Genomic DNA, 72,089 nt, shown 5'->3' on the forward strand with positions numbered 1-72,089 from the left:
CATGATCAGAATGTATTACAAACTCTTTTGGCCACAAATAATATTGTCAAGTTTCCAATACTCTAACCAATGCATAAAGCTCCTTGTCATATGTAGGGTAGTTAAGTGTTGGCCCACTTAGTTTCTCACTGAAATATGCAACCGGCCTACCTTCTTGCATAAGAACTCCTCCTATGCCAATCCCACTTGCATCACATTCAATTTCAAAAGTCTTACCAAAGTCGAGAAGGGCTAGCAAAGGTGCATGGGTAAGGTTCTCTGACATGCAATTAGAATTTATGGCGTATTATTTCTGACATGCCTTCATATCTACCAATAACAGGTAGCTGCAAATGATATAAGTCAACACAAGGGATAAATTTTTCTTTGTTAGTGATGTCAAATATAACTTGTATTTCTTTCCAACCTTCAGGACATCTAAGTTTTACGTTATCTACCCTAATCTCTTGAGAAATTAAAGTTTTTAATAACTCTTTCTCCTTTCCTTTGTAGCTTGTAATCCTATCTTTTGAAAAGGAAATCCTGCTATTAAACTCAGCTCTAGAGCTAAGTGTTCGACTAAAATTAAGTGATCTTTTATAACAATATCGATACCACCTATTCCAGGTACCTAATCGGATCTGGTGTCATAACCTTAGCAAATTCTTTGAATATTCTAGGAATCTCAATATACACTTTTCTAAAAAAGAAATCTGAATGATGCGTATTGGAAAGGGCATATGCAATTCTATAAGTTATAGAATATGATCTATTTCCTTCTTTCATTAGATCTTTCCTTTTGAAATCTTGATGAAGGGTTAAAACTCTACTGAAAGCTTGGTCTACTAGGTTGTATGCAATCCTAGGATGAATATCAAACATCAATTTCTCCTGCATACAGATTACCTATCATTGTTTCGAGACAGCCATCTCTTAGGTTATTGATTCTTCTATCCATTATAGATAAATATATTTTTGAATCGATTTGTTCCTTAAAAGTTGTTTTTATTACCACTTCAATAGTTCCTATTTGGATCCATTTCATAGTAACAGCTACTTCTTCTCTAAGCTTACTTAATTCTTTAAGAATTTCTTCTTTAGGAATCAATTGCATCTCCATCACATTACCAGTAAGTTCCATAGGTATAGCAAACTCACCTGAACTTACTTTGTAGATTATGTGATGCTTCCTTTAGTTCAGTCCTATCTGGTTCATTGTTTTGTTTGACACCGTCATTCTGAAAAAGAATCCTGACAGGCTTTCGGAGGTCTGAAAGCTATCTCCCTCGTTGTAGTTATTCTGACTCGGTTGAAGATCCATCCGAATCAATCTCCATTTCCTCCTCATAGACACTTTCGTCTAATGGAAGATCTTCGATTTGGTAGATGGGTACCATATCGCCATAGTATACTACATCTAGAATATCATCTGTGGCTTCGAATTTTCTCAATTCACCACATTTTTTCAGGCAATCGGGAGATATATGTCCTCTTGCTCCTCAAGTACAGCTATTGTAGTCTTTGAAATTTTCATTGGCTCGAGTATGGGCCCATCTGAGAGTTCTTCTTGTAAGGGCTCTTCCAGTGAATCTTGCATCTGTTCGTCTAGATCCTTGGGATGAAGCCCTTGTTGGTCCTATTTTCTATCCAGATTTGTTGCTTTTGACTTGGACCACTATGATCTTCGTTGGGAAAAGGTTCTGCTGAACTCCTAAGGTAGGAGCACTATTTTGCTTTCTCCTTTTCCTCAGCTCGTTCGATTCTCCTATAATAGTTGGAAAATCATTGTTATTACATTAGCGAAGAGTTTGTTTAATTTTACCTCTCAGTCTTTTCATGTTTTTCTGGATAGATGCTTGATAACACCAATCCTTCAGTTTGTCTTTAAGAAAAGACATTCTTCTTGCAACTGAATCCTGCTGTCCTTCAGGTACTTTGTATAACTGGATCAACATTTTCCTCCATGAACTGCATATTTTTGCAAAGAACATTAGAGCTGCTACTTCCATTGCTACTCGACTCTGGAAGAAGTACTTACGAAACCAATAGATATATTCGTCCACTTCTCAAATACTTCTTAATTCAAGGCTGAAGAGAGCTCATGTATTTTCTTTAGCTTTTTCTGCTCTACTTCCTTCGAAGTAACCATCTCTAATGAAGTGTATCTTAATAAACCTTCCTAGCTTGTCTGCTATCGTGCCTTTTGAATCTCCGGGAAGGATACTGGTTTTGATTATCTTCTGGGGTATTATCCCATCCGATCTTCACAGAACCTTCCAAACTTAACTCCACCAGTTTTATGAAGTTTTCTTTGTTGAGTTGTAAGGTAGTTGTTGCTATCTTAATGACTGCAACCCATTCATCTATCAATATTTCTGTATGTTAGAAATCGATAACATCCAGATTAAGTATGGCGCCATATGGATGCAAGGGCTGGAGCATTGTGCTCGCCCAATGTGTATTTTTAGGCACTCTTCTTGGATTCCTTCCTGGATTTTCTTTTAGCCTGGTTCCCACGAACGTTGGAGTGGCATTAGTGTGGAAATCCGTACTTTCTCTCATTGAATGATCATGTGAATGATAATTTGAACATGTGCTTCACTCCAGCGGTAGTAGTACTGGAGTAATTTCATTGGTTTGGATATTGACTAAATCCACAATCGCGAGTTGGGAAAAGGATTCTGTCACTTCTTGTAGATCGGTTAGATCTGCTCTTGCTAGCCCCATTTTTATAGATTTGATAGATGTGATAATCAGATCTTTTCTGGACTTTGACTTTGGAATCTCCATGGCCTTCGCCTTTTAGTGTAGAAGAGGTACTATTCCAAGAGCGTCCCTGATTCGCTCTTGTCTGAATTTTGATGTCTCAGGGTTCTCCCTTTGGTTTCTCTTTAGATCTGTAATTTTTTACTTCATATCTGTAAGATCCTTGTGTATATCGGGAAGGATCTTAAGGATCTCATCCACCTTCTGGCTTAAGGTTTCTATTTTCATAGGTGTATGAATTAACCTATGTCCATAGTCTTGAACTTTCTTTTGTATCTCCCTTAGATCTTTGGAGATCTTTTATGTATCCGGCTCGAGTTCTTTCTACTCAGTTCCTTTAATCATAATTTTTAGAACTGTAATTATGTAGGAATTTACCCGTTCCGCTTCTCTTGATTGGGATTCTACCATGAACTTCAGTAGAGTGTAAACGCCTCATCGTGTTTCCTGGTAGTACTTGTCGAACTTTAAAATTTCTCAGCCATTCATGTTCTTTTTCCGACGTGAGAAGTTTTGGATCGATCCTCTTGGGACCGTTGTAACATTTGTTAAGAATTTCCGTGAGAAATCCCTTCTCTGTATTTCCAAAATCTAGAAATATTTTCTATTTTCATTATAATTCGAACTTTCGTTCAGTTTTATTTTCTATCAAAGAGTCTCCTCCATTAGTGGATAAATAATATCAAAATGTACTGTAGTCATATATTTTTTCAATAAACCTAGGCTCTAATACCATTGTAGACGAGCATAGATGATATATTAATTTTCTAGTGTAAATGGACTATAATAGCTCTTTAAAATCTGAACAAGGGTAAAATTGTCCAAAAATCCGTCTGTGGTCCTAATTTAAGAGATTCTGCAAGTTACTAGACTAATTTGAAAATGCATAAACATAATGGACTAAAATTGAACGCGGAAAAACTTAATGGACCAAAATAATCTTTGGTCCTTATATTATATTATCTTGACCAAAATCTCTCTTTTTTTCTCTCAATTCTTTCAACTTATGATTGTAAGTGGCAACTACAATCGTAAAAGGTTGTGAATTTGAATCTTATGAATATAGGTATCTATTTTGTAATAATTTTTATTTATTTAATATATTATTACTTTAAATTATTTATATATTAAATAATATAATGAATCGAATATATTAATGATATAATTCTCCTAGTATTAGGGGGGGGGGGGAACAGAAAGTGGGCCAAAGTTTTAAATAAATGTTGTGGGCCTATTTAATTAGGTAGAGCAAGAGGCTAATATTAAGCCACTGAGCAGGCCCATTGCATGGCTTTAAAAGGTTAGAATTATACGTATGACTCTTGTCCTTTTTAAAATTATAAATATATCTCTTATAAGAACATCAATATGATATATTTGAGGAGATGTTAATTTTATCAACTGAATAGAAGGCATATTTCTAATTGCAACTAATATTTTAGGATGTACTTATAATTTTATAAATAATAATATGTAATTAAATTTAATATCAAAAAATACCAATACAATTTATTTTAATTTAATTTATCATATCATTCAATATATTTAAAAGATAAGATATAGTTAATTCAATATATATTAATTTTAAATTAAAATAAATGAATAATAAACTATGTTAAAAAGGATTTATGTACGCTTATATTTTTGCAAACTTAGACCCATTTTTTGAGAATTCACATTTTTAAATACACAAAAATTCGATTTTAGTCTATTCTTTTTTAATGGTAGGATGAGTAAATTAAATAACATAGTGAAAAATTGAAAACTTATTACCTCTAATTGTTATTATTATTATTTTTTTTTATAAGTACAATTTGAAAACTTTTTTGTTACCTCTTATTGATATTAGCAAAAACAATTTGAAAACAAATATATATTTACACTCGATTGATTTATTACTGACCTATTGCAAGTCAAATAAATCTTTTATAATCAAATTAATCTTATACATCTTCACATGATAATGCATGTGAAGTGTATATCTTCACCCTTAGGAGTATTTATAATTTTTCAAATAACAAGGAGGTATTTGTAATTATGCCAAGTTTTAGGAGAAGTAATTGCACCTTACCCTTTATTATATAATAAAAAGTGACTAGATATATTTTTGATCCCATAACTTAGTCTATTTGATATTTTCGTCTTTTAACTTTTTAAGGTAACATTTTATCCTTTATCTTTTTTATTTTTGTAATTTTAATCTCTTTTTTTCTACTAGAGTTCGCCTCCAGCACCCGAGAATGACAAAAATGAGCCAATAAGAACAGTAACAAATTTTAAAAAGCCATGTGAGATGCAAATGCATTTTTCAATGAGAAGAGTGAACTCCGGAGAAAACAAAAAAGGACTAAGATCGCGAAAATTAAAAGGTGTTGGACAAAAATGCTACCATATAAACTTAAAAGACAAAATTAAGCCAATAGGAATAATAGCCTAATTTAAAAGATCAAGAGAAATTCACATGTATTTTCTCCACGAGAAGGGTGAACTCCGGCCAAAAAAAAAAAAAGACACAAAAATAGCAAAAATTAAAAGGACCAAAATTTTACCTTAGACAATTAAAGGACAAAAATGAACCAATAGGAACAAAAACTCCAATTCTAAAAGGTCACATGAGATGCACATATATTTTTCGAAGAGAAAGGTGAGCACCGGCGGGAAAAAGAAAAGAACTATAATCGCAAAAAAAAAAAAAAATACAATACCAAAATGCTACTCTATAAAGTTAAAAGAAAAAAATGAGCCAATAGAAACAGCTGCTCCAATTTTAAAAGGTCAACTGATATACACATACATTTTTCCATCTAGAAGGATGAACTCCAGCAAAAAAAAAAAAAAAGAGTTAAAATTACAAAAACAAAAAAAAAAAGAAAAAGTAGGACCAAAATGCCGCTTTAAAAAAATAAGAAAAATAAAAAAACCAAATAATATAAATTACAGGACCAAAAATAAATTTTAACCAATAATAAACATATTCTTGGGTGTAAAAAACAATGAAAGTTCTATAAGCTAGGCCTGTAGCTGCAAGATAAAACCTAATTATCCATAAATCGTACTCAAGAAAATTAATTCTGTGGGCCAATTTATTATCCTTGGCCGGAAAAAAGAGGCTCAAGTTCAATGTGCCTGACCTATAAGTAATTAATGTTGATTTTTTTTTGAAAGATAATTAATGTTGAAATTAAACTAGTAAATAAGTGTCATAACGTTATAAACTTAGGTTTATTCTGTGTTTAATTTTATTTTTAACTTGTTTTGATGCGTTTTGTGGAGATGAAAAAAGAAAAATAAAGATAAATAAGTATGTGTTAGAGATAGTGTGTATGTTTGGATTTATTTTTGGAGATAATATATAATAAGTATGGTATGTTTCATGTTATTTAGTAGGAGACAAAAACTACTGTTCATTGTCAAATCATGTCTCTTTTATATCTATTTATATATATATATATATGTATGAGTATGTATATAATTTTTTTAGTTGTAGGGCCTATAATTAGTGTAGACTTATTTTGACAAAAAACAAATGATGCATTGTTTCAAAACATCTAAAAACACCATCAAAACTTCCAAAACAAACCAATGCAAACATTGTCCATATTTTGACCCATCTCGGAAATGAAGCAAAACTGAAACCAAACATTATGATATTATTTTCATTGCATTTTGTGCGAGCAAGGTGTGTAGACAGGTCAATTCTTGGATTTGAAGGAAGAATTTGGAGAAATGATTTCGAATGACTCCATTTGAAAAGAATTTAAAATTTATCCATATTTATCAAAACTTAATTCAAAATTAAAATAAAATAATTTAAAATTCTTTACATTTAAAATTATTCAAACATATCCGAAGAATATGTTATGAATTTTAAATCCTTTAATTCAAATACAATCTAAAGGTTCATGGGGACGCTGTGGAACTTTGTTTTCGTTTCCGGGGGGGGGGGGGTTGCTTGTTATTCGAAAACGGTGTAAATTGCAATTAATCCCATTCATCATTGTTTAACATTAATTTGGTCAAATAATTTTGAAAATATCTCAATTAGAAAAAGAAAAAAAAACTAAAATTTTTATTAATTATTTACATTAATTTAGTTTTGAGTAAAAATTATTTTAGTACCCGGGTTTTAATATTATTGTTAAGTTGATACATAAATATTGCAAATAATATAATTGATACCAGAGTTTTTCTATAAATATTGAATTGATACATGAATTTTTATAAATGCCCCAATTGATACTTGAGTATTTAGATAAAAGTCAAATAAATGCAACTCTATTTAGGTTATTTTATAATGAAAAATATTACCCTTTTAATCTAACTTATTATATATATATATATATATATTTATAGCACAGCATAGTCCTATGATTAAATAAAATACACTATTGTAACAATTTAAATGATAATAATTCATAAATTAGTTTAGTATATAAGAATATTTATTCAATAATTAAAATTAATTTTTGATAGATTGGGTAGGAAGTGATGTTTTTAAAAATAAAAGTTAAAGATACTTTAAGCAAAAAGTAATATTTTGGATTTATTTTCTAAAATATTATAATATAAGAAAATAAATATATTAAGACAATAAAACATAAAGAAATAATTTTACCAATTTTTCCTTAAGTTGTAATTTTTGTAAATTAAATATAAAATCTAATCTCCTATATCTATTTTTTTATTTTTATAATAACTATCTACCTTATTAAGATGACTTTCCTTTTATTTATTGTTTTAAATTATGAACTTTTGAACTTCTCAAGTACCAATTCAAATATTTGTAAAATTCACGTACCAATTTGATATTTATTAAAAAATTCGGGTATCAATTAGATCATGTATTAGAACTCATGTATTAATTTGATAATAACACCAAAACATAGGTACCAAATTAATTTTTACTCATATAGTTTTTATCTTTCCCTTTTTATACCTTGTTTATTAATATTTTCTGTTTTGAAATGATTCTTTTTATCTTAAAATATAGTCTTTTTCTCTCTATTATATTTTTAAAAAAATGTGTTGATTTTCACTTTATAATAAAGATAAAAAAAACAAATAAATACACACAATCAAGACTTTAGTAAAAAACATTAATTACTTATAAAGCGGGGTTTGAATCTATGATCTCTAACATCATGGAGTCTCAGCTTCGCTAACTAAATTAGACCTCATTAATAATTTTTTTAATTTTTTTTAATTTCAAAAAAATGGTATGGGCTGTCCCATACCAATTTCTAAAGTTCGGGCTAGTTTACTGTGCAAACTACCCGATAGGTTACCTTTCTTTTTTCCAAAACAATTAATTGAAGGCAAAAAAGAAAAGAAAAAAAAAACCTGTATTTGATTTCTTGAGGCACAACTTCTGCACTTGTGCCTATTGACGGGTTGATAACCCGTCAAAATTTCCACCTTACAATTATAGCAGTAGTGGAATCAAGTTGAATTCTAAAAGAATTAAGGGCTGATTTCTTGATTTGGATTATGGTAACCAAAAAGGGGATTTGAGGTCAACTAACTAATTAGTCTAAATTAAATTAAAATCAATAATAAATAACTAGAGTAGAGTAAATTATTCAAGAAAGATGAATTTTAATCCAAAACTACAAAAAGTAATGTGGGATTTGAGCGGGTTTAGAAACGATTTTTTTTTTTTGGAACGAGAAATTACTAGTTGGACACTGTTGGACCGAACTTTAGAAAAATCATGGAACGGGGGCCCTTCTATCGTATTAGATGGTGCTCCTAATTATTTGGAACAAATGGGCCAGAATCGATTCTAATTAGTAAGGACTTTTGTACCACTTATTCATATATTGTTCCTAAATACGTCTGACTGTAAAAAATATAAATTATTATTTTGGAACACTCTTTTTCTATTTGGAGTGTTTTTTTTTTTTTTTTTGAAAAGGTCATTGTAATACTATGTACATATATTTAAATGTAAGAAAGACGAATGTTCCAACTCATTTAGAAATATATTTTAGTATGATTTTTGTATGCCCAAGTGATATATTTTGAAATGGGCTTGGGAACACAATTTGAACCTCCCATTATAATATACTTCAGAACGGTTTTATCCTTTATTTGGAATACATATTTGGAACTGTTGTAGGATGTTTTGGAATGATTTTTGCACCACTATTTACTACAAGATTTAATACATTTTTTCGAACGACTCAATCGATATTTAGTCATTAAATTTGGAATAGTATTTGTTTTGTTTAAACACATTCACAAATCATGCAAAAGCCTGTTTCTAATTTATATATTGATTATTTTCTTAATTTTGAAATAATAATTTTATAATTTAATTAATTAGTAAAATTAATTCTTTTATTTTATTTTGATTAATTGAATGAATATTGAATTATGAAATGCAATTAATATTAAAAATAAATAATTATGAAAAAATATTATATCAATTTAAATTATACGTGTATAAATATAAATAATCTTAATCTACACCCCGCCCCCCAATCAGCATGGTCTGTCTCGTCGTGGTCTGGGGTACAGGGGTCCATCGGAGACTGTGATGGCCGTTACTCGAGGTGCTGGGCTATGGGCCAATAGTTTATGCGATGGCCTGCATCGACTTCATCATACTCATCATGTCAACAATCATCTTCTCCATCCGGACCATCCGATCCTCCATGTTCGGGCGTGACGGTGGTGACAGTGATGTGTAGGTTCAGCTCAAGGAGTGGGGCTCAGGACCAAAGGCCGAATACAAAACCCTTGTTTTTGCCCCCAACCGTAGAGTATCCTGGCCATAGGCTGGTGATCCTCCAATAGCTTTTGAAATGTCTCCTGCAAAACAAATGAAAATATTAGATTAAAAAAATTAAACAAATAAACTATTTTAAATAATTATTACTTACTACCAACTCTACTGCCCTCAGACTGTTCCAGCTGGTGTCAGTCTTCTTCTTGTAGCATCTGGACCGAGTGCATTTTTTGCCATAAATTATGTTGGAATGCTTCTTGGAACGGTCAAATTGAAATAATCATTTCAATGTTTGAGGCCATATCTAATAAACTTGTGGAATGAGTATTGGAATGGAAAAATTGAAAAAATTCGTTCCTATTGAATTTCACCAAAATACCGTACAGTTTGGAACAATTTGTATAATCATATTGTTTCAATTCATAACAGTTCCAAAAATTATTTGAAATACAATATCTAATTTATTTATAGAACGGGTACTGGAATGATAATTTTGAAAAAATGGTTCCTATTGCAATTAGTTTGGAACGGTTTTTGTAATCATATTATTTGCATTCATAATTGTTCCAACATTATTTTAATTTTTAAATATGTATAATTAATAGAATGTAAAACTTAATTTTTTTCATTACAAATAGGAAAGATAAATAAACATTAAACACTTAATCATGGCCTTTTTCAGTCTCATAATCCTAAAAGCTATCTTCTTATCTACATCATCTTCAACATCAGATTCACCATTTGCCAAGCATGATGTACTTGTTCCCTTTTGATGCTCCGCAGAAAGATCAACAACTAGTTGTATACCATTTGAATCATGCAGGTCTTATGGTTGATTGTCTGTAGCAAATTTTGGAGTAGGTATGGGTTCCTCTAGCTGATATGCTACTTCAGCCCATCGAGAGTTATTAATTATTCTTTGAGCCTTAATTTTTCATACACTCACCCAGTCAACTTTGTCTCTCTTCATGTTCCGGTACTCTATATGGTATACTATTACTACTTGTTGCGCCAGGATGAATGATTCATCCTTTTGGTACACCATTTTGAAATTTGCATCAACGAGGCGATAACAAGGAGTATCTTCATACCTCTTATCAGATCAACCTAATGACATTTGAACAAAACAATGTGCATGTCTAGAATAACTGGATAATCTAACTGAATTATCTCTTCAAGTATTCCATAGAAGTCATTGTCCGTGTTTGTATATGATGGGTTTTTCACACGCACCCCATAATTCATAGTTGAGTTTTCTACGTTGTGACGTTCAATATAAAAATTATAATTACCATGAAGTAAGACGAGAACGTCGTCACCTCTGCCCTAGGACCCTAATAATACAACACAACTTGTTATCCGTGTAGTTCAATTTGGGTTTCACCTGCAATTCACACAGTAGAGATAATTGACAAATGATAGTTTCATAGTTGTAACATAATATACGATGGTTGACACTTAGATGTTTGAACCAATCCTTGAATTCAATTGCTACTAGCAGATCAATATTTGGGTCCTTGGAATGGTGGTGCTCGTCGAGTTCATTTCAACAATGGCCTTATTATTTTAAAAGAAAAATACATATGAAATATATATGTTTAAAACTCTCAAGATTTAAAAAAACTATCGCTATACACTTACTTATAGTATGGCGTGACTATTGCACAAGACGTACGTCTCGATTATGTAAAGTTCTGAATTACTGAGCCACTTCTTCTTTGAGGCATCACTTGCTCCACGAGGGTGGTTGAAAATAGACCCTTGGATACGATCATCGTTGCTCATGAGATCGTCATTTCTACGGTGTCTACTTCTCTTGTAAAGAAGGTGCAACTCGAAGTAGTGAGAAGTGAATAGCCTGATTTCTTCAACAATGTATGCCTCCACAGTTAATACCTCGACATGTGCTTTGTTTTTCACAGTCCTCTTCAAATCATGAAAAAATTTATTCGTACGAATATTTATTAAAATATGGATGACAGTAGAACTATTAAAAACAACTACGATTCTCATGTACTTGCCTCTCAAATGGGTACATCCACCTGTATTGCACGGGCCCTCCCACGTGCGCCTCACATGGCAAGTGAACAATGAAGACACCATTGAGCTGAAGAAAACTAGAGGAAATACTTTTATGTGGTTGCACAAGATGACCGCGACACTACCTTCCAATATTTGTAGCTTGTTGACATTTACCGTGGTCAAGCATAAAATTTGGAATAGAAGGCTCACCTCTGTCAACGCACTCCACACATGCTCAGGAAGTATCTCACAGAAAGAAACCAAGATCAACTTCTGCATGAGTGCATGATAATTATGGATCTTCATACCGTGTATCCTCAACTCTTTCATGTTAATGCGATGGGTCAGATTAGATATAAGGAAATATAAGACAACGAATTCATTCACATATCCTCGTTTTTTGGTTCTTTGTTAGGGGATATACAGCTTTAAAAGTCACGTTCGATATCTTTTTGTCCACTTCAAGCTCAACCCATTACATATGATCTTCAGATCCTTCTGTGTATTAAGATTGTCCTTCATTTTCCCCATTATACCTAACACAATAGTGCATATATTGTCAAATGTATTCTTCTCAATGTGCATGACAATAAGATTGTAGGAATGGGTGACCAAAAGTCAATTGGATTGGCTATTTTTCATTCACCGATCTTTATCAAATTATACGAAATTGATGAATACGGTGAGAATTCATCAAGTTGACAGTATATTTTGTTGTGCTTTTCTCTGATATTGAACGAGGTTTCAATGTCACAATAAAATGCCTAGAGACTGAAAGCTTAAACTCGTGGAGTTGGGGTGCACATAGGTTTGGTAGCCATAAAACTAACTCTTGGGGGTCGGTCGAAAACGTTCCAAGTCAAGTATCTCGAGATAGCGCATCAGGGTCCTATAGAGACTTGCACTAGGTACTACAGCCGTGTTTCGTTGGTAGGAAATGTAGGTTATCAGTGCAATTTTAGTGGGTTAGTTGGAAGGTAGTCAATTGACTGAACTGACTCGCAGGAATAGTCATATGGAAGCCTCTTAAGGCTTGGTCGATATAACTGGGATTCCCAATTTTGATAATACGACATTAGTCCTTAGACTTGAAGAATCATGACAGTCACATGCATACAATGACTGTATCATAGATATCGGGAGCGGTGGTTGTGTCGTGAGACATGGTCATTATAAGCTTTATAGAGTGCAGTCAGAGTATGTAGCGAGGGCGGTTAATTCCAAGAAATGATATGTCCCCTATCAGTATATGACAGAGTTCTCCTATGCACTTTGAGATGGTTTAAATTCTAATAGTCCTTGGCTAAAGCGGTTGATCGATCAAGGATAGGTTTCCTAGATGGAATTAGTAGATTAAATGGTCTCGAGTATCAAGCATAGTTTCCTAGTCAAGGATGGGAACCTACGATCAATTCCATGCCCTAGACTAAGACCGGGAGACGATTGACAATAGGACCGTACTCGTATAGATTTAGAGCCTGAATGTTCACACCGCTATTCACCTAGTCTCTAGTGCCATGAACTGTTGCTAGACGGTCACCCATGGTAACGAGCTATTTCTGATTGTGGGGCAATAAAAAATAATTAAGTAAATTAAATTAGTCACACACGCCCAAGTCTGATTGAGGGTGAACCTAAAGAGTCACATCCTACCACTATAACAGGATGTAATTAATTTCAAAAGATTTGGATTAATTTATCATGAGAGAATACGGGATGAAGCTCAACCCAAGTAAATGCACGTTCGAAGTCAGAGGAGGTAAATTCCTAAGGTACATGGTGAGCAGTCACGGGATCGAGGCTAACTCAAAAAAAATAGAAGCAATTTTGCAGTTGAAATCACCTGCCTCAGTGAAGGATGTTTAGAAGCTAACTGGTAAGATCGCAGCTCTAAATCATTTTATTTCTAGATCCACAGACAGAAATTTTTCATTTCTTTAAAATACTGAGAAGAGCTAAAGAATTTAAATGGACCGAGGAATGCGAGCAAGCATTCCAGGAACTCAAAAAATATCTCCGGACGCCACCATTATTACCGAACTCAAAAGCGGGGGATACATTGTACCTATACCTAGCTGTCTCAGAAAACGCAGTTAGCTCCGTGCTAGTAAGAGAAGAAAAGAGAAAACAGAACTCAGTATATTATGTTAGTAAGATGTTGCAAGGAGCAGAGAAACGATATACATCAATCGAGAAATTGGTACTGGCACTCGAGGTCACGGCACGAAAGTTGCGACCGTACTTCCAATCCTATAAAGTCGTCGTGCTTACCAATCAACCCCTCAAGAGCATACTATCTCAGCCTGAAGTGTCAGGATGGCTTGTCAAATGGGCAATTGAGTTGGGAGAATATGACGTCGATTACCAAGCCAGAACGACCGAGAAGGCGCAAATCTTGGCTGACTTTGTAATGGAGTTGTTTGGAGAATCGACCCTGAAACAAAACACTTGGATGTTACACGTCGATGGGTCGTCAAATGCAAATAATGGCGATGCAGGAATCCTGATTCAAGGACCTAAAGGGGTAGAGATAGAGATCGCTGCAAAACTCTCGTTTTCGACCACGAACAACGAAGCCGAATACGAAGCTCTAATCATGGGACTGGAGTTGGCCCACGAGGCAAGAGCCAGAGCCCTGGAAGTGTACACAGATTCGCAGTTCGTGGTAATGCAGATCGAAGGAAGCTACAAAACGAAAGAAAAAACCATGTTGATGTATCGCAATAGAGCGAAATCGCTGATGTAAAGATTCATAAAATGCTCGATCCAGCAAATACCAAGGAGTGAAAATGGTAGGGCAGATTCACTATCAAAATTTGAGGCCCTTTTGACAGGAATTAAGAATCAAAAAGTGACGGTCATGATAAAAGATCGATCAGCAATCTCAAAAGGGAACGAAGTCAATACGGTCGAGGTCCCCTGTCCATGGGAAGACGAAATTACAAAATACTTACAAGACGGAACACTACCATGAAATCCAATCCAAGCAAGGAGACTAAAATTTAGAGCTGCGAGGTTTACCCTAGTTAGATCTCAACTATATAAGAGATCCATTGAAGGACCACTTTTGAAGTGCTTGGACGACGATCAAGCTAAGTATGCAATGAGGGAAGTCCATGAAGGCAGCTGTGGCAATCACTCGGGTGCAAGGTCATTAGCACAAAAGTTGATGTGACAAGGGTACTTTTGGCCCACTATGCTGAGGGATACAAAAGAATTCGTACAAAGATATGTGAGCTGCCAAAAATATGCTTCCCAAATACACGCACCCGAAGTCCCTCTACAACCAATCAAGGTCACCTACCCTTTCGATCAGTGGGGGATCGACATTCTAGGTCCATTTCCCCTAGGAAAAGCTCAGAAAAAATTCATTGTTGTCGCGGTCAAGTACTTCTCCAAGTGTGTAGAGGCCGAAATGGTCGCAAAAATATCTGAAAAGGCAATCATTGATTTCATTTGAAAGAATATTATCTGCAGATTCGGAATCCCAAGAATTTTGATATCGGACAACGGAACGCAATTCCATATAAAGCAAATAACAGCATGGTTGAAAGAATTAAAGGTTCAACAAAACTTCACAACGCGTCATCCCCAAGCGAACAGCCAGACAGAAGTAACGAACCGAATCATACTCCAACACTTGAAATCACGGTTAAAATCAAAGAATTTGTGGGATGAGGAGCTATCAGGACTCTTGTGGGCCTATCGAACCACTACAAGGTCCGCTACAAATGAGACCCCTTTTTGTCTAATTTATGGTTTGAAGCAATCATTCCTGCATAAATAGGCGAGGAGACGCAAAGGATAGTAGCACACGACCCCGCGACCAATGCCAAAGCAAGAACCTTCGACCTCATCATAGTGGAAGAAAGGAGGGAGAAGGCATACGCAAAGATGCTTCACTACAAAGGACTGATGATGAAGCATAGCAACAAAAAGCTGCGAAAGAGAGAACTACAAGTAGGCGACCTTATTTTGAAAAGGGTCGAAGTTTCCAAGCATGTGGAAAAACTAGACCCTAGATGGGAGGGGCCGTACAAAGTGGTCGAAATAAAGGGGCAAGGAACGTACAAACTCCAGGACGCAAATGGCAAAGATCTACAACGACTATGGAATATACAGAACCTTAGGAAATTCTATGCTTAAATGTATGCTTGAAAAAGGCTCAAATAATAGCGATTTGGAAAAAGATCCGACCTTATCATGTAACTCCCAATTAATAAAGCAATCTGAGAAAGATCCTTCTTAGATGTTATTTTATAAAGGGATCTGAAAAAGATCCTTCTGTTATAAAGAGATCTGAAAAAGATCCTTGCTATGCAATTTTCAAACAGGTGATCTGCAAAAGACCTATGAGCGAGTAAAATTTCACGATCTTGAAAAGATCTATCATCTATGAGTTGGAAAAAACTCTCGAACATATTAAGACTTGGGGATCGAAAAGAGACAAAACAAAGATTCAGACATTATCGAAAGCAAAAACGCATGACATCCATTAAAGGGAGCTATAGCAAAAGTCTCCACAACAGGTTAAAATACACAGAATATTAGTTATCTTCAATCTCTTCCAGTAAAGCAGTAAATTCATCTTCTTTTGTGTGAGGAACATCCTCATCAGGGAAAGGCTGAAGGTCGCCGCCAAGGCCAGGATCCAATCTTGAAATATCGAAGTCGGGAGCAAATCCACTCAAGGTAGTCACTTGAGCCTTGCACCGATCGAAACCTTACATCAAACAGTCGGCAGCCTTGATTTCCAAAGCAGACACGAAAGCAGGCGCCTTCATAAAATCGCGAGCTCCCTGGAAACGAGCCTCGCGAATCCGAGCTGCAAAATCTTCGGACTTCAAGAAATCCTCGCGACCTTCAATAGCACCCGCAATCTTCCTGGCAGCGTATCCGGCAGAGAAGCCAATCTCTTCACCCGCATTCATAGCCTGCGAAATCTCCGAATTCATCTTTTCCTCCAACTCCTTGTTCCTTGCTTCTAGAGATGTCAGTCGGGCTTCGAGATCTTGCGCCTTGGATGAGGATTCCACCATCTTGGCTCGAAGGTCGTGGCTCTTGTGTTCGGCTACGATCTGGTTCCTCCGGAACCTCGCACATTTCAGAGAAAGCGCACGAATAAAATTGGCATCCTGGAGATAGCACGGTAAGAAAACAACAGATCGAAAAAGGAGCGAGAACCTAAAATGTAGGGGATCTCACCTGAATCAAAGAATGGGCAGCATGTTCCTCGAGACGGGTAAATGACGTTTGCAGTAAGGCAGCCTGGTCCTTTGGGGGGCAACTGGCATTGTAGAATTCCCAAGAGTCCTGACTTGATTGGGTGTTCAAAACTGTACTATTTGAAGAAATTCTCCAATCAGGAATCAACTTTTCTCCCTGCAATTGGGCGGATAGATGATGGGGAGAACGTAGATCTTCCTGAGCCTTCTTCCAACACTCCGCGACCTCACTAAAACGTTTCATATTCCGAATCTCCTCATTATGAGCTACACGCGTCGATTGATCGCCTTGAGAATGGTAAGACTGGCTCCCTGTGATCGGGCGAGATGGATTGTTACTCTTCCTCCTTTTGCGACCTACCAAATCGCATGGGCTGGATTCACCTGCGTGCGAGCGAGTAGGAGACAACTCTAATACCGGTGCACCCCTTGCCAAACTATGGGATCGAGTGTCCTCACTCCCTACCTCGATCAATGCCCTATCTTGGGGAACGTTGCTCACCGGAGCAACAGAATGCCCGGTGTCTGGCTGGGTCGAAGCGACCAATGGGGGAGCAACTGGATGGGAACCGGCTTGAGCCACAGCAGCCCTTGCTTGAGCAGCACGAATGCGTTGTGTAAGGCAGGCCTGGGTAACCATATCGTCTGCAAGAACAAAAAGAAAAAAAAATAGTTATCGACCATCGATGAATAAGGGAACCCAAAAAACATAACCATAGGCCACCTAGAGATTCTTTGACTCAGAGGGGTGCTGGAGTGAGATGTGCGAGCCAAAGGATTTCTTATACCAAAATTCGCTTCGGATCATATCGAAAGGAAGTTAGGCTGTTAATCTGATCTCCTTCCAGCCACCCTCCCTCAACGACAGGTTTAGGCTTCTCTACAGCCCAATCGAGTCTAAAAGGCCACTCGCAACCAGGAGGAAGTCGAATAAATACAAACTTCTTTTTCCATGGACCAACGTTAGAAGTAAGAGAATCGAGAAACCTACAGTCTTTGCGGGCTGATAAATAAAAAGATCCCCTATCCGCAGATCGTGTCGAAGTAGTGAATGAATACAAAGACCAAAAGTTGTCAAAGTTTGGTGCAAAACGATGGACTCTCATGATTATAATAAAAAGGATGATTTGGCGGATGGAGTTGGGAGAGAGCTGCATTGGACATAACTTTAACTTAGTAAGAATGTGGGCCACATTTGGGGCCAAAGGAAGACGCAACCCCGCATCGAAATGATGAAGAGAAAAAGCACAGAAACCCTTGGGAGGTCAGTGCATCCTATCGAATGATCTGGGGACAACCACCTCATAATTGTGAGGTATAAAATACTTTTCCTTTATTTTATGTATTGGCTGCTTTACTGAACTAACTATACCGGCCCAAGGACTACGATCTAGCATAGATTGAAACCTAGAATAAGTAGGAGTTTTCTCAGAGTCAAGCTCCTCACGGTCATTTCTATGCGGCCTACGACAGGATCTAGCCCTAGAAGGACCCTCAGGGGGAGCAGGAGGTGCAGCTAAATGAGGAGAAGTAGCATATGAAGAACCAGAGTGGGAATTAGAAGAGGAAGACATTGTAGCTGGATTGGAGTAAACAAGGTCGAACGGCAGAAATTAAGATCGAAGAGGAAGAAGAGGCGACCCTTAGAAGAAAGCAGCAAAAGTACTTCCATTTGAACAAAGGCCCTATATATAGAGAGCAGAAGGGGGAAAACCTAAAGGAAGGAGAACTCCCGATGGGAGACACGTGGCAATGCGAGGATCGAGGTGGATATATTAGCCCTACACGTGGCGTCGCTTGGTTCGAGGTAAGAGTGCAGTATGAAAGGATATTTCGACTTCGGCATGAATGATGAATCACACATGTCGAAGTGGGGGGCCAATGATAACGGCAGGATTAATGAAAAGACAAAAATGACCCTATTTAGGGGTAAAAGAGTAATTCTGGAGAAAGATATGATAGATATCTCAGGAAAGGAAAGAAATCATTCAAACTGGGTTCATGCCATGAGTTAGAGAGGACAGTTCGCCACTTAATCAGTAGGCGTAAATCAAGATGGAGGCGTATGACTTATAAGAGGAAAGTCGAACCATAGTGCACGCACTTACCATATGTGACTAAAATCAGTCTATAAATGGATTGTTCCACACAGTGTAGAGGTAAGGTCATTTTTACTACTAAGAAAGCTTTCATTCAGTACTCTTGAGATATTTTAAAGAATCTAACTTGGGCATCGGAGTGTTTTCGTTGGGGACGACCCCGACCGTCCTAATCTTTCGTGTTTCAGTCAACAGATCTGATCGGGTACAAAGGCGATTAGCGATATCGCATTCGACTATAATTTTCGAACCGGATCAAATACTTTTCCCTTTTTTTAATCATAAGATCTTAATTTTACCAATCGAACAGTGGCTCGTCAGCATAATAAGTGTAGTTCTAAAAACTTAACATCCAAAGACATTCTAAAAGAGATGGTTTAGAAGATAGGAAGCAAAATGATAATGTGTGAGAATATGATGAAAAGAGGTAGTAATTAAGGAGTGCATGGAGATAGATGTACCTAACTCCCAACCATAACTGAACACCCATGCAACATTAATAATGCCCACCTATTTTTATAATTAAGTCAGTCACCTACACACTTCAATTCCCTCACCTTTCTTTTTGTCATTATACTCATTGACCATTACACACACACACACACACACACACACACACACCTGTCTCTCTCCATTTATTCTTTTTTGCTTACTTGTCGCCCTCAAATTTAAATTTATATAATTTTGGGACCTTAATTTTATTACTAAAAATAGGCTTCATTGATGAGTAATCGTATCATTTAAGTTAAAGAGAAAATGCACGAAAACACTTTATGATATGGAATATGTGCCAAAAAATCCCCGATAAAAAAAAAATAATAAAGAGTAAATTGTACAACATTTTTCTGTGTTTTAGTGAAATAGTACAAAATCTCTTTATGTAAATTTTATAGGCAAAAAACCGTTTATGTTATTTAAAATACGACAAAAAGTTATTAGTGTTTGGCACAGCCAATTGCGCAAGTGGACTTCGATTTTGACCTTTTGAGAGTTATTTATATGTGCGTATGTCCATTTCTCCTCCTTTTTGACATGTAAATATATTTTAATAAATAATATATTATTAATTAATTCAAATTATTATTTAGTCGAAATTTATTTTAATAAATTATATTTACTTATAAAATATATTAATTAAATATTAAAATATCTTAAAAATATATTAAAACTTTAAAGTTGTATAAAAATTAATATATTAAAATTCACTTTTTAAATTTAAATATTGATAGAAATATAAAATATCAATCAATTATATATTATTAATTAAATTAAACTATTATTTAATTTAAGGGTAAATTACAACTACCTCCACTGAAATTTGGTATAATTACAAATACCTCCTTGTTGTTTGAAAATTACAAATACCCCCTTGATTTTAACGTCCGTCTAATAATGAGCCCATATTATGTTAGGATTCCATCTAATTTTTTGTGATGAACTGATCGAAATGCCCTTTTGAATTATAAATTATAAATTTATATATATTTTACAATTTTCTAAAATATTTTTATGAACTAATATTTCCTCTAGATTATTTATTTTACCCACCCTCAATTTTTTTTATATTTTTTCAAATACTTTTTTATTTTATAAAAAAAATCAACAAGGGTGAAATAGTAATGTCCACTTCACAGTTTAGGGCTATATAATTATTTTTAATTGAGAGGAGTGTTTGTAATTTTTCAAACAAAAAGTATTCATAATTATGCCAAATCTCAGGGGAGGCAGTTGTGATTTACACTTAATTTAAATATATATTAATAAAATATTTTTTTTTCATAGAATATATTAATTAAACATAAAATACAGAAACATTATGTCACTTAAACTTACTGATACAGCGGGATTCGAATGTTTCCTTTCTTTCCATCATTAACCACCTACAGGAAGAAACAACTGAGATGCAAGAATATTACAATTATAGCACTCGGATATTCCTAACATTTTTTTTTTTTTTTTGTCATGTAGAAAAAGAGATACATATTGTATCGTATATTCCTAGTACATATTATTCAATCCTATGGGAAAAAGGAGTATGCCTAAAACAAATTCATTCACACCTCGAATCAAAAGTTCCGCAAAAATAGAATAGATTGCATATCTATAAATCATCCATATAAAGAAGGATCGGGAGAAAATAGAATTCAAGACATTTATGTGCCAGCATAAATCAAAATATTCAAGCCCACATCTCGGCACTGTCAAACCTCACCAGGGGGTATTCCAAAATATCCATTAGAAAAATAAAATTATTTTCTTTGCAGCAAAATTAGTCCTTCTACATTAGATGGGAGCACATCCTCTTTGCCACCAACTCCAAGAGGAGCAATCCTGAGAGGTAGAATATCCTCCATCACTTGATTAGTCAGGCTCACTGGTGTCGGATCTTGCTCAGTAGGTAGAGGGCTCTCAGGGACCATATAACGAGGCTCTTCATCAAGCTCAGGAGCAATGGCAAGACCGGCATCCTCATCCAAGAATGAGTTATCCATTCCAGCTAGCGGAAAGCCTGCGAATGAAAATTGTTGGGCATAAGTCTGAAACCCATGATAATAATAGTTCAAAGCATAGTTGCCCAACAAGCTCTGGAACTTCGGATTTCTTGTCCTTTGTTAGGCGACTCACTCAAAGCCCTTCCAGCATAATATCCCTGCATTCTTTCGTGTCACCTGCTTTTGTTGTAGTTAGCTTGTTGTAGACGATCATTTAGGTTGGTCATTTCATCCAATAGGTGGTGGATGCTCGTCGTATCCTCCTAATGAACCTGATCTTTCTTTTTCACCTCCTCCTTTAGTTCGCACTTAGCACTCTCCAGTTCCTCCATCCTCTCGAAAGAATACTAGGATAGGAGGTTCCTCTACTCAATCTAGCTGAGCAATCCACCTCCGAGCACAGTCACATGCACCCAAAACGCAGTCTAGGTCCAGTACTCATTTAAAATTATTACAAATCATGAGAATTAAGTACTTGCATTATTACTTCCGCTAAGATAGAAAACAAAGAGATTAATAGCTCTGGCCTGAGGCAAATTGTCCATATACGTCCGGTCCAACGGAGGGCGTACTCCCTTAAGAAAATCTGTGCGTCAGAATATTAACCTCTGTTTTGCAGGTTAGTCCCTAATAATATTAAAATTTTTATAAAAATCTTTCGATAACGGTGGTTCTACTATACCTTATTTCAAATCACCTTTAATTTAATTCAATTGATTTGCAATGAAAAGTAAGACAATTATAACAGGCCATTATAAGACAATGAAAAGTAAGACAATTTAATTCAATTGATTTGAATTTTCAATTTTCTAAATAGAAAATAAAATAAAAACATATTTATTTATACATATTCTAATTAAAAATATATTAATTTTATACTACAATTTAATATATAAAATACAATCTCATTTATTAATTCAAATATATTCTCGCTTCACAGTAAAGATCTAGACAATGAAAATGTGAACAAACAGGCTAACCTTTGACAAAGTGTGCTGACACACTGAAAACCACTGTTAACAAACTAAAACATTACAAAATTGATGACAAGTATGAAAATGTTGTCACTATGTATCAAATATTCCTTATAAAAGATCATCAAACCAGCGGGGAATTTATTAAAAAAATGCCAAAAAAAAAAATTAGTAAAGTAGGGTAAAATTGAAGGGTTTAGAAAAGTAAGTGGCACCGCGGTGTCACAATTTTTTATTTAAAAAAAAAATTTCTTTACCGCGGTGACATTGTTTTTTTTTAAAAATTTTTTTTTAATGTGTCACCGTGGTGACAAATTTTTTTTTTAAAAAAAAAAATTATTTTATTTTACGACGAATTGCTGTCAACTTCTCGTTAAAATTTCGGCACCATTATGGCGAGTTGTCAACCATCAAATATACCGTTCGACTCTCCTTGATGAGACGAACATTTCCCCACAAACAATTTCAAGTTTTATCAATCGTAAATAATGAATTTTAGCACGAACACCGCACCTTTCGGCCATCGATTCGCCGCCACCGGAGTGACCCACGATCACGAACCACCACCACTGGACTCGTCTCGACCTAACGGTTCTAACGAGACCAACCTAGTTCAATTTTATTAAATATTTGTTAAGATATGAAAATTTGAAGATTTTTCCACCGAAAATTCGCGCTGAAGCTGTTTGCTGCCATTTCTCCACCGTCAGGACGAATCACAGATTAAGACCATAGCCGTTCGAATCCTGTCGTCCAGACGATTCCAACAAGACCAATCTTGCTCAATTTCATCAAGTATTTGTTTGTTCAATTTTTAAAAATTTAATAAAATTCCTTGTACGAGAGATCACAACTTCTACACGAGAGATTGATTCTGATAAAAGGAAAAAAAAAATGCTACACGAGAGATAAAATAAAAAATGAAATAAATCCAAATAAATATTACAAAGAAAAAATAAAGTAACTTTTTCATTAGAAGCGATAAAAATTCCTTACAAAATAGTGGAGTTCGTTGCTAATTTTTATGTTAGCAACGAATTTAATTAAAAAAATATTATTTTTTGTAATTATCAAGAAAAATATTTACGTGTTAATTAGCTTGTTGCTAATTTTAGCTTCGAATTTTTTTGTTGCTAGTTTTGCTAGAAATTTTATTAACAAAAATAATTATTAGTAAAATTTTGGGAGAAACTTTTAAATTATTTGCAAAGACTAGGTAAAAAATTTTTGCAACATTAAATTTCCTTTCTAATTATAATAAGAAAATATTTCGTTTTTAATATTAATTTTGAAGTCACAAGGACGTAAAATTCTTATCTTTTACTAAATTTGTTGCTAATTAAATTTTCTCTCCTTTTTAATTTTCTTAATCATTCGCATATTTTTTTGTAGTGTCGTGTTTAAATCATTGAATATTGCTATGATCAAATTAATATATCTATACTAATATATAAGAGAAGGTCTTTTCTTTTTTTTTTTTCTCTCACAAACGACAATTATGACACAACAGCACCAACTTTATTGTTATGCCGATAATGTCTTTAAGTTTATTTTTTTTATTTTTTCTTTTATTTTTTTTAAAATGTGATGTGTTGGTTTATATATTTTTTTATTTATAATATATTTTAAATATATAAAATATTATTTATTATATGCAAACAAGGACGACATGTCACGATGGTTAGCATATATATATATACAAATATATTAAGAAGTATTTCAAATATAAATACCGGTTTCAAATTCTTTTTCCCCCCATATATATTAAATTATTTTTAGAGAGTTATTAAATTATATCATTGACCACTGGATGGGGAGGTCCAAGGAGAAATTGATTTTGACTTTTTCTTGTTTTCATTCTATTCTATTTTTGAATTATTTGGCAAATTATTCTAGAATCTCATAGAATTTTTAACTGTTTTATAGAAGATAACCCAAAATAAGTTATGCAAGAAAAATACTCGCAGACACTATTTAAAAAACCAATTATTTTAAAAAATTTACGTATTTTTTAGAATCGGCCAAATCCAATCCTATATATACAAGATCTCCATACCTGTCTGATTATTTTATATTATCGACCCACAATGGGTCGTACAACTTCGTTTCTTCTATAAATACATAGCCCGCAAATTCCAATTATATTTTTTTATTTTGCGCATTAAATTATCTCTAGCTTTATCTTTGCCAACCAGCTCACCGGTTTACGTATTAGAAGATTATAACTATGTCCTACCTAATGTTGTTCTTACTAGCCTTTTGTAGGCGAGAGTACGTCTGGATCAGTTCAAGACCTAAGACCGGCTGAAGAATCTCGACACGTAATCCAATTACATAATTAAATTCAGCCAACTATGAAACTTGGGGAAAAGTATTATTTTATTCCGCTAAGTATGCCTAATTTTAATTTTAGTCCGATAACTATGTTTATTTTTGTTTAGGTCCAGCAACTTACGAAATTGCTCACTTTTAGTCCTCTAACTGATTTTCGGACAATTTTACCCCTATGCAATTTTTGAAAGGCAGTTTTGGTCCATATGCACTCATAGGGGTAAAATTGTCCGAAAATCAGCCAAAGGACTAAAAGTAAACAATTTCGTAAGTTACTAGACCTAAATAAAAATGGACATAATTACTGAACTAAAATTAAAATTAGACATATTTAATGGACTAAAATAATACTTTTCCCTTTAAAATAAACTCTCAATCATAAAAATATTATTGCTATAAGTGTTTCTTAAATAAATCAAATTTTATGTATGAACAACAATCAACAATAATGTCAACAAAATTGTGATGAACAACCTTCCCTTGCACCAATCACCTAATTTCAACATTATTTTCAAGCAAGCGAACTAAATGAAGAAAGGTTGGTGGACAGCACCACCCAACTCTCAGTCAACACACGCAAATGTTTCCCAATATTGCATATCAACAAGAGAAAGGTAAGCAATTTAATTGTCTTTTTCTTTTTGTTAGGCACATATCAAATTTGCCTTAGAAAAATAAGGATAAATTAACCGGGATTTTTGAAATTTGTCATAATATAAATATTTTTTTATTATTTAAAAAATTATAAATACTGTTTCTAAAATTAACAGTCGTTTAACAAATTTTATGAGAGGATATTTATTAAATGATCATTTTTTTTTTAATCGAAACCACCCGAGGATGGCGGAGCTTTTCGGAGTTCCCGACCCTTCTTTATTATGATTAAAAGGTAAGCAAATTTACAGCGGGGAGTGCTGATAACTCCCTATTATCATTAATATATAGAGTTTTTGTAATTTTTTAAATAATGAGGAGGTAATTATAATTATAAAAATTCTCAAAAGAGTCCGTTGTAATTCATCAAAAAATTTCAAAATAATAAAATATTTATATAAATAAAAAAAAAACCCTAAGATTGTACATGCATAAATTTGTAACTCTGATTAATTTCGATTTTAAATTTAAAACTATATATAGCTTTATGTAATGATATAGGTGTACGATTATGCTTACTTTTTCGTTAGTAAATGTACAAGAATATTATCTTTATGCGTATGGCGTTTGGCTTAAGCACGAGTCCAACCCATCATAAATTTCATACAATTACAAAAGAGATCCATCTTCTTATTATTTTTATTCAATTATACATACATCATCATATCATTATTTTTATTTTTTTGATATTATTATATATATATATATATCCCGTACGATTTAATATACAGAAAAAATGACGGTATTAAGTTTGTCGAAATAATGCGATTGACACCTAATTATTTTGTTGGTGCAAATCTTTTAATTTCATTAGTTGGTCTAAATACCTAAATATTTGATCCAAATATTTGTTAGATATATATGAGTATTAGAATTATGAATATTGATTCGAAATATGCGATTTCGATCAACGATTTAGATTTGGCCACGTAATTTTTCCAGATCTGTGATGGGTCATGAGGAATAGAACAAGCACGTCAGGCTTGTCGGGATCGTCCCGAACAAAGACTCTCGGACGCTTAAGTTAGTTTGTAAACGAGATAGAAATATGCGATCAGGAGTCAAAGAGTCAAAATAGTAAATGTCAACTATCTCGAGTGAATCAAATTTGAAATATTTATAGGGTCTTATTGGATGCTGTAGATCAGATCACGTGTCTTCATCTGGGCTTCTCCCAATTTCAATCATGTGGTGTATAGTCCACTTTTCAGGTCAACTCATAGAGCGGATCTTGGCGACCCGACCCGCGACTTCATGTGCGGATCCTGACGAAAAGTCCATTTTACCCTTAATGAAAAGGCTTTTTTTTTGACTTTTTAATAGATAAACCCCCAGCAAATATGCTATTGTATATTATTACGTGAGTTATTCAGAAAGAGCGGCGATTATGAGGCGACCAAAATCAAATTTAGTATTTTTATCAGTGTTCATAAATGAATATCTCATTTAACAAATTAGTTGAAGTCTTTCTTCTCGAATGTCTTTTCACTTAATTAGCACCCGTTTAGTTATTTAAATTAAATTTATTGAATTAATTATGAATTTAAATGCTATAATCACTTATTTTAAATCAATTATTTATTTATTTATTTTTATAATCAAATATGTAAGTGTCAGGACAAACTATGTTTTGAAATAACGACGAATATCCATAATTATTTATGGGGCTACATCAAAAAAAAAAAAATACTTTAGTTCAAAATTGTTTTTCTTGCATTCATTTTTCAATGACATAGAAAAATAAAAATAAAACAAAGCTTTTCAATATTCAATTCCAATTCGAAATTCAAAGAATTCCTGATTTTTATTTATATTTTATTTGAGGTGATGGATTAAAATGTAGTAGTTTCAAGAGTAAAATACAACTATCTCTTTTAAAATTTGTCTTAATTACAAATATCTCTTAATTATTTAAAAGATTTTAAATTCACATTTAAAATAAAAAAAATTGGGGAAAATTATATTGACATTTATTAAGATTAGATCCAAATACACAAACACTCCATACTTTTCGCAAAATAATAATTACACCTCTTGGCATTGTAGTTATAATTACAAGTACACCCCTATTCAGCCAGCAAATTTATACACACCTCCTAGATACATTACACTAGTACATCCTAAAGTGGTGTACCCGTAATTTCACAAAAAACAGAAGCATGTTTATGCATTTAGACTTAATCTCAAAGTATGTTAATGATATTTACCCAAATAATTATGTAGTCCTAGACAATGAGGTGAAAATTGCTATTTTCTTTTTATTGATTTTTTTAAAAAAATTAAAAAAATATAAAATAATCCATGGGTGGGTATGTAAGTCTATAAAATCTTAAATATAAAATTATAATTCAAATTTAAAGAGGTTCTTTGGACAATTCACTATAAATATTGAATGAAAATTTAATGAAGGTTAACAGAATGAGCTCGTCGTCGTACTGAACTTAAAATTAAGGTGGGTATTGTAATTTCTAAAGTATACATTGTAATTTTTTTTTTAAAAATCTAAGTGATTTAAAGGGATTTTTTCTAAATTTTTTCTTGAGATTCAAATCATTTCTTCAACTCAATTTTGTAGAAAACAAGAACAGCTGAAACTTGCAAGGGGAGAGGGAGAGGAGGTAGATGGAGGTTGTGAATAAAATTGGTACAACGAAGCAGGGTGAGGAGGCGGGTACCACGTGCTGGCTTTCATTGATAGGCCCTTCACAGTGGCAGTATTTATGGTTAGAGACCCCCAACCAATACGAACCAAACCCACATCTACTTCCCTTGTGCTTAATGATAATAATACTCACTCAGCATTAAACTGCTGTTGCACCCCAGATTTGCATGTTCCCATTGTTCTGATTCCTACTCTGCTGCTGAATTCTTGTTTCCTTTTTCGGTTTTCTCCGCTGCCGGCAATTCTGCTCTTGAAATCATATAATGCTTCAGTGAGTGAAGCCAATCGGGTTGATTAGAGATAAGAATTTTGAAGCCTCTCTCCGTTCTGGGCTCTTCTCTGAAGGTCAGTTGTGCTTTTGATGCTGTTTTGTTCGTTTGTTTGGTCCGTGTTTCATCTGGGGATTTTGTACTGCAATTGGAATGCAAAAGAAATTTGTTTTCTTTTTTTCTTTTACGGAATTCAACTGAAAATGGTCTGAGTGGGACGTCAGAGAGGTTGAAGGTTGAGTTTCTGAGTGTTTCCAGTTGATTTGAGGTGGTTTAGTAGGAATGAATTACGCTCACTCTGTTTTCTTGGGCGACTGATCTTTCGTGGCAGTGTCTGTGATCCTTTATCTGGTTTCCCCTTTTTTTATATGTTTGTAACTTTAGTTGTTTTAAGCTTGAAATTTTAGTTAATGTTGCTGAGTATCTTATGCTGATCTTTTAAAGGAAAGTAGACCCAGCTGACGAACTGTGTAATTTATGCAATGATTGTTGAGCAAATAATTGTGTCGCATACAGTGCCAAATTTTGGTCTTCTGTAGTTCTTTCTCTCAAAACTTAATTGTTTCTCATAATGGTTTTTGATTCATCTGCAAAACAGTGGGGTTTTGATGGTCAGAGTTATACAGGAATTAATCTTAGTAATAGATTCATTCATCAAGTAGTCCTTAGCTGCTGTATGTGTTTTATGCTGAGTGAGACAAAGGTTGAAATAAATTATATTAGTGAGACAAATTTATGCTGAAAAAGTGATACTAGATATTCGTGTTTTGAAAAAGTTGTTCTTTTCAGGCACTACAAGATGTCAGAAGCCCAGAGGAGGCCAATGACAGTCGGTGTGAAGCCTGCGAATGGCTACATAAATGGAGCTGCTCCGTTGAGGTCTCCTAGTATCGTACCTCAGGTGGATGAGTTCTGCCGTGCCCTTGGTGGAAAGAGGGCAATTCATAGTATTTTGATTGCCAACAATGGGATGGCAGCTGTTAAGTTTATCCGTAGCATTAGAACATGGGCTTATGAAACATTTGGTACAGAGAAGGCAATTTTGTTGGTGGCAATGGCTACTCCGGAGGACATGAGAATAAATGCAGAACATATAAGAATAGCTGATCAATTTGTTGAAGTCCCTGGTGGAACTAACAATAATAACTATGCCAATGTGCAGCTCATTGTTGAGGTTCGTAAATATAGTACTCGTATCTCTAGTTATCCATTCCGTGTAACTTGTAAGCTTAATGTGTCACTGGAGATCACAAGGAATGCAGGGGAAATTGGTCTTCAAGAATATGTCGAAAAGATTTAAGTGCCATAATAAAAGGAATAGTTAAAATTGGCAAAATAGATAGATACTAAAGGCAATGTGATGCTAAATTAAGGAACTACAATGATATTGTTCTGTGGTTGATCCACTCTCCACTTTCCTGTGTAAGTCTGTTACATATATAGATGACCACATGCTCAAGGTAAGTGACAGATATGAGCTGAATAAGGAATATGAAAGAACGTCCAATCATATGGTATTCACATGATATTTGATTGTTGTCCAGATGGCTGAGATAACACGTGTTGATGCTGTCTGGCCTGGTTGGGGCCATGCATCTGAAAATCCAGAGCTACCTGATGCTTTAGGTGCAAAAGGAATTGTATTTCTGGGGCCACCAGCTGCATCAATGGCTGCATTGGGAGATAAAATTGGGTCATCGTTGATTGCACAAGCTGCAGACGTGCCGACTCTTCCATGGAGTGGCTCTCATGTAAAGTGTACCTGGTCATGAATCTAAGCTTTTTGCTTTGTTTAAATTTTCTCACATCTTCTCATACGCCATTTTTTTCAGGTGAAAATTCCTCCAGAGAGCTGTTTGGTGACTATTCCAGATGCCACTTATCAGGAAGCATGTGTTCATACAACAGAAGAAGCAATTGCTAGCTGTCGAGTTGTGGGTTACCCTGCAATGATTAAGGCATCTTGGGGTGGAGGTGGCAAAGGCATAAGGAAGGTTCGATTCTCACCATACTATTTTGATGTGACATTTTGCCTTACGCGTTTCATTTCTATTCCTGACTGAACTGAGTCGCTTTTGCACGTGAGTGGCAAAAGAGTAACTTGATTGTCTTGTTCATGGATTTGGTGCTACTCATATCTTAGTTCCTTCTGGTGATGTGACAACATTCTCTGCCTTGTTGGACTTTCAGGTCCATAATGATGATGAGGTCAAGGCTTTATTCAAGCAAGTTCAGGGTGAAGTCCCTGGCTCCCCCATATTTATAATGAAGGTTGCTTCCCAGGTTAGAGCATCTACGTTATCTTATGATCCAAGGACTGAACAAATTGAGATCTTATTCTAACACCAATAGAATTCTGTTCCTCAGAGCCGACATCTTGAAGTCCAGCTTCTTTGTGATCAATATGGAAACGTTGCAGCTTTGCACAGCCGTGATTGCAGTGTGCAAAGGAGACACCAAAAGGTTAGCCCTTAATTTTTTTTCATTGTGATAATAAATTAAGGATGCATTGTATGAAGGTTTCTCCTGCATTAAGGTGGTATGGAGTAACTCTTGCTGTTTCTTCTAGTGCATCTTTTGTTATTATCATCCTAACTATATCATTATTCTGGACTCATTCCATTTATTTTTTCTTGAGTTAACTAGTTACTTGTATGTTCATGTTGTTTTAGATTATTGAAGAGGGTCCAATTACAGTTGCTCCCCTTGAGACAACAAAGAAACTTGAGCAGGCCGCTAGAAGGTTGGCCAAGTGTGTAAATTATGTTGGAGCTGCAACTGTGGAGTATTTGTACAGTATGGAAACCGGGGAATACTACTTTTTGGAGCTAAACCCACGGCTACAGGTTTTTATTCTTTTTAACATTAAGTCAACAGGACACATGTAATGTTTATTGAGCATACAGGACCAACCATGTTTAAATTGGTTTTTCTTGACGTAAAAAGAACATTAACAGTTGTTCTGTGGGAAGTTGAGGTTGAGTTTACCAGAACTATGATTCTACATTTGGGGAATGTATATTTATTACTTGGCAATCTACTCATTCTAAGGAGGATCTTTATCGGCTTCTCATAATTTAGGTGGAGCACCCTGTCACAGAGTGGATAGCTGAGATAAATCTTCCTGCAGCACAAGTTGCAGTTGGGATGGGCATCCCTCTGTGGCAAATTCCAGGTCTGTTTCAGAATTTGTATATCTGAACCCCTTTTTTTTAATTTGTATTTGTTGATAGCTTTTCTCGGTGCTGACAACTATCAGAGATACGGCGATTTTATGGAATGGAACATGGTGGAGGATATGATGCTTGGAGGAAGACATCTATTGTTGCTACGCCATTTGACTTTGATAAGGCAGAGTCAACAAAGCCGAAAGGTCATTGTGTCGCAGTTCGTGTGACAAGTGAAGACCCTGATGATGGTTTTAAGCCAACAAGTGGAAGAGTACAGGTCAGGATTTATCAGACTGAAAACTTTGATTTTTGTTTGATAAATTGTACTCTCATAATTATTATTTATCATGAACTCTGAACAGGAACTCAATTTCAAAAGTAAGCCAAATGTGTGGGCATACTTCTCTGTCAAGGTACACATTAATAATTTACTTATAACGGAACTTAAAAGTTCAAAACTATTGTTGCTAACATCTTAATGGCTGCAGTCTGGAGGAGGTATTCATGAATTTTCAGACTCTCAATTTGGTAAGTGTCGAACTTTGATCAGAGACATCTAAAGTATATATGAATCAGTCATTTGGTTGCTTTTCTCAAAAACTTTAAAGAACTGAAGATCAGTAAATATATTTTGTCAATAGTATCTTGCTCTATTCTCACCATGTACATCCTTTTAATACTGATGTCATAAATATCATTTCTTCTTTTGTGTATTACTTTGTTATGAATTAATTGCTGGCTAACAAGCCTGCCACAACTAGTAGCCTGTTTGTGGCTGATTGGCGACCTTAAGATTTAGATTAGTGCTTAAATATATACACATAAATTCTGTATATATTTATGCACTAAATATTCAAAATATTGGCATCATTATTCTAGTCTAATTCTAGAAGACCCTGATGATGGTTTTAAGCCAACAAGTGGAAGAGTAGAGGTGTTTAAGCATATCTGTCATTTCTTAGTTATGCTGGAAATTTTTGGTTGTTTTGGGAACTGCATATATGGATATTCTTTTAGTAATTGCAGATGAGAATTGTGTTAATATTTATGTGTTTACCTATTCTATATGTTAAATATAGATATAGAAACAGGATATGGTGTAGGATACAAGCAATATTATCTAGCAATTGGCGTCTTTACAAGGCTTAATCCATTACAAAAACACCTTTCCAAGTTTGACAAATTACTAGAATAAATTGGGATATCAAATAATTCTTTGGTGGTATCATTACTTTGCATCTGAAACCCTAGTGGAGGGGGGGGGGGGTTGTCATGCAAACATCATAAACTTGCAAGGTATTTGTGATTCTAAGAAGGGAAGGGGTGTAGTCTATAATACACTAATTTTCAGGGTTGGTCTCTGTAGTAAACATATATTAACTATTTAACCCCAGAAATTGCTTTCAAACTTGCTTAGGGATATCAAAGTAATTGCATTCTTGGGGGAATTCTTGAATAACGGAAGAGAGTTGTAATCTTGTATTGTTTTCTAAAATCCCTTAAACTTATGCTATATAATTAATTTAGTTAATACATATTGATGTTTTAGCTGAGGCGTGTCTCGAAGTTCTTCCTGGTTCTTGTGAAATAAGAGAAACTCCGAAATGATCTTATTGAAGAATCTCAGCCCATATATATAGAGAGAGACGGGATTAAGGTCAGAGTACAAAAATCATTATGATAGTGATTTCTATGATTAAAAACAAAACTAAATAAAATCAGACAAGAAATAATAAGTTAATTCTAGCACAATGCTCTAGATATTTTAGCAAGATATTCGAACGCTCCTCTGAGTTGGACCATCTATAGCAATCATACTCAGCTTGTTTCACAAGTTCTTAAACTGCTTTCTTCCTAATGCATCGGTGAATGCATCAGCAATCTGTTTTGAAGTAGTAAAAAATTATAATAATTATTAAAGGCACTTGGAGATGGAAAGACAACTGAAGTAGCAGAATTTGTTTTGTAATCCTATTGGCTTAGTGTAATTGTGACCCAGCAGTGGAAACCGTCATAGTTTTCTTATAGATTCTGTTGAGCCAAAGCTAATAGTCAGAAAACCAATAGAAAAAGTAGCCAGACAAAAGCCATGTGGTATTCGCTGTCCGTGGCAGCCAGAAAACCTGCTAGAGTACCATCACATGATATAAAATTCTTATACCATGGAAAAGAAATGAGGGATTAGTTGGAGGTTGGTGGTGAAGGAGAATGGTAATGGGCGGTGGTGCCAGTGGGTTGGATAGTTTGTTGGAGAAAGAAGCTCTTTGTGGTTATTTATATATTTTCCTTTTCTTTTTCTGATATGTGCTGATACCATGTGAAATAAGAAAAGTCTTGCTTGATCTTATGGAATAATCCCCATTCTAAATAAATAGATTGGGATTAGGGTTAGAGTAAAAAAGGTAATGATATAAGTGATCTATTTATGTAAAATAAAACTAAATAAAATCAGCCAAGATTAAAAAATAAAAAAGAAGATATTCTTATAGTACTCATTCTCTGGCCTGGGCAAATCTCTTTAAGCTCACATGGCAGACCTTATTTAAAATATACCGTGATCCATATGAAATTACACTTCCTGCATTGAGTAATTATTTCCTCTTACATCAGGGCATGTATTTGCTTTCGGAGAGTCCCGTGCTTTGGCCATTGCAAATATGGTTCTTGGGCTTAAAGAAATTCAAATCAGAGGAGAAATTCGTACAAATGTTGATTACACTATTGATCTCTTACATGTGAGAATCTCAGATATCAAAATCCCAGTTGATTTTCTTTGTAATTTGGTTTCAGTGAATAGAGTTTAATGCTTATCAAACATCTTTGCAGGCTTTAGATTACAAGGAAAACAGGATCCACACAGGATGGCTAGATAGCAGAATAGCGATGAGGGTCAGAGCTGAAAGACCCCCATGGTATCTTTCAGTGGTTGGAGGAGCCCTTTATGTAAGCATGCACTTAGTCTTATGCTTCTGACATCTTTATTAGTGCCACACGTTTTAACAGCAACAATTGTTAGAATCTCATAATTTAGTGTATTTTCTCCATGTTATCAAACAGAAAGCTTCTGTTAGTAGTGCAAATACAGTTTCGGAATATGTTGGTTATCTTGAGAAAGGACAGATTCCCCCCAAGGTACTTGGTCTTGTATATTATTGGGAGTTAGTTCTTGCTTCCTGTTACTTACAATCTTATGACATTCTCCCATTTGCAGCATATTTCATTGGTCAATTCTCAAGTTTCACTAAATATTGAAGGAAGCAAATATACAGTAAGTTAAACATGTCGAACTACATAATTGAATGCAATTCTGCCTGGGACAGGATATTGATAATGCTAGATATTGCTCTAAGATAGAAGAAACAATGAAATGGAGAGCCACTTTTGTGGGTGCTTTGGCTCTTTTTGTTTGGGGTTCGGTGCTGGGTGTCTGTACCTTATTTAGTTTTTAATGGTTTTCCAATTTTTTCCTTTATTTAGATTAATATGGTCAGAGGAGGTCCTGGAAGCTACAGATTAAGGATGAATGACTCGGAGATTGAAGCAGAAATACATACTCTACGTGATGGAGGTCTTTTAATGCAGGCAAGCAGTTGATCCTCTACTTGTTCTATGCACCCCATTGAGATTCTTGATGCTTTTATTTTTATCATCTTTTGATTAATAACTAATTGAATTGTAATTCTATGTGTTAATCAAACTTAGCACATTATAACTAGTGGAGATTGGTTAATGTGATTGTTGCAGCTGGATGGAAACAGTCATGTTGTATATGCAGAAGAGGAGGCAGCTGGAACACGCCTGCTTATTGATGGACGGACATGCTTGCTTCAGGTGCCATTTATTCCTACTCCCTGATATGTCATGAAGTCCATGATAGTGATTTAATCTGTTAACTACATATCCAGAATGACCATGATCCGTCCAAGCTGGTGGCAGAGACACCATGCAAGCTACTTAGGTATCTGGTTGTGGATGGCAGCCATGTTGATGCCGACACGCCTTATGCAGAAGTTGAGGTCATGAAGATGTGTATGCCCCTTCTTTCACCTGCATCTGGGAAGATCCATTTTAAGATGTCTGAAGGTCAAGCAATGCAGGTAAACTTGTTTAAATAGAATATATTGTTTTTCTGTTCTACTCAGCACCAAAGGCAGAAATGATTTTGTAGGCTGGCGAACTTATAGCAAGGCTTGACTTGGATGACCCTTCAGCTGTAAGGAAAGCAGAACCCTTCCACGGTAGCTTCCCCATTCTGGGACCCCCAACAGCCATATCAGGAAAAGTTCATCAACGGTGTGCTGCAAGTTTGAATGCGGCTAGAATGATTCTTGCTGGATACGAGCATAACATTGATGAGGTAAAGTGCTCCTGGCTATCACAGATTGCGGAAGAAAATTTACTGACTTTTGAAGAACTTATTCTTTTTTAAGTGATTGTCTGGCCATTTATGTATGATGTTCCTATACTGATTGAATTCTTCGTTTCAGGTAGTTCAAAGCTTGCTCAGCTGCTTGGACAATCCTGAGCTCCCTTTCCTTCAGTGGCAAGAATGCTTTGCTGTTCTGGCAAATAGATTACCGAAGGAACTCAGATATGAGGTTGTACTAACACAGTAGCTAATATCTTCGCTTCTGGACAATCATTTAGGGCTCAATTTTTAATGTTGTTTCTTTTCTTTTTTTCTTTTTTTATTTGCAAAACTTTCAGTTGGAGACAAGATATAGGGAATTTGAGGGAATTGCCAATATGCAAAATGTTGACTTCCCCGCGAAGATTTTACGTGGTGTTCTTGAGGTGAGTTATTTGTTTTCGTTCTGAACATTTGTCCTCTGTTCTTTTTTATTTTTTTCACAGTCGAAATGAAGCATACTTTTGTGATGACTTTGTCTATACAATTTTCCCTTTAATGCTTCAGGCCCATTTAAATGCCTATCCTGAAAAAGAAAAAGGTGCCCAAGAACGATTGATTGAACCTCTGATGAGTCTTGTCAAGTCCTATGAGCGTGGCAGAGAAGGCCATGCTCGCATCATAGTTCAGGGCCTTTTTGAGGAGTATTTATCTGTTGAAGAATTATTCAGTGACAATATACAGGTAAAATTGCTGATGAAGAAGAAATGGAAAATAGTTCTAATATAAATGTTACTCTTTCTCATTTTCTGGTAAAGACCTGGAGGTGTGACTGCTTTCATCAAGGACATTTGGACCAAAACCTAAATGTTTTCAACTTCTTTTGTTCAAGTTCTTCTGTGAGCGAATGCCTAAGGCTTCATTATATGTTCTCCTATTACTGTACTATGAATGCTTATTTTGTTCTTTTAGTATTCCTATCCACTGATTTATCACAACAATCCTGAAAACTAAGGAATGAAATCAGGAAGCCACGGATAAAAAAATAAGCTTTATAAGTTGTGGTCTTGTCTGGAAATGCAGTTGAGGTATCTTCTTCTTTTCAGGCTGATGTGATTGAACGCTTGAGACTTCAGTATAAGAAAGATCTCCTCAAGATTGTGGATATTGTACTTTCTCATCAGGTAAAATCCAATTTAACCATATGCACCTAGACTCCTATTATCAATTTTAGTCTGTTGAGGAATCTTTTTGTAAAAATCCATTTTAATTTTTTAGGGTATTAAGAGTAAGAATAAGCTGATACTACGTCTCCTGGAACAACTCGTGTATCCTAATCCTGCTGCATATCGTGATCAGCTAATCCGCTTTTCAACACTCAACCATACTAACTACTCTGAGGTTTGCGCTCTGGCCTATGTATTTTTTTCTCCTGAACATTTCTTCTTGTGAATGATAGTAGTTATGGCACGAAGATTCCGTCAAACGTGTCCTTTTCTTTGGTCTCCCAATTATTCATTAGTTTTCTGGTTTATGGACTTCTATGATCCCATGGTTATCTGATGCTCAATGTATTTATGCAGTTAGCATTGAAGGCAAGTCAACTGCTAGAGCAGACAAAACTTAGTGAGCTTCGTTCTAGTATTGCCAGAAGTCTTTCAGAGTTGGAAATGTTTACTGAAGATGGTGAGAACATGGATACTCCTAAGAGAAAAAGTGCAATAAATGAACGAATGGAAGCTCTCGTGAATGCTCCACTGGCAGTTGAAGATGCACTTGTTGGTCTTTTTGATCACAGTGACCACACACTTCAGCGAAGGGTTGTTGAGACCTATGTCCGCCGGTTATACCAGGTACTATTGTTAATGGTCTTGAAAGTTATCTGCTAAGTAAGCTGTGGACTTTTCTTTGCTAATGCTTAATATCTATCATCAGCCGTATCTTGTACAAGGAAGTGTCAGGATGCAGTGGCACAGATTTGGTCTTATAGCATCATGGGAGTTCTTGGATGAGCACGTCGAGAGAAAGAATAGATCTGAAGATGAGATTTCAAATGAACAATCAGTTGAAAGGCGGAACGAGAGGAAGTGGGGAGCAATGGTAGTCCTCAAATCTCTCCATTTTTTGCCTACAGTTATGACTGCTGCATTGAGGGAAGCAACACATAACTTGCAAGCTGAAATTCCTGATGGATATATTCATCCAGCTACTTCTGGCAATATGATGCATATTGCATTGGTAGGAATTAACAACCCAATGAGTTTACTTCAGGACAGGTAAATATGCATATGAAAGAGTTAGATGTGTTGTCTCATTGCTGTTTAAGACTTAAAATTTCGAGCTAATCCACAAACACCTATTGATAGGAGTGTCAAAATTTATCATTTTCTTCGTTTGCCTATTGTATATTGGGATGTTTCGATAATACCATGCCCTTTGCTGCTTTTGACAGAACCCCTTGACATAGTATAGTGCTGATCCAATAAATTTGCCTCAACATTAAGTCCCTTATTTGAGAAGCAGCAGAATACCTAACACGTTCCTCCTTTTCCATAGAAACTTGCTAGCAGGATCTATTTCTACTGGCTCTGGGTTTTTACTGTCTTTCCTCTTATTCTGCTCTTCCGATTTTGCAGTTTTTGGACTGAGGTGATAAGAATTCAAACGAACATAGGTAACATTTATATGAGTGAATATTGCTTAGAGGGAAATATAGAGCACCAAAGGTTAATTCACCTAGTAGAGTTGGGGGTGGAATTTACTAATGTGGTGGACGTTATAAAGTCAATTCATACCTTTTATTGGGTATTTCTGAATTTCTCTTAGCTGCATTGCTAAAATAAGAAAAGGTACTTTGTTTTGTTTCTTTTTTGACTTGATAATCAGTTAATAGTTGATTCGGCCTTTGTTGCCTTATTATTTTATGCTTCTCTGCAGTGGTGATGAGGATCAGGCTCAAGAAAGAGTCAACAAGTTGGCCAAAATATTGAAGGAGAAAGAAGTTAGCTCCAGCCTCAGCAATGCCGGAGTGGGGGTCGTCAGCTGTATTATACAGAGAGATGAAGGCCGAGGCCCCATGAGGCACTCCTTTCATTGGTCGGCAGCTAAACTCTACTATGAAGAGCAACCTCTATTGCGTCATTTGGAGCCACCTCTATCCATTTACCTTGAACTGGTATATATGTGTATATATTTGTTCTTTTCAGCTTTCAGATATTAGTTTTAATTTTAACTTATCTGTGCCTATATCGAAAATTTGCTGTCAACAGGACAAACTAAAAGATTATGAAAATATACGGTACACTCCTTCTCGGGATCGACAATGGCACCTTTACACTGTTAAAGACAAACCACTATCCATCCAGAGGATGTTTCTTAGAACACTACTAAGGCAGCCTGTATCGAATGAAGGTCTGACTGTATATCAAGGATTGGATCATGGAGAGACTCATTCATTATGGGCTCTATCCTTCACGGCAAGGAGCATTTTGAGATCTTTAATGTCTGCAATGGAGGAGGTTGAACTCAATGCCCATAATTCCACCATCAAATCTGATCATGCTCATATGTACCTTTATATCTTGCGGGAGCAACAGATAAATGATCTTTTGCCATACCATAAGTAAGATTATTTTGGTTCCCAAGTGAGGTGTTCTTGAGTTTTGGCATTAAAATTGCAAATATTGACCTAGTTTTCAAATCCATTTCCAGAAGACTGGAGCTACCTGATGGCCATGAAGAAGCTGCGGTTGAGAAAATTTTATATAATCTGGGACATGAAATTAATGCGTCTGTTGGTGTCAAAATGCATCGTTTAGGAGTTTGTGAGTGGGAAGTTAAGCTTTGGATATCATCTGAAGGAGATGCTAATGGAGCATGGAGACTTGTCGTCACAAACGTGACTGGTCACACTTGCATTGTGCATGTAAGTTGGGTTGGTTTGCATCACACATATTATGACAATCCACCTGCAGGTTTATGTGAAAGTAAATATGCATGATGATGGCTTGTGGAAAAATCAGCTCATAAATGAAAATAAACTGTAAAATTAATTTCAGACTTTGTGTTTGGTGGGATTTTGATGTATCTTGAATTTTTTAAATATGCATGTAAAAAGTGTTCCTTAAAATCTCTGCTGTGATTAATTGGCCATGAAACTCTGTTGAAAAGCAGTCTTGAGTTATTAGAAGACTTTTCTTCAGTGCAGCATTATGTAGTCAATATGTGTGGAGCCATCAGAGTTCCGGTTCTCCTATATGCACCAGAAAATTAGCACGTAGTTTATTTGGTAAAAAGTTGTGTGAGTATGATATTTTGCATTTCAACCTTCAGGTCTATAGAGAAGTTGAGAATTCCAGCAACGAGATAGTCTACAGTTCCATCTCAGGGGAAGCGCCTTTGCATGGATTGCTTGTGAATGCACAATACAAGCCTTTGGGAGTCCTTGAACAGAAACGTCTTCTAGCCAGGAAAAGCAACACTACTTATTGCTATGATTTCCCACTGGTATACATTGATCTTTTATTTACATTACAGATTTAAGGTTGATGCGATTATAGTTTAAAGGAGGTCTTTCTTTGCAGGCATTTGAGGCAGTTCTGAACAGATCATGGACCCAGCATCCTGGAATTAACAAGCCTAAAGATAAAGCAATACTGAGAGTCACAGAGTTAGTTTTTGCTGACAAGAAAGGTTCTTGGGGTACACCACTTGTTTCTATCGAGCGACAGCCTGCACTTAATGATGTTGGCATGGTAGCCTGGCACATGGAAATGTCGACACCTGAATTTCCTTCCGGACGGACAGTTTTCGTTGTATCAAATGATGTAACCTTCAAAAATGGTTCATTTGGTCCCAGGGAGGATGCTTTTTTCCAGGCAGTGACTGAAGTTGCTTGTGCACAGAAACTACCTCTTATTTATCTTGCAGCCAATTCAGGAGCCCGTATTGGTGTAGCTGAGGAAGTGAAATCTTGCTTTAGAGTTGGTTGGTCTGATGAAACAAACCCTGAGCGTGGTTTCCAATATGTTTATTTAACTGCTGAGGATTATGCTCGCATTGGATCTTCTGTGATAGCACATGAGTTAAAGCTCCCAAGTGGAGAAACCCGATGGGTTATAGATACTATTGTAGGAAAAGAGGATGGTTTGGGAGTTGAAAACTTAACTGGCAGTGGTGCCATTGCCAGTGCTTATTCAAGGGCATACAACGAAACATTTACTGTGACCTATGTGACTGGAAGAACTGTTGGGATTGGTGCTTATCTTGCTCGTCTTGGTATGCGGTGCATACAAAGACTTGATCAACCTATTATTCTGACTGGTTTCTCTGCACTGAACAAACTTCTGGGTCGGGAGGTCTATAGCTCCCACATGCAACTTGGTGGACCTAAAATTATGGCGACAAATGGAGTTGTTCATCTTACAGTCTCAGATGATCTTGAGGGTATATCATCAATTTTGAAGTGGTTAAGCTTTGTGCCAGCATATTCTGGTGGTCCACTTCCCATTTTGAGTCCATTGGATCCTCCTGATAGGCTGGTTGAATATCTACCTGAAACATCGTGTGATCCCCGTGCTGCTATATGTGGTGCCATGGATGGTACTGGGAAATGGCTTGGAGGAATGTTTGACAGGGATAGCTTCATTGAGACATTGGAAGGCTGGGCAAGAACAGTAGTCACAGGTCGTGCCAAGCTAGGAGGAATTCCGGTAGGAATCATTGCTGTTGAGACTCAAACTATGATGCAAGTAATTCCTGCAGATCCTGGGCAGCTCGATTCTCATGAAAGAGTTGTTCCACAAGCTGGGCAAGTATGGTTTCCTGATTCCGCGACTAAGACTGCTCAAGCGTTGATGGATTTTAACCGTGAAGAGCTACCACTTTTCATTCTTGCCAACTGGAGAGGTTTTTCGGGAGGACAGAGGGACCTCTTTGAAGGGATCCTGCAAGCTGGTTCAACTATTGTTGAGAACCTTAGAACTTACCAACAACCTGTTTTCATATACATACCTATGATGGGCGAACTTCGAGGTGGAGCATGGGTGGTTCTGGACAGTAAGATAAATCCTGATCACGTTGAAATGTATGCAGAACGAACAGCTAAAGGAAATGTCCTTGAGCCTGAAGGTCTGATTGAGATCAAGTTCCGAACTAGAGAGCTGCTGGAATGCATGGGTAGGCTTGACCCAGAGCTAATCAATCTAAAGTCAAAACTTCAGGAAGCCAGCAGCAGTGGAACATTCGCGAATGTGGAAGACTTACAGACAAAAATAAGAGCCCGCGAAAAGAAACTTTTGCCGTTGTATACTCAAATAGCCACAAAATTCGCGGAGCTTCATGATACTTCACTCAGGATGGCCGTGAAAGGGGTGATAAAAGAAGTTGTGGAATGGCCAAAATCACGTTCATTCTTCTACAGGAGATTGCACAGGAGAGTTGTTGAGGATGAATTAGTCAAGACGCTGAGGGATGCTGCCGGTCACCAGTTTGACTATAAGTCTGCACGGGACACAATCAAGAATTGGTTCCTGAACTCAAAGATGGGAGGAGGCAAAGAAACTTTGTGGATGGACGACGAGGCTTTCTTTTCATGGAAGGATGATTCTAGAAACTACGAGGAAAAACTACAGGAATTACGTATACAGAAAATGTTGCTTCAGTTGTCCAACCTCGGGAATTCCACAATGGATTTACGAGCACTGCCTCAAGCTCTTGCTGCTTTCTTGAAAAAGGTAAACCATTTTCCCCCAAGACATACAATCATAACTTTATTTCGCATTTTCTCTCATTTTCTTGTTCTCACAACTATAAACGGTGTGCACTGCAGACGGATCCATCGTTTAGAGATCAACTGATGGATGAACTAAGAGAGGTGCTCCACTGATTCAGTTGTTTGCACTACCCCAAAATGTGTGATCTCAGTTAGGTCTTTTACTCCTCGTACGTAACTTTTTGGTGTCGACATCTCTAGAAAAAAAGGGTTTCAGTTGCATGCACGGTACTCGCTTCACTCTCTGTTGAATCAAACGAATTGGACAAGCTGTAGTGTATTGCTGTATGACTCAGAGGTATCCTACAACTGTAATTAGTAGGGATCGTGCGAGTGATCTGCTCTGTAGTCTTCACATATTACTTGGGCTGAAAATTTGTGGTATCCCAAAGTCTCCATTAATGTAAAATTCATGTTTGTCAGTAACAATCTGTAACCAATATAACTTGTATTTTTTTTCCAATATATGAATAAAATGTAGAGCTGGGGAGATCACATGTTTCTCACTGCATTTTTATTCAAGTCAGAAAGTTTTTTTTAATAGTTTCTCTAGCTTTTGCTAATTTTAAGCTTCTTTTGTTTATAGGTTTTAATATTTTCAAATGTTTCTGATAAAAATATGAAAAGAAAATGCATGCAAATTAGAGAGATGGTGGATGGTTTTGCTTTTTATTCGTCAATTATAATTATTTTGATTCCAATCATTATATTATAATAATTAGTATATTAATAATTAATATAAAACATCTATAATTAATTGTTAACTACTATAAAAATAGATTAATAACTATTAGTAAAGTAGAAAAATGTCGACATATTACCATACAACTTTTAGAGAATAGATATGTGGCAAAATTTCAGTTCTCGTCCTATTGGATATGAATTTCAAGGTCCCATGTTTTAAGGGTACAATTAAAGCCCAAAACTTTTAAAAACACTGAAAGGTGGGACAAGGCACGGTAAATTAAGCCCGTAAGAATTTAATAAAAATTTATTATCTCTTCATTGATAGTTCTAATAGTGAATAATATAATATAAGAATTTGTTCCTATAGAATATCAATTAATGAGAATTCATATTTTCGGAAAAATGAAATAAGAAAACAAGAATAAAAAGCATATAACATATTTATTTTTTACCTACTCTGTAACAAAAAAATTATATAAGCAAATGTGTTTCTTTCACTTGGAGTTTTATTTTTAAATCTACTTCAACATAAGCCATGATTTGATCCAATTCTAGTGAAATATAAATTTCATATGCATATTTCATAATAAAAGCTTACACTTATAAAAGATTATTTTCATCATAACACAAATTTTAAAACCATGCAGTATGAAACACAATAAGTGATTGAATTTAAAACAAAAACTAATATTCCTTATATAAAAACCCTTTGAAGTTGAGCAAAACAAATCTTGATCACATAAAACCAATCTGAGCACATTTTATTTAATAATAGAGGATAATTTTATTCACTCATTTATCGATCTATGGAATCTAAAGAAAAAAGGCACAATTCATGATCACAAGAAAGTAATTTATACAAAGCTGATTAATAACAAAAGATGCAATAACTTTATATAACGTAACAGTTTCTTACACCTCATACCAACATCATGCAACATTGAGGAAAGATTTAAAACTTGAGAAGCACTAAGTAGCAGATGCATGGACAAAATAGATAACCAAGAAGAACTTGTTGCTATAACCGTGGTGTATGGTGCTAATGAGATAGCAGACAGGAGGGAATTATGGGGATCTCTAGAAAACTTGACTTTGCAATGTGTTGATATACCGTGGCTGGTAGGAGGTGACTTCAACACAGTCAGAGACATGAGTGAGGTCTGTGGCACATCCGGAGACATAAGGATGGCTATGAATGAATTCAATACGTGTATTCAGAATACAACTCTATTACCACTACCCATGCAGGGGGAATGGTATACTTGGCACAACAGGAGTATCGGAGACCGCAACCTGTGGAAAAGGCTAGATCGGATGCTTACTAATGATACCTGGACAGCTCGATTCCCGACGGCTTACTACTCTTGCCTCACTCCTCGTACGTCGGACCACTCCCCTATGGTGATACACGAGGATAGGCAGCAACAATTCGGGGTATGTTCCGCTTTGATAACTACCTTACTCACTCACCGGACTTTATCCCTGCAGTGCAAAACATTTTGCAGCATGCAATTTTTGGTAACGTTATGTTCGATGTTACTCGGAAACTTAAAGCGCTCAAGCCTATTTTTCCGGAACAATGGAGGAAAAAAGGGGATTTATCACATAATGTTGAATTGGCTAAGGGGTTCCTAGAGAAGGCACAAATGGGGTTAGTGCCAACAGACAGGATGGGCTCTTCCTCTTGGTGGAACTTTGGTGCGGAGTGATTCTTGCCAAAGCGGCAAAACTTGAACAGATCATGCTACAACAACGGGCAAAAATCCTATGGATGAAGGGATGTGACCAATGCTCCCGAGTATTTTTTTCGAAAAATTATATAGAGGCGGGCGAATAGAAGAATTTTGCAAGTTAATGATGCCCAGGGAATCCCTCACACTGCACCGAAGGAGGTAATACATGAATTTGTCTCCTACTATCATTCTTTGCTAGGAGGAGAAAGGCGACAACAGGTGATGGATCTCCAGTATCTTAGACCGTGGGCAAGGCATATTTTGACGGAGGAGGAGGTTGCTTTTATTATTGCCCCTTTCTCGGAAGAGGATGTAAAAAATGCCACATTTGATATTGCCAAGGACAAAGCATCGGGACCGGATGGGTATTCTTCAGGCTTTTATAAAGCCACTTGGCTTGTGATTGGCAAGGAAGTTATGAAAGTAGTTCTGGATTTCTTTGCTACGGGGAGAATTCTTAAACAAATTAATAGCACAATACTGATGCTTATCCCCAAGGTACACTCTCCCATGTCTGTAGCTGACTATCGACAAATTTTTTCCTGCAATGTACTTTATAAGATTATTGCAAAACTCATTGTCCAAATGTTGAGTGCGGTTTTGGACAAGATTATTAACCCATGCCAGGCTGCATTTGTCCCTGGACGGAGCATAGGGGACAATATTCTATTAGCACAGGAGCTATTCAGTGAATACAAACAAGCCCGACGTCCACCTAGGTGTTCATTAAAGGTTGATATTCGGGCGTACGACACTGTGGAGTGGGACTTCCTATTATCTGTTCTACAGTTATTTGGATTTCTGGATATGTTCAATGGATGGATTGAGGAGTGTGTCACAACACCTTCTTTCTCGGTGGGGATGAATGGCAAGCCACATGGATTCTTCCCCGGGGCACGAGGAATGAGACAAGGTGATCCCCTCTCCCCATATCTCTTTGTACTAGTAATGGAGGTGCTGCATATGGGGTTCCTGCAACTTATAGAGCAGGATATGAAATTCACATTCCATTGGAAATGTGAAGCATCCAGAGTCTTCCAGCTAGGGTTTGCTGACGATTTGTTGTTATTTTATCGGGCTAACATAGAATCAGTTAGAGTCCTGAAAGATGGACTAGACTGATTCACTTTGTGGTCTGGACTTAGACTCAATGTAGAGAAGAGCCACCTCATTATATCAAAATCCGCCCAGAATGTGAAAGATCAGTTATTGGCAGTGCTGGGATTCCAAGAGGGTCATCTACCAATGAGGTACCTAGGGCTACCTTTGCTTTCATCCAGACTATCTATTGCTGACTGCCAACTATTATTGACTAAAATTGATGCACGCATTAATAGTTGGGAGGGTCTGGCATTATCATATGCGGGTAGACTACAGATTATCAAATCTGTTCTTATATCTCTAAGTGTTTATTGGGCATCGGTGTTCTTATTACCGAAAGGGTTATGAGAGATATTGAAAAGCGGCTGCGAAATTTCTTATGGAAAGGTACCGAAAATAATGGATACCCGAAGGTAGCATGGAAGGAGATCTGTAAGCCAAAGGAGGAGGGGAATCTCGGAATTCAAGAAATTGGTATTCTCAATCGAGCACTTATGTGCAAAAAATTATGCCAAATCATTCGATGTGACCGGACTTCTATTTGGGTGGAATGGCTATTCCATGGACGATTACGAGACACATCCATTTGGACTGTCCCGGAACACCGGGGGCCATGGGGGTGGAAAAAGTTATTGCAGTTGCGGACTTGGATAAGATCAGTGGTGGATTACCAAGTTGGAGATGGGACGAGTTTCTACCTATGGAAGGACCCGTGGCACCAGCTAGGCCCTCTTATCCATAGATTCCCGTGAAGACCTGCTTGCTTGGACCTTCATGAATCTACCATGTTGAGTGCAGTTCTACATGAGGGACAGTGGAACTGGCCTCATATTACAGATAAGGAGTGCTCAGAGATTACAATAGTGCTACCACAGATATATGGGGGTGACGATCGTATTCGGTGGAAGTGTTCAACTGGAAGCCCCACCACTCACAAGCTTTATGATCTTTATTCCACCTGGACCGAAAGTAGAATGGAATTCACTACTTTTGGGATCTTTGAAGATTTCTAGACATATTTTCATCTTATGGCTTGCTATTTTGGGCAAACTTACCACCACGGATAAACCTTGGTTATCCCACATAGGAAACTGCTTGCTTTGTAATGATGATATGTAGAGTCACACGACCACCTCTTCTTCCGGTGCAGATTTAGTAGACGATGCTTTTACTCTGTTCGGCGCATTATTCGATTCTAGTGGCCCAATAGGGGTTGGGCAAGAGATATTGAGTGGGTAGCAAGGAAATGGCGAAGGAAGCACATCATCAATATTGCATACCGTGCCTTACTTAGTGCGATTGTGTACCACATATGGAGGGAGCGGAATATGAGACGATTCCATCATTAGGAGAAGACACCCAGTACTGTAGCTAACTTAATTGTAAATGATGTTAGACAGCGTATTCTTACCGTTGAGTTAGCTAGTTCAATTAGTACATTTGCATTATACCGATTGTGGCGCATCCCCTGGCCTGCTGAGGATACCGCCTGAAAAGGAGCATTGTTGTACTATACCTCTTTACTTATTAATGAAAATTACATTTACCCAAAAAAAAGTACTGGCAAAAGAGGTTACCACACATGAAATCTTATAAGAAACCTGATACAGTTATTTGATAGTTGTTTATTTATATATAAACAAAGGAGTTACTCCTACAAACACCATCACTTCACTTTGGAGGTGAAACTGACAAACTTGTAACATCCTGTGAAGTATTGCTTGATTGGAGAAGATATGAATTTAGAGATATAGTAGCAGCATTAAGATCATTATCTGATATTTGACACATCAATACAAAAGTAAAACGATTCAAATTATTTTAGTTTTGAAAGTTAATGAGACATAAAAAAGAGATACTAAATGAGGTACATAGCAACAACATAAGAGTGGAAAGATGAACATTCCTCAACACAAACTTTTGGGGGCTGGTCGACATCTTCTTCAATCATTGAAGAGACAAATGTTACATTGGTGGTTCCTTAACTTGACAAGACATCTTTTTGGAATGATCCTAGGTCTGTTCCCGACACACACAAATCAAATCAATAACCTAAAAACGATGCTTCATTCATGAAATGCAAGGAGATGTTTGCCAAGTCTAAAATGGATTTGTTTAAGTGTTTGCAGTGAGTTCCAAGACATATTTGATGCTGATCATTTATGACGTCCTTAATGATGAAGTTCGGATACTCTAGGAGTTAGGTCCAAGGGTCAAGAGGAGGGTAAGATGGGGATGATATATACAATGCCACCTGTTAGTTGGTCGGATATCTCTTACTATCACAATCAAGTAAGTGGAATTCTACTACTGTTGCTTTCGTTAATGTGATATCCAATGCCATAATGAGCGTCCATAGTCTTCTTTTTGATCCGAACAATGAATCATTTTCCATTCAGACATTTATTTATAGCATTATAGTCCAACTTTTTGTTCTGTCCTGGAGAAAATAAACTAAACTTTATTCAAGTAAAAAAAATAGCTTAATATGAACACTTTTATTTATGGAGTAAAATAACAAATAACCAACCTCTTCCTCATTTTTCACGAAATCAAGTGCAGTTATACCAAGAAGATTCTATGTCAAGTCGTCAAATATAACAACATCCAATTGTGTTGTGCCATTGGAGAGTGTGAAAAACTTAGTGTTGGAAATAAGCTTTAAAATTTTCTACATTGTCAAATTATTTCAAACACTTTATTTGATCTTAATGTGCCACTTTAATTTAATATTTATTTGAGGTTTATGACCCCATTATTATGATAATTTAATTGTGATTTATAAGATTTAATAAGTATTTGACCATTACATTTTTATATTTATATGACCTATTCATAATTGGATTTATTATAATATTATGAGTTTTAATTAGGCCACTTAATATTTTATAACGGTCAAGTTTTTACAACTATTTAAAGGGCCATTAGCCTTTTCATTTGGCACATTGAGAGAGATGTTTTGTATAGCTTATGAGTTGAGAAATATTTTATACTCCCACAAGTATTTGTAGAGTTTTTGCAACGTGACTGTGGATAGGTTCTTAGTCTCCTCGTGGTCGTGCACATGGGAAGAGACACTGCTGAGAGCTAATGAGATTTTATCCTGGAGTCATTGTTAGCTGTTAAAACCTGCACGTAGGGAGGCAATCATGGCTTTAGGTCAGCGACAAGTGTCGTGACTCTCCATCGGTGCAACTTTTCTAATTTCTAAATTTATTTCGTTTATTTTCGTACTATATGTAATTGTCATAATATATATAATGATATTTTATATATAAAGTTGTTTTGAGATATGATTATAAATACAAATCATACAATTTTCACAACACTTGGTTCTAGATAATTGAAAAGATCTAATTAGAAAGGTGCACATAACCTACTTGTACCATCACTTTTCGTAAAGAAACGAATGGAAAGAGTGAAAAAAAAAACAAATTAAATGACTGAAAAATGATAACATTGGCTTGGCAATAGTTTTTCCACGGCAGAAATTGCAAGTAATTTTCCAATCATACTCGTCAGTCGTGCCATTCAAGCAAGTATCACACTACCATATACCAATATTTTTTTATCAACATCCATGATTGTTGCTGCCACTTTCCACATAATTTGTCTTCATACACATATACAAATATCGTATGAAATTTATAAACTTCTAGTAGCTTATTAGGATCGTTCGATTGACTTCAAGAACTCTGGAGCTCCATGTTCTCTAGGGAGAGAATCATCTATTAGACGATGAATGACAATGGTTCTGCTTATGATCCATTGGTACATACTCGGTACCATTCTATATTTAGGTCCAACAAATGTGACCTTTGCATTTGATATATCATATGTCTCAGTTGTAGCATATCTTCCATCAAGCTTATGTCTGGACTATATATAACAGCCTGCACCTTAGTTCCCTATATAAGATTTTGAATAAGATATACAACTGTTATACAAGAACAAATAATTCAAAAAGGAATTAATGAATAGTTGTACAGATGTTGTGCAGACATACATCTTTATCAATAAAGATAAACCTTTGATACTTTTTCGGACTGGACTATGATTGTCGAGGGCTTAGCTTTTGAATAACAAGAACTTTTGTTGTCCAATTCTTGGTATTTGGTGTAACTTCAGGAACAGGGTCAAGGGGGCGATGCATTTTGAACAACCACTACACAAAGAACACATTTTTAGTTATGAGGAAAACAAGTAAAGTATTACAAGAGGGTAGTCAAAGTTATTTCACAAAATGCACAAGTAAAAAATTGGAATGCAAAAATGATTGGATGTTTATCTATTGAAGATTAAAAAAAAAAAAAAAAAAACTACTGCAAGTCTATTCTTGAGAAGATAAGTCTAAATATCATGCATCACATATTTGAATAAAATATAAAAAAAATTGACAAACCAAGCAATAAATGATACAGAAAAACTACATGTAAAGAAACATATAACACTCACTATATGGAGAAACTACTAATACTACATATAAAGAAACAATAAAGGAATTACATGCACATCTTTCACAAATAGGCTACCAAGAAAAAATTGAAAAACTCGATGGTTTAGAAAATAGCGTCATTTGGTTGAGATAATATACGAAATTGATTAAGTTATTGGTTTATAAATAAATAACTAAAAAATGTTGAAAATTTTTAAAAGCTTACCAAGAATAAGGAAATGAAGGAACCTGTTTCTTCTGCATTTAGCTATTGTAAAGGTGAAAAGAACACCTTGCGACACCTTTTCTTTGAGTGCCCGTTCAGCAACTACGTTTGGTCACATATCCGAGTATGGCTTGGGATTAACCGACGTATGTCCACCTTGCACAGTGCGGTGAAATGGCTCAAGAAGGAGAAAATCAGCTCCTCCGTTCATAACAAAGCGCGACACCTAGCTCTGTCATGCACGGTCTACACCCTTTGACGGCATCGTAACGAATTCATATTTGAGGGTGCATTACCCAGTCCCGAGGGCCTTATTATTTCCGTGAAGATCTATAGGCTCCTCTTGACACATTTCCCGCACGGTTTAATAGCTCTTTAAACTTTAGTGTGGGTCCTTTTGTATCTCTCCGGGTATGCCCGGAGTATTCTGTAAATATTACTGGATGAATAAAAACTTACAATTCACCCAAAAAGGAAAAGAACACCTTGCGCATCATGACATCTCAATATATAGACTTCTACTTTCCAGTATATTTGTTCTCTAAACAACAATAATAGTAAATGAGAAGTCTACTCTTGAATTTCAAGATGCAAAATTTCCTTATAAACAATATTTCTAGTAAACGTGACAACTTTATCTTCAACAGTTGGAGGTTGTATCACAACTTTAACAGAATTACCAGTCTTGGCTCTAGAAAGAGCAATGCGTAATTGACCATGACTAAATATAGGTTCCCTTGTGAAGAGTCACGGGTTTTTATCAAGACTAACAAAATGTTTCATTTCACCTGGAAACTTATCAATCAAAATTTCATTTATCTCATATACATAATCATTTTTAGGTACTAAAATGGACATATTTATTACAAGCAAATGATTAATCAAGAAGAGATCCAAACATGGAAAAGCTAATTCAATCAAATCTTCTAGTTACTTGTGAGACTCAACTAAAGGTAAATCATGTTTTTTGGAATTTCAATTCTATCATAAGAATATGAGTTTCTGTCGCATTACCGGCCACTCTCATAAAATATTTGGTAAACATGGGATCATCTTTAGCACGTATATATTCTCTTAAAAATAATATGGGAACATGGCAATGAAAAACTTGCAAAACTTGCATCTATAGTATCTTGTTTTTCCCCCAATATGATCACTACGAAAGGCAAAACTTTTCCACCAAAAGGATTGTTAGAATCTCCGTTAAATCTTGTAAAATATCATCCAATGACTCAATAATCTATCGTCTAGCCATTAGAATCTCATCCCAAATTATCTACTTGGCATTAACAATAACTTTGCAAGTGTAGTTTGTTCACTTATCTTACATTTTGTTTTTCCATAAATACAGGGATCTAAAATTGTGAATGTGTTGTTCCACCTCCAGGCAACATCAATTGCTATTCCAGAAGTTGCTACAACAAGTGCAATATAACCTTTTCATCTCACATCAGTAAGAAGAGCACGGTATAAGAAGGTTTTTCTACTTCCTCCAGGCCCATCTATAAAATGCATACCACTTGAACTTGAGTAAATCTTTTCAGTGATAATATTAAATACACGCCTCAGATCATCATTTAATCTATCAATTGAAAGTAGATAAGCTTCTAAACCTTATATATTTCGTTCATGATTGTACTCTCTCAAGATGGAATTCTTTCAAACATATGCTTAAAGTTTCGAAAAATTCATTAGTTCCTTCTGATGTCTTGATCTCTATTTCATATTCAGATAAATGACCTTGCTGACGAAAATATCCAAACATATGAGTTTTAAGTTTTTCTCATAACATTGTCGGATCTGCTGGAGTACAATGTATTAAGATTGTGGAGAAAAGTCTTCTTAAACTATAGGACATTTGATATTGAGATTCTTCTTCAAGGCATTATGCTAAAGAGCTATTTAAATCTAATAATCCTAAACTTGCAGTCACATAAATGTATCATGATATTTACCCTACATAGTTTTCAAAGAATTAAAAGATGTTAGTCCTCTAATATTTTGAAAAGAATTCTAAATAGTAATGCTTGTCCTCTATGGGACTAGCATTAGCTACCATCCAACCACAGTGCCACGTTTTCTTGTTCCCTAGATTTTATCTTGTGTATCCCAAGCAAAGTATTGAGAAAACTCTTTGTACAAAATATATAAGCAATTTGCTTTTGCATCATGGCATTCATATAAAAGAATTCACTTATCATTGTTTTGGTGCCATTGGATTAGAAACCTGCTCTAGTCTTTGTGTACACTTGAATGATACATATTGATGGCCGAAAATATGTAATTATAAAGTAATAACTTAAGGATGTATTTCAGTCACTACAAAATTAAAAAACGTCCAAGTTGATTCTAGAGCAGCTATCCATCTTCCAGATTGAAATTGCTTAACTTCATCATGGCCTATAGATGAATCTGTTCCCATAACATTGTAAGCTACTCAATCATGTCCTTTATATATATATATATATATATATATACTTATATAGATACTAAACTAATTTTACGTTAGAACAAATCTCAGCATTAATAAGGCATTCAAATTTTACTAATAAATATGGACAATATGGCACAACCCAACAATTGTCAAGTGAATTTTTTCTAACTAAAGCAGTCCTTCCATCATTCCTTCTCCTATAATTAGGATATGGACTTTTTCCATGAGATGTTATGTCACAAAATCTGGATAATGATTTTGACATATACCATATCTCATGTAGACATTATTCTTATTCAGTTTGCCACAAGGACCATGCATCGTATGCTTGACAACTGAAGAATAAAGATAAGGGTATCTTGCTTTTTCAGGCAATTCAATACATATAAATTGATCATATGCATCCAGAAATTTAGTTTTATACCTATTTTTCATTATTAGTAGCCAATGTGCATGAGGAAAGCCTCTTTTCCGAAATTCAATAACATATGTGTAAGTGCACATTACCAAAACTTTTTTATTTATCAATTCATCTTTTAGTTCTTCAAGCTTTTCCCTAAAACCTCGTGCAAATAGATTAGGTTTGTTTAGTGGTAATTCATGAGCGAGTTTTTTGTTGGTGGTTTTATTCCAATTAGAATTACATGTCATTGCCAAGAAAATATCTAGCTTCCCATACTTTTGAACCAATGTTATTGCATCTATATATCTCTTACGCATATCCCTAGGACCTCCTATAAATGATTCCGAAAGTATGATTCGTTATCCAATTTTATTAGGATCATTCTCACCATGTTTTTTAAGACTATCTACGACACCTTGAAGAGACTCAATTCTAGCATTTTTTTGTCTTTGTTCTTGCCGAAAATAATCAAGCCTTTGTGTCTCAACCTTAATATACATTTCATTCACATATTGTTGCAATAGCCTATGAGAGTGCAATAATATTGATTTATCACCAGCACATATTTGGAGTTTATAGCAATAATATTCTCGAGCAGATATAGTCTCCTCTTGTGGGAGTATTTTTTAGGGAGTACTTTTTAGTAACTGCAAGCAATAAAAAGATAAAAAGTGAAAATAAATTAAATCAAATATATTTTTTTAAAAAAAAGACGTTGTCAGTCACATGCCTTCTGCCTCGAATTACAACAATTGAACACCTGAAAAGACACATGAAGGATGGACCAGGTGTTCACCTTCACAAGATCTCATCTCTTTTTAACAAATTATTCTCTCAAAATAATTTTTTTGCTGAATGCCCACATGCCAACCAGGTTCACCTCGGTTAAATAATAAAGGGTATTGCAATGGATCATAACATCGATAATAATACTCTATGTTTTGACTTCTACTTGATTTTGGATAAACTCTGATATTCGAGACTGAGACTCATCACATTCATAAGAGTTTTTTCATATTGCAACCACTTGATCAACAATAGAAATATTTTATATGCATTGGTCTAACCCAGGGTAAGCTCTTAAAACAATCATACATTCATGTAATGCAGGATTTTCTCATAGGTTGCGGAAAAACGAAGAGCTTATTGACCTCTAGAAGTTTCACAATGATTAATACCAATTTCTTTTTCAATTTATCAGACATAGCTAAACGATTATTAACCTCATTCTTAATATCATGAAAATATAGTTGCAAAATGGTTCCCCTTCCTTCCTTGGGAATGAGGTAATTTTAGAAAGTGAGAGACCAATCCTTGGTCTCTAAATATGTAAACATTTTTAACATTACGGCAAAGCTCTTTATCATAAGTGACCCCAATAAGTGAAGGCAAAATCATTGTTGTATGTACGAGAATTGATCTTAAAGTGCAAGCACATATGAGAACTACCAAAGAACAAATCCCATAATTCTTCAGGAACATTGAGTGTTGAATGTGACACTTGATCGTTGGAGCAACAGAAAGAGGTGGTTCTCGATGGAATCTGATTACACCGGAATGCATACAAGTCGGTGCCTCTGGCAGACACCAAGGACTTTCTCCAATTTTTGCTAGGCGTCCAAGCCCAAGCAATTTTAGGGTTGAATTATTGATATCTTCACTACCAAAAGTAAGGCCCAATTGTTTTTCTTTAAAAACCAGAAAGCAGAAGTAAGATAAATAAAAAGAAAAATATAGAAAAAGTAGGGAAAAAAAGAAAATAGTCAATTAGAAAAAATATGTGATTTAGGCAAAAAATTTATCATGATTTGATTCGGCGCTCTGGAGCATGTAAATTTGGAGGTATGCCAAATGACATATGGCAATCATCAAATAATGGAAAGTGAAGGGACCCCTTTTCCATTCGGCCATCGACTTGTGTGGTAGTTTGAGACTGATGAGTATTATGTGAAGAAGACAAGCTACAAGAGCTATCATCTCTCTCAGATTAACTAAATCCTTGACTCGTCGAAAGAGGAAGTGAGGCAGCCGAGTAGAAGGTTTTTTGATTAAAGATTTTTGTGCATACATTTCTTTATGATGGGCATTCAACACATTTTGTTTTTCAGCAGACTTGTTATTGTAAGCTTCATGCCTTCTTTCTTTAAATGATTCTTTTATATTCCTTGTTAGGCAATGTATTGGAATTCGACTGTTACATAATTTTATATTGTGCAATAGCTAATATTTTTTTAAACAGAGTTCCATCACAATTCAAAATAAAATCAAACCAAACGAAAGAACAACAATAATCATTAATGCGAAAAGACCATCTAAACCAAAAAGATGAAAGACCAAAAGAGAAAAGTATAACAAGTATTGACACATGTAATTCAATATAAATAATGTCATTTGAGAAGAATAATAGTCTACAGAGAGTAAGAATCACAAGGTTTATCTTAAGAAGTAAAGATTGTTGAATGAGGTTTCTAAGTGACTAAGGAATTATACTATGAAAATAATTGCTCCTTTTGAATTCTACACACATTATAATAATAAAGTAAATAAAAATAAATGACTTGTCTAGGCCAGCAAATACAAAAATACATATTGGCATACCTAAATAACATAAGAAAGAATGCTCATGTAGACCAACATATGTAAAAATACATATTGAGATACATGCTCATGGAAAAAGGAAAACTATAAAGAAATAAAGTCATGTTGCTTACATTTATGCATATCAGACGAAATTAACTTGGACAGCTATAGAAATTTACAAATGGCAGGATAGAATTAAAGTAATAAACCCACCACCAACAATATCATCTTACTTAAGCACACGATAATCACCAAGAAAGAAATTAAAAATTAGAAATATAACAACAATAAATTAATTTATATAAGCACACACAAAGAATTTAGCAAATTTCTTATTTATTGTAAAAGATAATAATCAACAAAAATACATACATGTAGAGATCCTTGAACAATAAAATGTAATTTAAATGCACAATTTATATCTTTTAAAAAATAAGCATATAGAACAAGTTTTGATAAAATTTCAATAACTAAAACTAACTAAAGAGTTCAGTTACAAGGACATGAACTAAGAAAAAAAAGAAGAATGAACACAACCACAAAAAAGTCTCTTCTTAGGTATGAATTTACAAAATTTTTTCTCTTTGAAAATTTACAAAAGTCCAAAGTTATTTAATGCGACTTCTTTGTTTTATTTGACTAAAACCAGGCGTATTTTCATAAAAAAGGTACAAATTTGATGTGTCAATTAATTAAAATTATGTCTGCACCACATCAAGGATAGTTTAACAAACTTATTGATGCCATTAACTACGGTGGGCCTGTTTTGTTACGTTTTAGAGTTTAGGGGGTGTTTGCGATACGAGATATATTTCGTGGGTGCTAAATGTATTTGACTCTTTTTATTAAAAAAAAAATAGCAAGGGTAAAATTGACAATTTCAGACCTCCATTTAAAAATTCCATAATTTCATCAAACATCAAAAGAGTATATGTAACTTTCCAAGTAGCAAAAGAATATTCGTAATTAAGTCAAATCTCATTAGATTTGATTGTAATTACCTATAAAGAAACCTTGTTAGTCAGATACTATATATGCATCATGTCAGGTCTGCTCCAGTTTATTTTGAATATCCTTTCCTTTGGTTTTTGGCAAAATTTAATTTGAAATTTCAATTTGAATAGCTTTTATACCTAAAGAAATGGAATCTACTTGTGAAAAATAAATATTGAAAAAGAATATTACTAACATCTAACATATTCAAAAAGGAAAACAAAGAAGATTTTCACACATGCCCAAGAGTACTATAAGCAAAAAATCTTTCCTCTAAGTTTGAGAAATTGGTTACATTACTATTTAGGGTAAATTACAAAGGACTCTTCTGAAATTTGTCATAATTATAAATATCTTCTTATTATTTAAAAAATTACAAATATCCATAGATCGTCTAATAAATACTCCGTAATGGGTCATCAATAAGAGGTATTTGTTAGACGTCCATTATCCAGGTGGTATTTATAATTTTTTAAATAGTAAAAAAATAATTATAATTATGAAAAATATCCGGGGAGCCGTTTGTAGTTGCCATATTATTAATGTGAATGGCGCAACAAAATTGTTTAACTTAATTGACATTGTGAATTTTTAATGAAAAATTAGGGCAAAAATTTTAAATGTTAAAAATATTACAAAACTAGTTTAACTTATGAGCAAGACCTATTTTTTGATGAAATGATATGACCAAACTGAGCATTAAAAAAAGAAAAAAGTTGACATAATAATGAAATCGATGCCCACACCCTATTATTATATATTAGGATTATTCGTAGATATTATGTGTATATTATAAAATTTTAAATACATAACTATAAGTATTATTACATTATTTTTAGATTTTTTTTTAATTATTTCAATGCATTTGTTGAATTTACAGTGATAGAAAAGAACAATCTTAGAATGCGGTAAGACGATAGGATCGCATTTTGTGCTTATTTCATGTGATATTTTGACTTATTTTGTGACCAAAATGCTCCTAATTAAATATTATTTTGCCGTATTAGGACAAATGAAATAAAAAATAAAGAAAAACACCAAAATAAAAATTCGGACAAGATTCAAACTCAATTTTTGGCAAGAATTTGGAGCTGCTTGGACTACCTTTTGATGAATGAAGAGTTTAACCAGGTAATTTTATTTCCATAAGTCTTTTAGTTCAATTAGGAATCTACTTTTAATCCTAGTAGAATTAAGTATCTAGTTATTATATATATATGATGTAATTCACTTTAAGAGTCAACTTTTGAACTTTTGAGAATTTCAAACCTTGAATTCTCATCTCTTTATTTCTCTACGTTTTTATGATATTTTTTTATTTTGCTTTTCATGCGTTCTTCCATGAGCATGTCTAGCTAGTTCTCTTATTCCGATTGAAGACTTGGTGAATGCTTAATTTCAACAAGTTTTCAGATCTAATTTATGATTTCTAGTTTTATTCATATTGGTATTTGTGTTGTTTTCTGTGTTTTATTATAAATAATCTGATTTATGAATGATAGGTACCATTATTCATTGTCAAGAATATTTGCCTAGCCAATTGAACTTGCAAATGTGTAATTGTTTGTTTAGTTCAATAACTTGTGGTAACATAGCATAATTGATTATGTAGAAGGTTTTGATTATGTTGTGGGGAATGCACAATCTAACTTAAATAAATTCTCGTAGGAATTTATTGGTTAGAATTGGGCCTTTCTAGTTCTTAATGCTGTTGGTAAATTAAATCTTGAGTACGTTCCCATGGTTGTTTACTGATTAGGGATTTAGTCAATGGACGTTCCTTGACTACCACAAAGTAAGGAAAGGTGAGGTCGTTAGATCGTACCAATGGCCATAACCAATTTATCTATCATGAATGATTGTTATCTTTGCATCTATGATCGATTGTGGAATTAAACATGATCCTGTCTTTAACTGAAATACTTTTCTCTTATATTTATCTCTTCTAATTTTATTAGCTCTTTAGTTTAATATAATTTTTATTTTTATTCTTCTTCCAATCAAAAATCCCCTTAATTATTTTAATTTTTGAAGGAATTAATTTAAAATCAATCCCTGTGGATTCGACCCTACTCACACTTCTACAAAAGTATTCGTAGGAATTATTTTTGGTGGATTCGACACCCATCATAAGAAATCGAAATAAATAAATAAAAAAAAGGAGCAAGGAAGGACATTAAATAAGTGAAGAGGTGATATGAGATTGAAGAACAAAAATAATACAAAGGAGAAAAATAATTATATAGATGCGCTACTGAGTGTTAAATAATCAAGTAGTTAGATGATTTACACGTATTTTACTTTTTCCAAACAATGGGATCACATAACCAATACTTAAAACACCAAGTGTAACATGAATTTGATCGACATCAAGATAGTCATTTCACTTGTAAAAACATCAACATAGCTCATTCTTTAAATCCAAATACAAAATGTACGAAGCACTAATGTAGCATGAGGTTCACTTCTAATAACAATTCAAACAGGAAGCAAAGTAGTGCCTCTACAATTTCTGTTCTCACTCTTTCTTTCTCCAACTCTCATTTCTTTCTCTATTTCTGTCATTTTCTCTTTTATATTACACAAATAAATAAATATTCTTTTCTCTCAACAATATTTATACTAACCTAATTATACATATTTTATATAATTTACCTTTTTTTTCTTTGGGAAAAATCTCGTATCGTCGAATTGTAATATCGTTCCTGGACGTCAGACAGGCGTTTGATAGCATGATACCAATTGTTAAGACCTTTCTTATTAAAGTTTTTTCGTTCCGATATCTGGGCATCCCACAGTCAAGTCTCATCCCATCTCGCTTTTGACTGTTTAGTCCCCTTCATTTCGGAAGCTGTTTCTATTTCTACATCTCTTTCTTCCTCACTTGCCACCCTTTCTTCCTCACTTTCCACCCTTTCTTCCGTTTTTGAGGTTTTTTTCAGTTTCTTAGTAAGAATGGGTGACGGTATTCTGCCTAAATAGTAAACACAGGTAATAAATAAGATAATACTAAAGATCCGACTTTGTACAGTTTGGGAAGGGGCTTTGATTGATCAAAAAGAGGAATCTACTTCAACCGATATGCCCTTTTGAAAAAATTCTCAAAAAGAAATGCAAGGAAAAAGCTCCGAACCCTCCAAAATTGCTGTATTGGAGAAATTTTCCATTATTTAATTCTTTTTCCCGGTCTTATTATTGGAAAAATATTTGGTTTCAAGTAATCGAAACGACGTTTGAAGTAATACAATCGAATTTAGAAATCAAAAGCAATTAAAGCCACGTTGGAACAAATAATAAAACACAATTAGAAACGCTATTTATTACAAAAAATTTAAATCGAAAACTTACAACGAGAATTGTATTGTAACAATTCTCAGTCCAATTTGAAGTCGTTAATTTTTAATCGAATCACATAATAACTGCTTGCCTTGAAGAGAATATACGTCCCGTATCAGCAGTGCACCGGGTTCAATGTAATTTCTCCCAGGATAAGACGGCTACAGTTTTTCGGTTTTAGCACTATACCGAAGAACACCTCAAACAACACTCAGAAGCTTGTCACCGAAACTAAGTTCAAATTTCTCAAAATATAGGAAGAGAAACCGAGGGAGATTGTTTCAAAAGAGAGAAGAGCAAGAAACTTGAAACTTGTGTTTGATTTTTGTGTGTATTGCAAACGAGCAATGTATGGCTATATATAGGCATGGCCAAGACCTACTACTAAATGTAGCAATTAAAATGAGACATGAATGCCTTCAATTTTCAATTGTAACAGCCATGAACGGCCAAATATTTTCCTGTAACAGCAATGCCTTGATAATGACCATGATGAGAAATGATTCCTTAAATTGTGAGTTACTCCATTTGAAAATTCAAATACAACAATCCCCCACAAACTCATAGATTTGAACTCAAGTTTCTATGACTTTCTGGTTGAACCATTGTCTAAGTTATCCAACGTCAGTTATCACCAGGTTAAATGAAACTTAGCCTTGAATTTAAGCCTGTGAGTGTGACAACGTCTGCCAGTAACAACAAGCCACCAGCTTTGTGTTGATCTTTAGGGTTGACACTTAGGCCATGTGTCCTGATCCTGTTCATGAATGATTTCATGAATAACCCAATTCCTTAGTTGCGGCCAAACAACGACATTCACTTAGTTGGGCATCTCCAGGGATGCACTGCTAGCATCTCGTCTTTATAAGACTTGACCCCATCCAGAGTTAGACTCTTACTATACCTGCAGTAGCAGCACCTTCCAGAATTTCAGGGGACAGACTCCAGATACGAAGTATCAGTCTATTTGGTGCTCTGACATACCCTTACGACTTGTTGATATGACAATGAACCTTCTTTATGGGATCTCCATTCAAAAGGTTGGGTTGCCGTCATAGATATATCACTGATGGGTTTTCAGTCCCATCCCCAATCTGGACTTATGAACTTGTGACAGATTCAGTCCTTTCGTCAAAGGATCAACCACATTGTCCTTTGTTCCCACAAAGTCAATGCCCATTACTCTGTCTGACACTAATGCCCTTATAGACTTCAGTCTAACTTGGATGTGTCGTTTGGTCTTTTGATTGTATTTACGACTCCTCACCTTTGCTATTGTGGTTTGACTATCACAATGTACAGCAATCGGTGAAAGAGGCTGACTTACAATGGGAAGTTGTGATAACAACCCAAATAGCCATTCTGCCTCGGTACCAGTCGTATCTAACGCACATAACTCGGCTTCAAATGTAGACCGGGTTATCAAAGTCTGTTTTGCAGACTTCCAAGAGACTGCTCCCCCACCTAAGGTAAAAACATATCCTGAGCACCCATTACTCCCGGAGTTCTTGGCTATCCAGCTAGCATCACTATATCCCTCAAGAACAACAGGGAATCTGCCATAATGTATGGCCAGTGACACCGAGCCCTTTAAGTACCTTAGTACTCTATCCAAAGCACCCCAATGAGTTTTGTCAGGACAACTAGTGTATCTAGCCAGCTTAGAGACAGAAAAGGATATATCTGGTCTTGTGCTATTTGCCAGATACTGTAAACTCCCAATAATTTTGGAATATCTTAGTTGTACAACCGAAACACCACTTTCATTTTTGAATAAACCTACAGAAGGATCATATGGTGTCTTAGCGATTCTACTATTTTGATAACCAAATTTCTGAATTATCTTCTCAACATAATGAGCTTGAGAAATGACTATTCCATCAGTTGACCGAGTCAACTTGATGCCAAGAATCACATTAGCTTCACCCATATCCTTCATTTCAAACTTATTTTTCAAAAATGACTTGGTTTCGGTAATAATATCTAGACATGATCCTATTAACAGAATATCATCCATATACAGGCATAGAATTATCATTTTATCTCCTTTAACCTTGCAGTATATACATTTGTCATTCTCATTTACCGTGAAGCCGAACGCAAGAATAGTTTTATCAAACTTTTCATGCCACTGTTTGGGTGCTTGTTTAAGTCCATATAGTGACTTAACAAGTTTACAAACTTTATGCTCGTTACCATGAGCTACAAACCCCTTAGGCTGATCCATGTAAATTTTTTCCTCGAGTTCACCATACAAGAAGGCTGTTTTCACATCTATCTGATGGATCGGGAGATTATACACCGAAGCAAGTGCTATAAGCACCTGGATTGTAGTCAATCGAGCTACCGAAGAATAGGTATCGAAATAGTCTATTCCCTCCTTTTGTTTAAACCCTTTAGCCACCAATCTGGCTTTAAACTTATCTATGGTCCCATCAGGTTTCAGTTTCCTTTTAAAAATCCACTTACATCCAATAGTAGTACACCTCGGAGGGAGATCCACTAGCACCCATGTTCCATTAGAAACAATGAAGTCCATCTCACTTTTGACAGCTTCTTTCCAGTGCTTGGCTTCTGAAGAAGCCATAGCATCTTTGAAAGTTATCTGATCATCCTCAATGTTGTAAGTGACAAACTCACTTCCAAAATCCTTGACGACCCTAGCTCTCTTACTCCGTCTAGGTTCATCTGACTCCTTATGAGTATGATTAGAACTACTAGAACTAACCGCCACATTTGACATCTTTTCCACATGTTCAGGAATAGATGTGGAGGCAAGTGAATCATCAAGTGAAACATTTGAAGGTATTCCTGTTTTTAAAGGAAATACATTTTCTAGGAATACAGCATCACGAAATTCGACTATTGTGTTGACCTCAATGCCTGGAATTTCTGATTTAATAACCAGAAATCTTAAGGCATAACTTGTCTCCACATAGCCCAAGAACACAACATTGACAGTCTTAGGACCCAATTTCTTTCGTTTGTGTTCTGGGACTAGCACTTTTGCTAGGCACCCCCACACTCGAAAGTATTTCAGGCTTGGTTTCCTACCTTTCCACAACTCAAAAGGAGTACTCGTATTGTGTTTTAGAGGGACTCTATTCAGAATATGGCAAGCCGTATTCAAAGCCTCTTCCCACAAATACTTTGGTAACCCAGAGGTTAGTAGGAGACTGTTAATCATGTCTTTGAATGTTCTATTCTTTCGTTCAGCCATTCCAATAGACGAAGGGGAATAAGGAGGAGTCTCTTCATGAATATTGCCAAAAGTTTGACAATATTCATTGAACTTACTCGATTCATATTCTCCTCCTCTATCGGACCTTAGTCTTTTAAGTTTCTTACCAGTTTGGGTTTCTGCTTTATTTTTAAATAAAATAAATTTGTCTAAGGCTTCATCCTTATTTTTCATGAGAAACACATAACAGTATCTACTGCAATCATCTATAAGGGTGATAAAACATCGTTTGTGGTCCCTGGTCAAAACTTCATTGAACTCACAAATATCAGTGTGAACTAAATCAAGTATTTCTGAATCGCTTTCAATTGATTGATAGGGTTTCCTAACTTGTTTAGCTTCTACACAAACTTGGCATTTGTGATTTCGTTCAATATTTTGACTAGGAATTAAATTCAAATTCATCATTCGTTTGATCGAATTGAAATTTAAATGACCTAACCTACTATGCCACAGAGTAGAAGATTCAACATTCAATATAATAGAATCAGAAACATCAATTTTATTATTATCAACTCGAACTTTGAACAAGCCATCGTCTAAGTAGCCTTTACCAACAAAAATACCAAATTGTTGAATTACAACTTTATTAAATTTGAAAACCAATTCATATCCTTCCCTAACTATTACAGAACCACTAATGATGTTTCTTCTGACAGTGGGTACATGATGAACTCTTTTTTTAGCGACAGAATGCGCCCTGAAGAAAACTTCAAGTCCACGCTTCCTATCCCAAGTACATCAGCTGTACTAGAGTTCCCCATGGTTACTGTCCTTCCACTGATGGCCTGATAAGACACAAAGAGAGATTTATCAGCACAAACGTGCACATTCGCTCCAGTGTCAATCAACCAATCATACGGTTCGTAAATAGTCAAGAGTTCGGGTTGTACAGATACATACCCATCAGTTGCTCCTGAGGTGCTAGCACCGCTAGAACCTCCCACAACCATGTTGACAACTGCCTGCCCAGTCTTGGCCTTTTTATTAGGACAAAACTTGGCCCAGTGTCCAACCTGTCCACAATTCTAGCATGGTTTGTTTGCTTTTGGTTTCTTATTTTTGGAGGTCTTGCTTTTATTGATGGCTTTCGAGTTCGAGTTAATCTTATTCACTTTCTGTTTCCCCACTATAAGATTGGCCCTTGGTTGATGTTCAACAGGCATCTTGTGCGTTTGATTTCTATGTTCTTCCTCAATGCTGATAGCAATCATAAGATCATCCAGAGACAATCTCCCTTTCTGATGCTTGAGTGTCATGCCAAAATTTTCCCAAGATTTGGGAAATTTGTCCACTATGGACATGACCAGAAACTTCTCGGGAAGCTTCATCTCAGCATCAGCCAGAGCATGCTCAAGGTTGATAATCTCATGAGTGTGTTCAGCTATAGACCGGTCCTCAACCATTTGATACCTCATGAACTTAGAAACAGAATACTTTTCGAGCCCTTGCTCTTCAGTATTATATTTTCGGTCCAACTCATCCCACAGAGACTTAGCAGTGTAAGAATCGGAACAATAGACATCGAAGAGCGTATTTGACAGGACTGACAAAATCGCTCTTCTGCCTATTTGATCCCTTTTTGTCCACTGCGCTATCTCAACAGTTTTGGGATCGGTATTAGTAGGTTCAGGTCTGATCACCTAAATCACTAACAAAAGTCCTTTCATCGTCAACCAAATTTTCATTCGCTGTTGCCAGCGCTTGAAAAATTGGCCAGAAAACTTGTCCGGTAAACCGGTCAAGTCGACCTTTTGTGTGATCGGAATTGCAACAGAAATTGGTTCGGCCATCTTTAGTATTTTAGGAAACTAAAAGTAACGTTTCAAATAAAAAATTTGAAAATAGCATTTTCCAAAACAGTTCCAACGACAAAATCCAATTTTTCAAAACCTGTATATTTTCTTCAAGATTGTTGGAAAAATATTTGGTTTCAATTAATCGAAACGACGTTTTGAAGTAATACAATCGAATTTAGAAATCAAAAGCAATTAAAGCCACGTTGGAACAAATAACAAAACACAATTAGAAACGCTATTTATTACAAGAAATTTAAATCGAAAACTTACAACGATAATTGTATCCTAACAATTCTCAGTCCAATTTGAAGTCGTTAATTTTTAACCGAATCACAGAATAACTGCTTGCCTTGAAGAAAATATACGTCCCGTATCAGCAGTGCACCGGGTTCAACGTAATTTCTCCCAGGATAAGACGGTTACAGTTTTTCGGTTTTAGCACTATACCAAAGAACACCTCGAACAACACTCAGAAGCTTGTCACTGAAACTAAGTTCAAAATTCTCAAAATATAGGAAGAGAAACCGAGGGAGATTGTTTCAAAAGAGAGAAGAGCAAGAAACTTGAAACTTGTGTTTGATTTTTGTGTGTATTGCAAATGAGAAATGTATGGCTATATAGGCATGGCCAAGACCTACTACTAAATGTAGCAATTAAAAGGAGACATGAATGCCTTCAATTTTCAATTGTAACAGCCATGAACGGCCAAATGTTTTCCTGTAACAGCAATGCCTTGATAATGGCCATGATGAGAAATGATTCCTCTTTAAATCTGTGAGTTACTCCATTTGAAAATTCAAATACAACACTTATAGCAATCCATCCTGAAATATTTGCATCAATAGAGGACTTTTATCCTCTATAATTACTTTTATGGATAGATTTTATGATTCACCCTTTAGATTTGTGCTCACTTTTTGTTTTAATTTTCTAAGTGTAGAATTCTTTAAATGAATTTGACTGCAGTTTGTTCTTTTCATGTTTAAGGAGATTTGAATAAATTATGGGAAAATAGTACATATGGGCATACACGGTATGGGGAGTGCAACTAAAGTCCTTAACTCTACCAAGAATTCAAGTAAACAAATTTGGAGGGTTAAAAAATATAATTACTAGCTGTAAGTTGCATTTGGAAGGAATTTTGGTGCAAAAAATAAGTTTTCCATCCTTTTCTATATCATATAGATCACAATAGAGGAAATTGTTTTTTGTTGACAAAAAATTAGGGAAAATTGATGGGCAATTGAAAAGATCTCGTTAAGAAAAATATAAGCAATAATGTCCAAAATATCTCAACACGCCACAATTTTGAATGCTATTGTTGAGAAGGGGCCCGTTTGAAGACCTCATGGATATGTGACAATCCATATAGGAGTTTTTCTACTTGTTCCTTGAATAGGGTAAGAGGTAGATGTGAGTTTTTTTCTGGGGGCTACACCCGCTGTTGTGCTCTAGATCAACCATAATAATATCATGATTCTTATGTAAATTGAATTCACAAGAGGAAGAAATTCAAAATTATGGAGAAACGAGATTTTGGTTGTTGTAATCATCGGTTTTGTTTTGTTGTTGGTGTGTAAGTTGCTTGCTAGACAAAGATTCTGGCAGATGAAGAAGAAGAAGAATGCAGGTAGATGATAATGCTTGAATGGAATGCCTAAACAGCCTTTTAATAATGCCCAGTTATGTGATACTTATAGTGTGTAAATGGCTAATTTATGTCATTTGATTTTGCCTGCGGATAGTAGTTAAATAATTTCATATTAGCCTTGCATATTGTATGCAATGGCTCATTCTATTATTTATATTATTTAATTATAAGATCAAAAATATGATAAAGTTGACATTTTTAGTATAATGGATCGTTTGTTTTTGTCGCCCACTAAAATTCTTTCTTTTGTTGGTTGGCTCATTAGGCTATAACCTTCTTGCTCTGGCAAGTCTTATTGAACCCCTTCCAAAATTGGGTACGGTGATGAGACCTATTTTGGCCATAACCATAGGCTATTCATAGAAAGAATGGTAAAATTGTACACCTCTGACAAGGTTTTCATACTGTAACATTAATTTACAAAATCATATGAATCAAGGATTGACTACATAAGACATTCACGTCATGCAAATTGCCAATATTCCTTGAATTATCATGACAAGATATTTCATAGTTCCAATCGTCTAACTTGATTGGGATGTAACCAATAGCTTTGTCAATACCCTTTTTAACTATTTTTCTTATTTTTACATATATCTTTTTCCCTTGCCATTGTTTAAGACCTATCCATATTATCATAAACTCTTGTCATTATGAGTTTCTTTATCCATTCAAGCATTGTAAGTATGCTTCACCCTGATCACAATCCTTGATAAATATCTCATAAGCATTGTCTAGCAACATGTCACATTTTGGAGAACAATCGAAACATGACCTACTCTCCATAAGTACATTTTGTCCCATAAGAAATCCACATTTAACCTAATATGATAAATTGTATTTTCACTAATAAATTACATTGACATTATGAATTTAAATTCTTCACTAACATTTGGTATTTGATAACAACCCTATGTAACATCTATGAACAATGAAAAGAAGAAATGTGTAGTTCCAGTTATTACAAAATTTATAATACAAACTAATTGAAAATCTAATATATATGTAATTATGAGCTCTCAACTCACTTATGACCGGCTTATGATTCGATTCAATTAGCCATTGTGACTTATCTCCTAAAAAAAGTGAAGGAATGAACTGCCTACTCGATAAGTATATGTAATTACCTTATATAAATGTACACACATATGCAATAATACAAATTTCATGCAATTGACATCATTCTAATACCAACAATTACAGATCGATCCACATCATAATATACTCAAACTTATTGTTTATTTTCTCACTGTCCTGCTTACCCATGCTGGAGCGCATCATTCAATGCTCTTGTCGGCTATCATCATCTCAATCGGTATCGTATAATATATAACATAAGATACCCATCGAAAGTGATATTGATATTACCACACTACCCAAGTTTATAACAATATCAGCACAGGACATCACAACGAACATGACGTTCCCACACCACCACAATGAGTAGCTATTAGCACATGGTATTTCCCTCTATAAAAAAAATCCCGGTATGCTACGTGCCATGGTTCCTAACTTTATATTATGTTTTGTCATGTTACATATCACGTCATCAATCACATCGTTATAAGCCATTGCAATATGCACCTTTAATTAGGTAGACCATCTCTCTATCTCAATTTACAATATCCCATCAATAATTTCATCATTAAAGTCCATTCAACAATCAAATATAGCATTGCACCATCAGTCAACCGTCTTTCTTACAGCATAACCACAGATAAGCATATAACAACAATTTCAGATAACATCAATGTAATGCAGACAAGTAACCAATAATAAACAATCAAGTATATGAACAACAAGTATATATGTATACATACCCATATATAATATTAATCTAGTTAACAACATTTACCTCAATCTCAAAAGGATTACGTTAGTAGGAGGTGCTTAACTCTATACTTTATCCTCGTGTCCTATAATAAGTTAATAATGCATATAGTTAATATATTCAGAATGTCGTAGATTCACAATAAAATAATAAATAATATTACTACATTTTTTTCACCAATTTTTTAATATTTCATTTCTATTGAAATTTAAATTTTCGTTTCATCTTCTTCTAAATAAACTAGGCATTCTAACTTTTCAAGTATATATTGTTGGATAGGTGATCAAAAACCCAGTTGGATTGGGAATTTTGGGAACTTTTCAAGCGATCTTTATTTAAGTAATATTGTTCCGATGAATATAGTATGTATTTGTCTTTGGTACATGTGCCTGTTGTGCTTACCAGTTACATTACGTGGTGCTTTAATGTCACAACAGGTGCCCATAGACCATTTAAATAACCAATGTAGTTGGATTGCGCATTGAATGGCGTATTTGAAACCAACTTCTGAGGGTTGGTCTGAAACAATCCAAGTCAAGGACCTCAAGACTGCGCATCGAGAGTCTTATTGATACTTGCACTGAGTTTTATATTCATTAGATGAGTGCCACGTTTCATCGACGATAGACATTGGGCGTCTATGAAATTTCAGTATGTTAGTTGACAAGGTGGTCAATTGACTGAACTGACTCGCAGGGACCGTCATATTAAAGCCTAGAAGACTTGGTCGGTATGACTTGAAACCCCAGCTCTAACAGTACGGGAGTTGTCCTCAGACTTGAAGAACAATAGAAGTCACGTGTAGACGTTGGCTGTATCTTAGATGTGTGCGAGAGGTGATTATGTTATAAACGTAATCATTATAAATCTTGTCTAGTGCAGTCAAAATGTGTAGCAAGGATGGTGGGTTCCAAAAAGATGATCCATCTGAAAGAATTGGTATGGTCCAAGAATGGGGTAGAAGAATGAAATAAAAAATAATTAAAATGGTTCAAAGGGGTGTTCTCTTTGAAATTCTCGGGCGTTTGGTGTTTGTCAAAAGCATAATAACAAATATATAAGCATGTTAGACATGTGGCTAAATGATGAAACAAAAGCATATAAATACAATATGAAACTTTACTTTTTATTTCTTTAGATGAGTAGCAACGTGCATTGTTTCCCTTTTCGTTCCTCTTTCGTCACTTTAGGTTCCAAATTAGAACCCCTCTAATTTGTCCACACCACACTATAAAATAGATATAGTTCTTTTTCTATTACTAGATAGAACAAAGAACAAGAAGGAAAAACAACTCTAACAAAACACTATTGATTAGTGCTTTTGGATTGTTTTACGTTGTAACTTGAATCAAATTCAATATAAAACAAAAAAGAGAATATTTTGAGAGAGAAAATTAGAGGCAAATTCCGTGGCTTAGTCATAGGTCATGTTGGATATGAGTGTAGTTTTGTATATTAATACAATTGAATTCAAAATTCAATGACTACCAAAGTTTGCCTTAAAGGCAACCTCTACACATGCATATAATCTACAACCATGATGAAATAGCCACTCCATCATGTTCATCATAGTGAGGAGTTTCAATTCCTTCTTAACTTGCTGCAACCTCCCTAAAATGGGCTTGGACTTCAAGTATGCATACGCTTGATTTAATCAAATTAAATCAACCCCAACCAAAGTCCATTGAACTATAATTAATTAAATAAATTTTAGCTCAACTAAGTCCAAAGATTCATTTGGCCCAATTAAATAAATCTAAGCTCAAACACTAATTAATTGATCCAATCAATTAATTAAGTCAAACCTAGTAAATTAATCCAATTAATTTAAAGATGTTAAGCCCAAACATTAACTAATTCAATTAATTAATTCTTGAGCCATCCATCAAATGGATTATTAATTAATTGGATGCACATGTTTTAATTGACCAATTAATTGCAATTTTAAACTTCTATTAATCTACATATAATTTTAATTTTATGATATTGGATATCATAGGTTATATAATGCATGATATGTGATTAGCATATGATTATTTGGTATAATTTGCTTGCTTGTTAGCAGAATTAACAATGGATAATCATCGAGCCCATGACCGAATGTATACACTTTTATTTTCTGCTGGGTGGGCCTGCGCGCCTCTTGGTTATTTTTATACCTTCTCATCTCTCGTTTTATATCTAAAATAATAAGACTTGCTTTTTTCCTCCCTTTTAATGTACTTCCCCCCGACTTTTCATTGGGGTTACTTTCTCAAATGTAATGAGAGTAGATAGGATTTTGGTGAGGTTTTGTTTATGTAATTAAAGAAAATTCACAGAGAAGCAGGCCTACGGTGGATGAAGGCCCAAGGCATAAACATGGGGAGATCCAAGAGAGATTACAAGGCCCATTAGTATGATAATGGATAAATAAACTTTATAATATTGTAGGTTCACCTTAGACAGACCATAAATCCACTGCGGGCTGAGTAGGTCGCATAGGTTGGGCTCATGATCATCCAACAGGGGTATGCTAGGTTTATTCGCATGCGATGCATTTATTTTAATGCTTTTAAGTATTTGATATTTACGTATGCAAAACACTAATGTGCTAAGGTCTCGTCAATACACAATCAAACTCTCACTTGGTTGGACCAAATTAAAGTATCAGGCCACAATGGACTTGGATTAAAATAATTTTGATCTGTCCAAGCTTTCCATCTATAATAATGTAGTGAGGAAGCTGAAGTTACCAAAATATGATCTCATGAGTCGTGGCACATTTAGAATTGAGGCACACTACAGTATTATTGTGAACAAAGAAACACACTCAAGTTTTTCCTATCTCAGAAGTCATGGGGGCGACAGTTGATGTGTGATTTGGTTGATGGATTGAACGTAATACTAAGTAAATATCATACCCATTATGGACTTGGGTCTAAATAGTTTTGATCTATCCAGACTTTCCATCTATAACAATGATATGAGGATGCTACCGCTACCTAAATGTGGTCTCACGAGTCGTAGCACATTTGAAATATGGGCAAGCTGCACTATTATTGTGAACAAAAGAGCACACTCACTATGTCCCTGTCTCACGGGTTGTGGGGACCGATAATTGAGGTGTGATTTGGTTGTTGTGTTGGGTCTAACACCGACTAGCA

The 72,089-nt window shown here is 35.1% G+C and overlaps 2 protein-coding genes and 2 pseudogenes across 2 annotated transcripts; 2 read left to right on the forward strand and 2 right to left on the reverse strand.

Annotated features, from left to right (window-relative positions):
• The first annotated feature begins 27,838 nt into the window (after positions 1–27,838).
• Positions 27,839–42,988, forward strand: LOC105165943 (acetyl-CoA carboxylase 1). Its single transcript, XM_011085097.3, has 32 exons — positions 27,839–28,279; positions 28,993–29,377; positions 29,748–29,954; positions 30,036–30,197; positions 30,394–30,486; positions 30,571–30,666; positions 30,876–31,049; positions 31,285–31,378; positions 31,463–31,650; positions 31,736–31,786; positions 31,862–31,901; positions 33,984–34,108; positions 34,200–34,316; positions 34,431–34,505; positions 34,585–34,641; positions 34,851–34,955; positions 35,118–35,204; positions 35,279–35,470; positions 35,542–35,730; positions 35,861–35,971; positions 36,081–36,167; positions 36,289–36,465; positions 36,828–36,905; positions 37,000–37,122; positions 37,305–37,574; positions 37,657–37,997; positions 38,659–38,896; positions 38,991–39,343; positions 39,433–39,646; positions 40,054–40,227; positions 40,305–42,455; positions 42,551–42,988. Exons 2-32 carry the CDS (start codon positions 29,003–29,005, stop codon positions 42,605–42,607), a joined length of 6,801 nt encoding a protein of 2,266 aa, XP_011083399.1. The 5' UTR covers positions 27,839–28,279; positions 28,993–29,002; the 3' UTR covers positions 42,608–42,988.
• Positions 42,989–44,164: 1,176 nt separating this feature from the next.
• LOC110012288 (uncharacterized) lies at positions 44,165–46,766 on the forward strand. Its single transcript, XM_020695249.1, has 6 exons — positions 44,165–44,338; positions 44,429–44,614; positions 44,686–44,878; positions 45,113–45,959; positions 46,059–46,163; positions 46,355–46,766. The coding sequence occupies exons 1-6, from the start codon at positions 44,165–44,167 to the stop codon at positions 46,764–46,766; spliced, it is 1,917 nt and encodes a 638-aa protein (XP_020550908.1).
• A 3,299-nt stretch (positions 46,767–50,065) lies between these two features.
• On the reverse strand, positions 50,066–53,097 carry LOC148787486 (ATP-dependent DNA helicase RRM3-like; annotated as a pseudogene).
• A 243-nt stretch (positions 53,098–53,340) lies between these two features.
• On the reverse strand, positions 53,341–54,910 carry LOC148787487 (uncharacterized; annotated as a pseudogene).
• Between the last annotated feature and the right edge of the window lie 17,179 nt (positions 54,911–72,089).

Source organism: Sesamum indicum, linkage group LG7 (assembly GCF_026168435.1).
Source record: "Sesamum indicum cultivar Baizhima isolate 11 linkage group LG7, ASM2616843v1, whole genome shotgun sequence".
Taxonomy (NCBI): Eukaryota; Viridiplantae; Streptophyta; class Magnoliopsida; order Lamiales; family Pedaliaceae; genus Sesamum; species Sesamum indicum.

What these genes read in the sequence shown, in the direction of transcription:
- LOC105165943 (XM_011085097.3), top strand. Translation starts at nt 29,003, where the DNA reads ATGTCAGAAGCCCAGAGGAGGCCAATGACAGTCGGTGTGAAGCCTGCG. An exon ending in ATTTTCAGACTCTCAATTTG is followed by an intron (nt 31,902 to 33,983) that starts GTAAGTGTCGAA and finishes CTCTTACATCAG; the next exon opens with GGCATGTATTTGCTTTCGGA. An exon ending in ATGGAGGTCTTTTAATGCAG is followed by an intron (nt 34,956 to 35,117) that starts GCAAGCAGTTGA and finishes TGATTGTTGCAG; the next exon opens with CTGGATGGAAACAGTCATGT.
- LOC110012288 (XM_020695249.1), top strand. Translation starts at nt 44,165, where the DNA reads ATGGACAAAATAGATAACCAAGAAGAACTTGTTGCTATAACCGTGGTG. An exon ending in ATAGGCAGCAACAATTCGGG is followed by an intron (nt 44,615 to 44,685) that starts GTATGTTCCGCT and finishes AACATTTTGCAG; the next exon opens with CATGCAATTTTTGGTAACGT. An exon ending in TTCCTCTTGGTGGAACTTTG is followed by an intron (nt 44,879 to 45,112) that starts GTGCGGAGTGAT and finishes ATTCTTTGCTAG; the next exon opens with GAGGAGAAAGGCGACAACAG.